We start from the raw sequence: 72,089 nt of genomic DNA on the forward strand, positions 1-72,089 counted from the left end.
ACAGACATGTACATTTGTTGACACATTTCAACTACAGAATGCCTGAGACACCATATGTGATAGTCGGCTGCAACAACAACAAAGTGGTTAAACAAAGTGTCGTCACGCCAGGTGGCGGGAGGGAGGGTGGAAAAGATGTTTTCTCATGTGAATTTCAATCTGACAGTGAAATCCACTGCCTAAGAAGAAAAGCCGCCTGTCATCGTAAATCCGGATCAATACGCTTTTTATTTTATTTATTGACCGAACGACTAGACTTGAGTGAGCACCGCTTACTGTACTGTAAAGTCGGGATTGATCCCATGATTAACATTGATATGCAGCAATAATTTGTTGTCCGGTCCCCCTCCTCTTCAAATATATTCAAACTGTGCCGTAACACAACCCAACAATACAATCACTCCTGCTGCTGATAAATCAATCAAACTCTATTGCACATTGCATTTCACCCACTGCTAAAAAAAATCACATTGCTCATTGCACAATCACAACATACTTTTTTCCAAGTTGGAACTGTACATAGCCTTTTTCTTTTGTATAATTTAATTTGTATAATATCTATCCTGTTATGCACTGCACACTTTTTAGAACTGTACATAGTCATCTTTATTTAGTTTTTTTTTTTAAATCTTATTCTATTCTTGTTCTATGCCAATTTTATTTTATTTATATTATTGGATGCTGCTATGGTTGGGGAACCACAACAAAGTGAATTTCACACTTGTGTTGCTGTAAAGTACTGATTGACGTGACAATAAAAGGGAATCTGAATCAGTGTGTCACTGCACAACCTTCTTTTAAGACCGGTAACTGTTATTTGGCTAAGAATGAATTCTCCAAGCTTTTTGACAGTCCATAGCTGACAACAATAGAAGCTATTTAGTGGTAATTATAGAAAGTAAAGAGTTGTTATTAGAGTATGTAGACTACATTTTCTGTTAGGGAACTGTCAACAGGGCGGGCCGCAGGAGGTGTCTCCTTCTCACCCTGGAAATAAGAGTAGCATTTGTTTTGCTTTTCTTTGTTTTCATCCACATGAAGAGAAATACACACCATTAGAAAGAGATGGCTGTAATGAAGTGACTGTGCTCTATGTTAAACAGATAACTGTTGTGATGGAATTATGATGGTACTATATGTCTACCTTTATGGCTCTATTGCAGTAATGGTGACCAAACAGTCCCAATATAATAGCAGCGTGCGAGACAAAACAAAGACATTATCATTACCGCTTCAGCAGAGGCATGTGTAATGATCAGTAAAAGTTCTTTGAGGTTTGGATGACATAATATGTGTCCTATAATACTCCTGTAATATTTTACAAACAGTGGCGGTTTTACACTAACTTGTTAGACAATTTCTTTATCCACATGGACGCAATGCAGAAAATACTGTATACAGGGGCAAAATTGGCCCTTTCAATCAAATAGTGCTACAAATGTGCAGGGACTGGGGAAAAACATGTTTCTAAACATGTTCCTAAAGTCTTCCCAGGTAATTGCTCTGTTTTTAATGTAATCATGTCTAAAATCTTACTTTGCCTGCCCCTTACTCATAATATTAACTCATTCCGCGCCAGGTCGCTGTTTACCTTGTGGTAAGAATGCCAGCGCTCTGTTCAATGGGGATAATGCCGGTGTTTGCGAGTGCTAAAACTATATAAAATATTATAGCTATGGATCTAATAAACACGTCAATTGTCAGTGAGTTTCTTCCGGTCAACATGCAAAAAACAGATCATTTTTTCATACATACATTTCCGTTTTATACCGTGGTGAATATGAGTATAGTTTTAGAGTGATCCTGTCGAATCCCAATAAACTCCAGCAAACAACGCTTCAATGCATTTCCTTAGAAATCGTGCCATTTGTCGCTTTATTTATGAATCGTTCTGAAATAAATGCTAGACTATCGGTATTATATGTTTCATCATGCGCGCACGGAAGCGGGGCTGAAAAGTCGCCCCTCCGTGCTTTGGTCGGCGCCAACAGCACGCACACACACACAGACACTTGTGATCGTTACGAAAGAAACATCGGATTAACCCAAGATTGGTAACATAGAGTCCTTACCTCACATCTGATGTACTGCAAAAAGATTAATCCAATTCCTGATCGCCATTCCAAATATTGATTGCGTTTATTGATCCAACGTTTTTCAACCAAAACACATGAATCCACGCTGCTCCAGTGTCCCCCAATTCGTGTGTTATAACGTTATTCTTGCCCGAGAAGGAAAACCTGGACCGGACTTCTTAGATCGATGCACAGCCCCAGCCAGAGGGATTCTAATGATGTGCAATACCGTCCGAAAGGCGTTAGGCGGCGGTATTGGCCTTTTGCGAGCTCAGACCCATTCCCAATGATAACATCAGGCTGGATGGATGAAAAATGAATGGACATAGTGAATAAAAGAAATAACAATTAAAACCCGACTATTCTCGTGATTGGCGCTAAAGCGATGGCGAGTTAACCTGACTTTTTTCGTGGTTGGCGCTGAAACAGTTAATAAACAAGAGAAATGGATGGTCTGTCAATTACAATTATTTAAAAATCAATCAACTTACAGTATCATGAGAAGAGAAAAAAAAGTTATACGTTTCTTCTTGAACTGAAAGACATTTATACAACTCTTTAAATCATTCTGTTCCACAGCTTTATGCCGCATACTGATATACACATATGCTATTGATTGAACTGCCTTAAGCCATGGAAATAACATATTTGATTTTTTTTTATATTGTATTTCAGTTCCCCACACCCTTGAACGGGTTGTCGTAGAGACTTGTGGGTGTCATTGCACTCAGTCGAGAGTAGGTTAGCCCCGCCCCCTGTACTTTAGCCATGCCCCCTTTCATAACTCATTAACTGCTTGTCCTAGAGTCTTGTGGGAGGCATCATTGGACTTAACAGAGAGTTCCACTGTAGGGATGCTCTTACAATTCTATTAAGCTTAATGCTATTTTGAGAGCACCTGTACAATGAGGGTTGCAGTTTATCACAAGTGATGTGCTTGATCTGATGTGCTTACGCTATGCAAGACTGTCATCTCAAATGCATACTGATGCCTCGCCTATTGAACTCGTCCCTACGTTGCCTGCAGCAATAAATAAAAGGAAAAGCTGTATTTTCTGCATCCAGTCATTTAGCCAACGTGGTCCATAAGGCTTTGTCACAGTGAGGCCTGCGCTTCAGCACATCCCACCTCCTGCTCCAAGCTGCCTCTGTTCTCAGCCGGGTACAATAAGCAGGCCCAGTTGTACTTCCAAATACCCTGGGGGAGTCAGTCCCAACATCCTCACCTGCCACCCTCCATCCCAGATGGGCAAGTTGACAGAGCTTTTGATTAGACCCAAGGCGGAGGTATATCGGCGCATTGCGGGAGACGACGCCCCCCAAACGCTGACGTCTGCGACTGAAGGGATGTTTTTTTTGTTCTATTTATTTTTTCTTCAAATGGAGATAGGTGGCTGTGTTTTTCAAACCTCAATTAGATATGATATTAGGTACGGTGGCACGGCTCTCGGGAGCAGAGAGAGAGAGACCACTGTGCTCACAGATGGGAGACTGAGGTCTGCTCACCGCTGATAGTGGACAGGAATAAACTAGCGAGGAGGCTCAATCCATCGCATGCCACCAAGGTTGTGTTAATTTATTACGGTTATGAAAGAAAAGAAATCCATTTGCATCTTTTTTTTTTTTCTCTCACACACTCACTCACTCACTCACTCTCACACACACACTCCCCCACTTTAAAGGGAGCAGCTCCTTCTGGAGTAGTTCCTTCTGGGGCAAATGGATGAAGGATGCTGGGAAGGTGAGGCGTGGCGTCACAGTGAGGAGGAGAAGAAGAAGAAGAAGATGATGTGTTCTGCCTCGGAATGTGTGCCGAGGTCTTTGATTTCACAGTGATCTCTCGCAGAAATGTAAAGTAATTCACTTTCATCTCCTCCTGGGAATGGTTTTCGTAGGGGCCTTGTGCTATCGAAGTCCAATTCAATTCGATTCAATGCAACTTTATTAATCCACAAAGGAAATTAGATTTTGGGCACGGGGGAAAATGGACAGGAAACAGACACATGCACGGATGGACGATTACAAGCAAAACAGCTGTTTTGGGACTATGCTGGGCTGAAGAAGCTAAAGAAACAACAATAGTCATAATAGAATAAAAATGAAAATAGGTATTTACGTATGTTATGTGCCAAGCTCCAGATAGAGCACAGTTCCATGTTTACCAGGCGGATGGAATGAGCAATGCTCTGTGCTGGTTGGTAGAACACCTTGGGAGATATAGGCGGCGCCACCAAGAGGGAGCATCTGGAACTGGGGGTGAAGGACACGGGGGCGCTGTGATGTTCTAGGCCTTTGTCCTGACCTGCTGTTCATAGAACAAGGTCAGGCTACGGACGGGCACGCCAGTGATTTTGGAACAGGTGTTCACTATGGTTTGAAGATGTTTTTTTGTGTGTTTTTTTTTACAGCGAGGGACGGTAACCAGCAGATGAAGGAGAAACACAGAATAAGATAAGATAAGATAAGATACGATACAGATAAGATATTTCTTTATTGATCCCCTTGGGGAAATTCGGGTGTCATAGCAGCATGGGGAGGGGGGGATATGGGCAGGGTAAGTCAGACTCACTTAGTCATCAGACATTCCTGGTAGTTCTCGAGTTCTGCCACCGTTACTCTTGATGAAGGAACTGTAGAGGGTTTGTAGGATTGGTTTCCAGAGGACGTATTGACGTTGGTGTGCTTTCTTGATTGTGGCTTCTGTGTTTCACCTCCTCACCCTGTAGGACCACTGGGTCTGTCCTAGGGGGGGCTTCCTCCTGAAATCAATAACCATCTCCTTGGTCTTGGTGACGTACGACTCCTTGTCACACCACTCTATGAAAGAACAGAGGACATGCAGGGCCATGTTCCTGTTCACCCTGAGAGGAAGTTGGCCAGAATTTATTAAACAAATTCAAACTTTTTATACAATGTACCGTTTGCAACCATTTCCCCAGTGGAACACATTAACAGCACAAACACACCAGCCGCGCTTGCATGCACTCGCAGGTTCCGTGCGAGAACAGCGCGCGTGGCCAGGCACACCGAGTCCGACTTCAGAGCGGGCGAAAGTGCACGGAGGAAAGCACATTTACATTGGAACAGCTATAAATGCCTATAGTCTATTAGTATAGTATAGTAGTATATTGCGACGTCAGTTAAGATTTCCAGTTCCAGTGTTCTATTGTCCATTTTGCATGTATAACCAGTTATTATATAATTAATTAGAATGTTAGAATTCATTTTAGAATGATGATCAGTGTAACTGTACTCCTGAAAAAGTATAGTAATATGGTTTATTTGTATTGGAAAATATACAGATTAGCTGGTTGAACAACATCTATATGTGTGGTAATAATGCAGATATTGAGTGTATTTCTGTGAAAATGCGTGTGGCGCACACCTCAGTCTGAATCCAACCAAAGCGAAACATCCGTCCGTCCGTTAACATGGGAGCGAAAGTGAAGCGCTGGTCGCCCACCCACCCGCCTGCCTTCGCGCGCGACTGGTGTGTCTGCGCTGTGAGACACATCTGATTATACTGTGAGCTTCCTGTTTTTGGACCATGTATTATGTTTTTTGAAGGCTAAAACACTTGCCCCATTGGATCATGTTGGCAATGTTTAAATAGGGCCTAGGTTAAACACATCATTTAAGGAATTGATTAATTCCCGCATGTGGTAAAAAAAATCTATTTTTATTAAATTTTCATTCTGTATTTTATTTTATTATTATTAATTAAAAAAAAAATTTAACTGTTTTAACCCTGTAGCACTTTGGAATCCTATAGTGAACGAAAAGTGCAATACAAATAACATTTATTATTATTATTATTATTATTATTATTATTATTATTATTATTATTATTATTATTATTATTATTATTATTATTATTATTATTTATTATTATAATTTTTATTATTATTATTATTATTATTATTATTATTATTATTATTATTATTATTATTATTATTATTATTATTATTATTATTATCAGAGTAATAATGTGTATGAAAAAGGAAAACATTCACATGTGTCAAATTGCGTCCATATTGCCCATTACAGTTACTGCTGCATCCTTACGTATCATTATTCTTGGTAATAGACTCCCATCTTCCCCCCAATTGTACTGATTCATTATCATCAGCCTCTCCGCCCCCTCCTCTCCCAAACATGTCATTGGATGTCAGGCAATTGCTTGGTAAATGACGCCGGGGGATTCCTTTGATTTATATTGGTGTGGCTATTAGTAGGTATTGGATGATGCTCCATTGATGGATTTGAAATGCAAATGTCATTGGCGGTGCATGGTATCACGGCACTGGGGTTGATGACTACATTTAGTGGTACATATATTGACAGGTCCTTTTTCACTGCTGTCAGGATATTAACCGAGTCAACCTTGAATGTGAAATAATTGATGCGTCATTTGCTATCTGTGTATTCCACACACAAAAGTAATTCATCCAACAGAATCTAGGAGAAAACGTGTATTTGTGTTGATTATTTTACCAAAGTATTATGGCAGATTTAAATGAACAATTGGCATTTAAGGATCTAATTAAACACAATGCTGTGTGCAGCTTTAATAATAGATTTACAAAACAAATTGTACTACTGAATATAATAAGACACTGTTCATACATTCAATTAAGGGCCCATCTCCATTAATCCATCACAAAACAGAGATAAAACAGATATTATTACAGAAGATATTACTATCCATTGTTTTTATTTTTATTTTTTAACATAACATACACGTCACAGTGACCAAATGCGTCCACATTTTTTTAGGATTCTATCACATTTTCATAACAATAGCGAATATAACTTACCCTGCACCGTTTTCATTGGGGTTTCTTACAAATTAACAATGTTTTATTTGTCCTTTATATGCGGATAACATTAAAATCTTAAATTGTACCATTATGTTCCCCTTTAGACAACAAACATAATGCTAATGATGCACTTTTGTTAAGATAATTAGGTGACCATTCTCGGTCACTATATTCAGGTCGCATTAATAGTTTAACGCTGTTCAGATCACGTTTTCCTAATCCGGTGCTGACCTGTGTTACCATCCTGCCCAGTCCAGCCAGGTGATAAATGTCTTGAGATTTGTAGTCATTTTGTAGTCATAACATTTTCACCTTTTAAACTAGGGATGTCCGATATTATCGGCCTACCGATATTATCGGCCGATATCGGCATTAAAATGTGATATCGGAAAATATCGGTATCGGTTTTCCAAAAAAAAAATATTTGTTTTATTTATTTTTTTACATTTCTATAACCTTTATTTACCCAGGCAAGCAAGTAAGAACAAATTCAGATTTTATTTATTGTCAAATGCATAATGTTGTGTTAATTCCACAACAAGAGATATGGAATGTTAATTACCTAAAATTATTAAAAAAAAATGGGGGGGGGGGGAACCCTGCATATATTGGTATCGGTTGATATCGGTTGATATCGGTATCGGAAATTAAGAGTTGGACAATATCGGTATATCGGTATCGGTAAAAAAGCCAATATCGAGCATCTCTATTTTAAACCAATGCTGCCATCTACTGACAACAGAAAGTGTTGTCTAAGTTGATTAGAGAGGCTACCCGCACCAGCGTTTCCGTTAGCCGGTAATTACCGGTATTTGACTGGCAAAATCTGTTGAAGTCCGACAAATTTAATCTCTCCGGTCATAGTGTCCGGTGAAAATAGTTCCCTCTGGGCACAGTTTGATTATTTGAATTGTATTTGGATGGGCTGGAGTTGGGTGGCCTATGCGATGAACGAAACAATCATTGCGTTTGTTGTCGTTGCATCGCCAAGCAGCCGGTCTGGTAATGACGACGCTGTGTCAGTGAGAGCTTGCTGCTGGATTTGCGGAAGGCATGCAGCTGCAGACCCACAGAACCCACCAGCTTTGCTGGCACAGTGCGGTCCCCAGACCTGGAAAGCTGCTCTGCGGGTCTGCAGCTGGATGCTTCTTGCAAACTAACTGCGGCCGGCTCGCGCTGATATTGTTGGACCGGCTGCTTGGTGGAGCAACGATGAAACGAATGTAATGAATCGTTCGTCGCATGGGCTATTTAATTTTGGCCTGTTTTGGTACGGTTCGGGTGGTCAAGTTGTGCTTGGAGGGAGTTGTTTTCACCGGACATTATGACCAGCACCAAGTCGTTGGGAGGTGGAGATATACATCACGCAAACCCACGATAATGTTGCCGTCTCTCTGCCAAATTTCTCAGTTCTTCGCTTGATATAATTAATACAAATGTCCAATATAACGGAATTTGTTAGCTCATAAAAATGTGATTATAACAGACTGCTGTTTAGTGTCGGACCGACTGCCCACATACACGGTCTATTTTATTTCAAGTCAGCAGCAGCACGGAGTATCGAGGGACTTATTTTATTTGGAATATATTAATGACTGTATATGCAAAAGTAGTCTAGTTTTAAGTAATAATATTATAAATCTACATGACATTCTTTATATAGCCTGCCTATCAATTGTTTTAAAGCTCAATAAACTATGACCGGAATTAATCTCATTTGTCCGGTAGATTGAAATCTTGCAGGTCACGGAGACCGGCAACAATTTTTTCTAACGGAAACCCTGACCCGCACGCCGCACTTGTAAACACCGTCGCCCAAAACACATTCTAGAGATTCCCACTTTTTACTGGTACATACGTTCATATCTAATAGTATTTAGATGACTAAATATAGATGAATACTCATGAAATTTGATATATATTCTAAAAGAAGTATAATTTCACTTCACCTAGCTCAGCTGTCGACATGAAATTCCCAAACGCTGACAGTAAAAAAAGCCTGGATGTCGCGCAAAATGGGGCGTGACCGAAATTGGTCTACAGACAAAGAGAGTGACCAAGATTGGTCTACGTTCCATTAATCGTACGTTCGCAGAATAACAGCTTTGCTAACTAATGGTGGCATATCCGTCAGTCCCCAAAAAATTACTTTTGTACAGTTGTGCTCTACAGTACAGTATTACTTGGAGCTTTCTCTTGTATTTTATGAAGGCAACGAGTATGTATGACTGAAACGGTCACCTGATTGTAAGATCAATCATGGAATAGATACATCAATGCAAAGTAGGACATTTAAAAATATATATATATTGAGGGCAGATTTGACCTAAGGTGACCGATTTCCAGGGCAATTTGCTCATAATTGTAAACGAATCCTTTTCTGTACTTCATATATATTTTTTTTATAAAATGTTCCTTACTTTAAGTATGTTCCAGCACATATGTCTATTTAAACAAGCACAAACAAATACATTTAGATAAATGCACTGTCTTTGTTAATTTGCTTTGCCTAAAGGATAATACTGGTTTTATTTTAAGTTCTGTGCCATTGTCCATGTTAATGCTCTCCTTCACATTATTCATGGTGGTGTCTGCACAACGTCAGCGTAGTTGGAGATATAACAGTGTGTCATCCTCACTTCAGAAGAAGCCTTTCTTGAAAAACAACTTACACAGGCTTTAAAATGTTTTTCTCAGTTTGATTTTCGTTATTTGACTGTGTTCCCGGCTTGAGCCTTCACATATCAGCTTGTGAGCATTATATGATCCTCCTAGCATCCAGAAACACTGACAACCGTGTTTTGTTTTGAAGGCCCATCGGGAAGAAAGGGTACAGTACAGTACGGCTCAATACATACAGGGGTGTACAAGCAAAACTGTACATTGGAATATTGACGAAACCATACTTGGTCATTTACTGTACATTGGAGGGGGTTGGGTTAGGACCGTGATGGCGCGGCTCACGGAGCCCAGACAGGAAGCACTGCAGGAAGGACTTCCAGTCATGCGTCTCCTGGGCAACGTGGCAGCAGCTACCAACCCCAGGTAGTGCGTCTGGGACAGCTTCACATGCTGCGCCTCCAGTCTTGGTTCAGACAGCAGGAACTGAATCTGACAAGTCACAAACGGATACCGCTGACTGTCCCCCTGACTGTCGTACTGGAGGGACGAAACCATTGTCAGAAAAGGCGTGTCTGCAGGCAGAGTATCTGTGTTTGTGTTAGTGTGCATGGATGGGTTCGCCTTGCGAGACATCACTCTAGAATGGTTAGTGGTATGCCTGGCAAGGCATCACATCACTCTAGAATGGTTAGTGGTATGCCTGGTGAGGCATCACTCTAGAATGGTTAGTGGTCTGCCTGGTGCTGCAGGAAAGGGGATCAGCACATCAAACGTCAGGGCAGACTAGCCTCGTTCGTCAACAGGGTCAAGAAGGAGAAGCTATCTTCACTATGCAGCATTGCACAGGGACATAATACAGCTGTTCTCCTGGCCCGCTTGGCTGATCCCTCAATTCAAGGGAGCGATCTCGTGAGTGGCGAGGGTATACTACCGGCCCATTCTGACCAAACCACTCCTACTCTGGGCCCTGAGAGGCTGACTGAGCAGATATAGACTGACGTTATTCATACTATTCAATGCTAGGGTTAAGTCGACCTCAAAAGCCTACGTGGTGCATTGGGCTTAGTTTGAGAAGTGGTGTGAGAGGAAGAATATGGACCCTCTCATGTCAGGTAACAGGTGAATGAATGAATGAATGAAAACTTTATTAACAGATTGCAGAATGGGTACAGTGCAGTACAGCTCAATACATACAATTGTTAAGGGGATGCAGACCAGAGAAAGACTTTCGTCTTGTTTCCACCAGGGTCCCCCATTTCCAATTCATCGTAACATATATGACATACATGACATACAGATAGACAGTACTGCTACATCTATACATTTATGACATACCAGATTTGCAATTACAGTACTGTATTTGTGATACAAAAAGAGTCCAGAAAGAAAAGAGTATATACATTAGGCGTAGAAACTGTACATTGGATTGGGTAGGTGGGGGTGGGACTGTACATTGGAGGTGGTTGGGGGGGGGGGGGGGGGGGGGTAGGAGTGGGGGGGGGGGGGGGTGTTGGCGGGGGTTGTGTTCGGACATTTACAGGGGCCAGTTTCGAGTTGCAGTCTCCCTTAGGTGTTTTTTGAGAGTGTTTTTGAAAGTGGGTAGTGATTCACATTCCTTTACAGCTTTGGGTAGGGCGTTCCACATTGATGTGGCATAATTGCGAAACGTGTTTAGTCCCTTGTTTGAGCCGAATCTGGGTTTAACATGATTTGTGGAGCTCCCTCTGGTGTTGTGATCGTGGTATTCACTGACCTTTGGGAAGTATTTAGTCATGTACATGGGTACCTTGGTCGTGTAGTGTATCTTGTAGACCAGGCCCATTGCAAGTTGCTGTACTCTGTCGTCTACTCTAAGCCATCCTAGGTTGTCAAAGTGGGCAGGGGTGAGGTGGGTTCTAGGAGTAAGGTCAAGCAGTAGTCTGACCAGTTTGTTTTGAGATGTTTGTAATTTTGTTTTTAGCGCCTTTGAGGTGCTTTGGTACCATGAGGTGCAAGCATAGTCGTAGTACCCTTGAATGAGTGCTCCTGCTAGAGTCTTCAGGGTATTCTTGTTTACCAGTGAGGAGATCCGGTACAAGAAACGAGTTCGTTGGTTGACTTTTTTTATTACATTGGATGCCATTTTGTCACAGGAAAGATTTGCCTCTAGGATGGAACCCAGGTAGGTAATATCTTCTTTCCTTGTGACAATATTGTCACCCACTGTAACTGAGAAGCCGTCGGTCTTGCTGAGTTTGTTATTTGAACCGAAGAGAATGGACTCTGTTTTGCCCATGTGTAATGATAGTTTGTTATCAGCGAGCCATATGCAGATTTTGCTTAGTTCTGAGCTGAGGGTTTTTTCAACCTGTAATTTGTTCTTGTCAGAGACCAGCAGGGCTGAGTCGTCCGCAAACAGGAACAAGTTGCAGTCACAAGCTGACGACATGTCATTTGCATAAATTAGGAACAGTAGCGGACCTAGTATGCTTCCTTGTGGAACACCACAGTTTACTGTGAGGGGGGGGGATAGGGTACCGTTTACCTCCACCATCTGCTCTCTCCCCTCCAGGTAGGATTGCATCCAGCTCACTGATAGACTATCAAAACCAATTGCTTTTAGCTTGTCAATCAGAATGGTGTGATTGACAGTGTCGAAGGCCTTTTGTAGGTCCAGCATGACCATGCCGCAGTATTTGCCCGCGTCCACCTCTTGTTTGATGTGGTCGTTTAAATAGAGAAGGCATGTGTCAGTGGAGTGGGATGTTCTGAAGCCAGATTGGAATTCGTAGATTAGATTTTTTTCCGCAAGGTATTTTTCGACCTGTTCGTATACAATTTTTTCCATGACTTTCGAGATGGAGGTAAGGATAGAAACAGGGCGGTAGTTGCCTGGGTCTAATTTACTGCCTTTTTTGTGCAGAGGGGTCACTCTCGCAATTTTGAAGTCCTTGGGGACGTGTCCCTGTTTTATAGAGAGGTTTATTATGTGTGTGATGACTGGGGTGATGGCGGCTGCTGAGTCTCTGAGGAATTTGGAGGGGATGTTGTCATGGCCAGTGGCCTTGTTAGGTTGGAGGGCGCTCAGTTTTTTGAGTACCTCATCTGTTGTTACCATTTCCAGTTTGAAGTCGTCTTTGTGGACCCCTAGGTTTTTGTAGTAAGCTACTATGTGTTCTACCCCATAATGCCCTGAGTGGGAGGGTAGTTTGTTTACCAGTGTTGTGGCTATGTTTGTGAAGAAACTATTTAAGTAATTGGCTACATCCAGCTTTTCTGTGATGAGCGTGTTGTCCGTCTTTATGTTTATGTTTGAGAATCTGGTTTTAAGTTTTTTACTGCAGCCTAGTTGGTTATTGAGTAATTTCCAAAGTTCACGCGGTTTGTTTTTGTTTTCCTCGGTTTTGTCATTGATGAATTTTTTCTTTGCTGTTTTGATCATGGAGTTTACATCATTTCTTAGTCTGTTTCTTTGCAGTTTGAGTTCAGTCACGTGGGCTTGGAGTTCACTGCTCGTGCTTATGTTAAGCTTTGACTGACTTTTACGAAACTCAGAGCATTTTTTGTCTCTGGTTTTCATAGCGGTCAGTATTTCAGCGTGCATCCACGGCTCAGCGCGATTTTTTACCCTGGTGGTTCTTAGGGGGGCCATGTTGTTTAGTATCGTTGAAAATTTGGTTTTGAAGCCAAGCCATGTTTCTTCAACCAGTGTACCATTGAGCTCATCTGACCAGTCCAGACCCTCCAGTTCAAGGTTAAAGGCCTCGCTAGAGTAGGTTTTTAGGTCTCTAGATGTGACTGTTTTGTGACAGCCAGCCTTTTGTTTTAGCTTTTTGCGGGTACAGAATATCATATAATGATCACTTAACCCGCATGCTATAACCCCTTTATTGGCGATCTTGGACTTGTCAGAGGTCAGGATGAGGTCAATGGTAGTCTGAGTTGACTCACACACACGTGTGAGGTAAACCCTTTTCTTGCTTTTCACTATAGGAACTAGGGTTGCCACCTTTGACCAGTAGAAATAAGGGACACCTATCATCGAGCGTGCGCGTAGCGCGCGCGAGAAAAAATTTTGGGTGGTTTTGGGGCGTTTTTTGGGCAAAAATGGCCGGATTTTGTCACTATTTTTTTTTTTTTTTTATTTCGGTTTTAGGGTTAGGGTTAGGGTTATGTTATTTAATTATTTTGGGGAGCCAGCCCCCCAAACTCCTGAAATGCATAGAAATCTATGCATTTTGGAACAGTTACTATATATAGTCAAGAAAGCATTTAGTCATACTTAAAGTTTAAAGTGCTTTATTTGCATTTAACATTGTTTAAATAAATTGGCTGAACTATAGCCTCAACGTGAGCATAATACTGTATGCATATAAAGTGCTGTAAAAACTAAGCCTGGGAACACTTTTACTCAAAGAGGACAATAATACAATGAAACACTTGTGTGACCCAAATTAAAAGATTAATAAAAAATAAAGTGCAAAGAAGAGTATAGGCTCCGGGCTGCCAGGGCAGGTAAATAGAAATACTGACATCTAGTTAAAAACACAACCAGATAAATAAGATGTAATATCCCATACCGAATCAATCTCAGGAGATGAAGTCATGAAGAACTGTGAAACCTGTGCTTGTGTCCTTTGCGTTCTGATATTTCGGGAATGTTGTTCTCCTCCTGATGCATGCTGTCTGATGTCAGTCAGTCCACAATGCGCCACAGAAAACACATGCCTACCTACATACTTTACAGTTTGCTTTGTAAACATCTCCACTGACTATCACGCCAGAGGTTTGCCTCGTCCCACTCAGGTCTGTACTTCTGGAGGCGTTTTGTCTTTTTAGGACGCGGTGGAGTAGTGTCTGCTGTAGACAATCATTTCAAAGCGACTTCGAAAATAAATCACGCAGCGCACAGACTCTCTGATTGGCACAACGGCACAGAACTCTTCCTAGCAACGTGAAAGCGCTAATTCTCATTGGTCGGTGAGCTGCTGAGCGCACGCCCACCATACCCGAGTTGCCATGTCTGTTTATTTTCCGCAACTTTTGGACACACTTTTGCTTGTTTTTGTAGGTCGGCTGGCTCATTTCTCTCACTAAACTGGCAACCTTAAAATACGGGACAAAGGGCGTCCCGTATCAGTTCAATACGGAACGCGTCTTTTAGTTTCCAATTACGGGACGATTCCGTATTTTAAGGGACGGGTGGCAACCCTAATAGGAACTATTGCATGAAGACCACTCACACTCAACCATGAACATGCATATGTATTAGAACATTTAATTACAGCACAATTATCAATTAAATTAATGAATATTATCACCAAAAGCAACGGAATTGTTTCTGTATACACATTTATAAAATGAGGCGTATTTAGCTCAAATACAGTAGGTTGCCAAAACACAAAAAAAAAAAAAAAAAAATGCGTTCACATGCACCTTTCAATAATAAACAAAAACGAGACTTAATTGGAAGGGTGTGCTTGTACATTTCAACATAGTTCCATGATACGTGGCTGCGTTGTGCAAAGGGGACAAGCTTTCTCAGCGCAGCATTACGCAGCACTGGGTACTCGTTCCGGACTCATATCCAGAACTTTGTGAGGGCCTGTCCTGTGAACTTGACTTTCTAGCTCGTCACAAGAAAGATCAATGTGCCCCTCCTGCTCAGACAGTGTCTGTGTCTGACAGCCTGTTGCGTCCTGCATAATGAACGGATCTTGGATCCATTTGCCCAAATTGTCTGTGCCCTTTCTTTCGGGAAAATAGTTCCGAAATTGTTCAAAGAGCCCTTCTATGTGGCTACAGATGATGGGCTTCAAATCATTTTGTGCTACATTCTGTTCCTCCAAAAAGCAGAGTAAACACCCCAAACTGAGTGGCATAAACTGAGTTTTTTTAATCCAGCTCTCCATTTTAGCTGTGCGTCCAAACAGGTCTGTGTCCCGACCTTGTAGTCCCAGATTCAACGTATTGAGGCCAGACGTGGCCTCCGCGACTATATACCTGCGCAGGATGTAGTGAGATGTGTATCCTAAAACGTTCGGCAGCCCTCATTATTGGCCATCAGTCACGCACGCTTGCGCACGTCGCGACACTTTGCCCTCCGCGATTATACCTGCACAGGATGTAGTGAGATGTATATTAGAATACCGTTGATGAAGGGGCGAGACATGGCAAATGCACACAGCTGCCAGGTGGAAAACTCGATCTGAAGTGGGCTCGTCGGATTTTTTGTTGCCAATGCACGACCCCACTGTCATCTACCCGCGACCCCACTTTTGGGTCCCGACCCGTACTTTGAGAACCGCTGATCTAGGTGTGTGTGCCACCTCTCCCTGTCACAAAGGACGGGGGCAGGGATCAGTATTTAACCACCCTCTTGTTAAGAGATCTCTCCATGGTGCAAGGACACTGTGAGACCTGTGAGACAGAAAGACAGACAGCCAAGCCTGGGACCAGTCCTTCGCTCTGAAAGCCATGGCAGGGGCTCCCTTTGAACCTGTAGAGGAAATACCTCTAAATACCTCTATCTTTGCAGTTACCTGTCCCTACAGCGGTTACTTCCACCAAGAGAGTGAGCGGCTTATGCGTCCGGTATCTGTATGTGCAGGTTGCACTGTTTGTCAGGGTTGACTGACTGTAAGCGGGTGCGACAGAGGCTCAGGAGGTAGAGTGTAATCATCTAGTAATCAGAAGGTTCCCGGTTTGATTCCGGCTCCTCCCGGACAGTGTGTCGAAGTGTCCCTGAGCAAGACACTTAACCCCTAACTGCTCCCTATGAGCAGGTTGGCACCTTGCATGGTTTCCTCCACCGTCGGAGTGTGAATGTATGAGTGAATGGGTGAATGTGAGGCATAAGTTGCTTTGGAACAAATGCAGTCCTTCGGTCAGAATCCAGTCAAGAACATCAGCCATTCTTACAGATTATCACCCTTGATACCTTCCTACCCTCTCCTCAGCAGAATGAGGAGGACACAGAAGGATGCGTTTGTTGAGTCTGGTCTTAATGCTATCGTGGTGCGTCTTCGTGGAACGTTTCAATGTTAAAGGGGAATGCCACCCGTTTTAAGATTTCATGTTCTTCTTGTGCCCGAGGACTGTTCAGTCAGTAATTCAAATCTGGGGCTTCTCCATAGACAACTAATGAGGCGCTGACTTTATGAGGCCAAGGAATGTTTGTGTGAGCTCTTAGACCCAAATGAGGTTTATATTATAGCATTGCTAGAGTGTCTGAACCAGAATTAAAGAGTAAGAGCTCACACCACACATGTATGGCTGTGTCAGGAAGCCAGAGATCATTGGCTGTGGCTGAGCCAATGTGCTTTGAAGCTGGGCGCTAACTCATAACTAAAGATACATTCATATCTGTCATTTTATATCATGTTGGCCATCTAGCTTCATTCCACATTTGCACTTAAGGACTTTTTGTCTAACCTGCGGTGTGCTGTTGAATTCGGTTTGAAATGAAATGTCGTTTTAGCAGTGCCTGGCCCTCCATTCCTCATCACCGCTGTCCCGAAGACAATGTTATGAGGATGATTGGGGATTAGGGAATTGCTGGTGGTAATCAGAGTCCCCCCCCACTGTGATTAGAGAATATTCACTTCTTTTGTTACTGTCAAGTATAATCAAGAGGAGAGGAGGTTTTGCCAAGAGAGCAAACGTGACTGGGAGCGTTGTCGTCATCACCATCGTCTCCGTAACACAATGGCCCACGAATTAACATGCCGTCTCTCTGTCGTCCCCCGTTGCCCTACTTAAACCAGATGGGCCTCATTCAGGTCCGTCACAGAAACGTGGGCGTGAGGGAAACTTAAACTTCGGATTGTTAAGCCTGTTCACATGGGTTAGAAAAGGTACACACACACGCACGCACGCACACACACACACACACACACACACACACACACACACACACACACACACACACACACACACACACACACACACACACACACACACACACACAGCTGTAGATAGGCCTACAGCTTGGGGACAATAGGTGAAATGTGATACAGCAGGAAGTATAGCATGCAGTAAGGAGGAGACTAGGGTAGACTGGAGCTGACCTCTGAATACAGTATACAGACGAACGGGGATGTAATACAGGTGTTTATTGGTGGATGTTCCTGGCCGTTGCGCCACACAATATTATTGCAGGCCGGTAATAGCAGAGTGTATTGTGGGTAATCCAAAGCTATACAGTCCCTGTGCCCCCCCCCCGTGTGCATGTTTGTTATCGAGCACAGGAAATGCGAGGCTTCTAATTAAGTCTTAGAGGGGGGGGGGGGGGGGGGGGGGGTAGGAGGCGTCTCAGCCCGCCAACTGTGAGTGGCTATCAGAAACTCAGCTTACATCTTTAATTTATAGCCTTACCGTATGTGCTGTATTATTTATAGATTCCGTGATCTGTCTGTATATGGGGCTCCTATGCGTGCCTTGGGTTGTTACCGCAGCACAGTATGTGTGTTTGGGCTAAAGGAGAGAGAGAGAGAGAGAGAGAGAGAGAGAGAGAGAGAGAGAGAGAGAGAGAGAGAGAAAGTGATAAAGAAAGAGGAGCAGAGTATTGAGTGTATAGCCATCTGAAACGTAATAGGGCCAATCTATATATGGACCGTAAGCCAGCCATCTTCTTCCTTTGCCCCTATCTATCCTCAACACAAACACGCATATAATATATGTATATGTATGTATGTATATTATACATACACACACACACGCATAACCCCCCCCACCCCATACAAACACACACACGTGCACACAAATACACACCTATACACCCCCCCCCCCCCCCCCCCCCCAAACACGTCATATATCAATGGCAGCAGATGATGATAGCTGAGAAGGCAGATATTGTGGTAATAATCCCCATGACACCAGTGTTGGCCATGGCAGAGAGAAGCATGTTTATGTTCCCTCCACTTCAGGCTTTAATATGCAGCGATGCGGCTCTAACCCCTGTTGAATATTATGCACTGGGCGCAGCCAACTGGAGGCTAAATCCACACCTCAAAAAGAAGGGCTTGCATCAGCAGGTGTGACTGGGAAGGATCGGATGGATTTGTCTCGGGGGGGGGGGGGGGGGGGGGGGGGGGCAAATGCCGGAGCAAATAAATATTTCATGGAATATATGTATCTTGGGCTGGATGCGGTCAGAAAAGAAAAAGGAGCAGGGATTGAGATCAATTGGTGAGGGTACAGGCTATGTACCGGTATGGTTTTAGAGGAGAGAGTCAGAGAGTCAAATATGGCAAGGTGAAGCATAAGACAATATACCAGTTTTATTTTATTCAGATTTATCAATTTGATCAACAATTGAATCCTTCAAGTCTCAATCAATCAATAATCGGAAGGATTATCACATGGAGGCAATGGGTAATGGGTACACATTCACATTCACAATTGAACAATGGTTACATTGTCATCGATGCTCAAAGGTTACAGTTCCGATACAAGACATGGCAGAGTGATCGAAGACCACACCGCCTTTATGTGGCCGGGAAGTCCTGCCTCCTCTTTCCACTATGTGAATCCACTGGGACTCATATAAATGATCAATATTACTATGTGAATCCTCTGGGACTCATATACATTATCAATATTAGCAGAGGTTCCAGATTACATGTTTCTCCTCATATGGAACCAGACATCCTATTCCATTAGTGGCTAGGAACAGGATTCCATACGACTAACTTTGTTTGGGTAAACCTTGCTGGTGTGGAGGAAGAACCTCTTTCAAATAAATGATGCCCTACGCCTAGGCCCTAGACTACTCAGAGATAGACATTAGGGGGAGAGGGCCATGGAGAGAGGGGTGGGGTGAAGAGAGAGGTTTAACCAAGGAGCTGCTGGTGGACTTCCGCAGGGGCAAGAAGAGCCCCCCCCCCCCCCCCCCACACTCTCATCACCATCCGAGGGGATGAGGTGGAGACATATAAGTTCCTTGGAGTTCACCTAAACAATAAACTAGACTGGTCAGACAACACAGAAGCCCTCTACAGGAAGGGACAGAGCAGGCTGTTCTTCCTGAGGTCCTTCAACGTGTGCAATAGACTGCTGCAGTCATTCTACCAGTCTGTAGTGGCCAGCGTCCTCTTCTATGCTGTCGCATGCTGGGGGGGCTACATTAACTCGAGAGCACCAACAAACTGAACAAGTGAAGCTGGTGAGGAAGGCTAGCTCAGACATTCAACTACTAGGAACTACTATCACTGAGTGTGTCTGACTTTAACCTAAACGGACTACCTAAACGGACAACGTATAACATATGAAGTATATCACGCCATACGTACCTTAAAAGAAAACTCCAACATTTTGGGAAATTAGCTTATTTGGCATCTACCCTGGAGTTAGACAAGAAGATACATACCCTTTTTCTTCTCTGTGCATGCAGTAGGAGTAGGACGACACGCACTGTTAGCCTAGCTTAGCGTCAGTCACTGGAAGTACGTTGCTCCATTAGCCTAGTTCCCAACGTCGTCCTACTCCTACTGCATGCACAGAGATGAAAAGGGTATGTATCTTCTTGTCTAACTCCAGGGTAGATGGCAAATAAGCTAATTTCCCAAAATGTTGGAGTTTTCCTTTAACCATGTTGCACCTGTGTATACTGTATACTTACTTACTGATTTAGATTATAGTGTATATTGTAACTATATTTATTGTAACGCAAATATAACTGAGACGGCATACAGACCCTCACCCTGCACCTTGATTTATTTACACTGCCTACTTTATCATATGCGAATACTCGGAGGTAATTACATTGTTATATGTTTTACACTGCCTATTTTTGTTTTTACTTTTCTACTCTACTATAATTGTATGACCTGTATCATGTCTTCTACTATTACCATGTACTGTACCTGTACCCCCCCCTCTCCCCCCTCCATCATGCTGCTATGATGCCTGCATTTCCCCAAGGGGATCAATGAAGGAATATCTTATCTTATCTTATCTTATCTTATCTTATCTTATCTTAAATTAGGTTGTATGCCGACCATCAAGTAAATACTTGTTTAGTTTAGGAATAAGGGGCAGGTAACTATAAGATTTATTCTTCGTCCTGCTCCTTTTGTCCATGGTATGATATTTATGATTGTGTATGAAGAACTCGGATTGTATTGATTCCATGTGGCAAATAAAACTCTGAATCTGAATCTATCTTATCTGTACTGCTATTATGCTCTATGTTCCCTTGCAGGAGAGTGGGGGGATATAGTGCCATGTGTTACATAACACGAGGGCCGGTGCGGGTGAATGGAACATTGGGTGGTTGATGGGCGGCTGGCCAGTGGGGCCACCTTCTAGGAAATGAAACAAATGAACCTGTAAGAAACAGGAAATTGGAGTGATAGCAGCAATACTGTAGCTAACGACCTTGCAGCACTTGTGACACATTGAGAGAAAGGGATGCCACTAATGAGTCTGTCTAAATAAACTCAGTCAAGGTCACAGATGTGCACACACACACAGCCAAACATACATGGATGCATCCATATAAACACGTTAATTCGCTCGCTCACTCACTCACTCACTCACTCACTCACTCACTCACTCACTCACTCACTCACTCACTCACTCACTCACTCACTCACTCACTCACTCACTCACTCACTCACTCACTCACTCACTCACTCACTCACTCACTTGCTCACACAGCAACCCATGTATCTTAGTGTAACCAATATAAATAAGGTTAAAACTTCCAGCCAAATGCCTCAGAACATAATTATTCATTGCCTTAAAAACTGCCACCACTGTGCCAGTCAGCAAGGCCTCTGAAGAAACCCCACAGCATTAACTACTGTGCTGAATTTGCCTTCTTCAGATAGTGCTACTAGACGCAATCATGTATGTGAGTATATAGCGTGGCGTTGCTGAATATAGAGGGAAGTTATACTATCACTCCTGTGAAAGAGTAGATATGAAAAAGAGCCACCTCCTCTCCTGCAGTTCCCTCTTTCACAATGCAGACCCTCATTTATTTCCCCATTTTTTGTGTGACTGCAGTTAGTCTCTTCAGTCATTTACAGGGAAATATATATGACGCAGGTATGAGCCTGCGTTTAATGCGTGCAATTGGGAGTTGAAACGGACTTCATTTTAACGCATGACTGAAGGTGAACCTGACCTATCGGGCTATAAAACCCTAAGTACTGTTAGCATAAACACACACAGCAAGTCCAATAGCTAAGAGGGGGTCATTACCCCAAGAGATGGAACACCAACGCTGCCGGACGAGGCTATACTCCGTTGTTGCTACTGGTGATTATGGTTTACCCTACCATAAAAAACACAGTGCACACACAGAAACAAAGCCCATACTATTATTATTTGAAACGGCGTCATTTATAAGCTCTAATTGGAATGTCTCCCTGGCAAGTGGTTGGCCAACGGATTAATTCTGATCAGCAACCATGTGGTTGCATGGCGTAGCCTAAAATGGAGCAGGAATCGAACCGTGAACCTTTACGATAACCAGACGACCTCTCTACCTCCTGAGCCACTGTCGCCCCCCACTGTAGCCTACTTCATGGGGGATATTGATGTGAGAACAATAGAGTATACCATGGTCTGTTTTTTATAGCATGGCTGACGGCATTCTCTGCTTGGAAAAGGTGTCGAGAGAGAAACAGTTTTGCTGCAGTATAGTAACCAATAGCAGCACGACACGTCAGACCCATGGAACGTACGCAAGCTAGCTCTCCGCTGGGTCTGAAACCGGCACATTGAGAAGTAAACAAATAGCTTCCTGGCGATAATGGTCATCAATAACGTCAATGTGACTCACCGCAGTGTGATGTCTTCTCTCACCCCTGCCGTGATGAATTCCCATGATTACATTAGAGTACAGGAACAAGACGATTTGTGTAATATATAGTATCCTCCCTCTATTTGTTTGTCTCAGGCATATGTGTTACATGTGTACAGTATGTGTACATATTGAATGGCTGAACAGAGGGAGGTGGAGGCATAGGCCACAGTGGGTGGTAATCCCTGCAAATGACACGCCGTTGACTTTCTCAGAATGACATACCTCCCCCCCACGTCCAAGCGATAACTTGGGTAAATAAGAGTAAAATAAGATAAGGAAAAACTGAAAAAAATTTAAGTATCTCCTTCTATCAGACTCAAATCAGAGATCACATAAACACATATGTATGAGTGTCAAAGGTAGTGATTTGCTGGTGACAGTTGATATGGGACCCATTGGGAGTAAGAAGCCTATATTTTGGCTTCTATGTCCATTCCAAAGTAAATCTAGAAGCATGCAGTGGGAGCCAGAGCCAGCATTTTTTATCAGCAACATCAGTCAAATATACCCAGGCTGGCGAGGGCTTCAGAATAAACAACAGCTTTGTTGCCTTGGGGACAAATGCTATTTTTTGAGAACCCTCAATGTTTTTTTTAGCCTAGGACCAATACTGTCCCCATTTTGCCTCGTATAAATGAAACTTTAAACCAGTCAGAGCCCCCGTGGGTTTAGGTCTGAATGGCTTATTAGTTACAATTAAAGGAATCTTTAGACATGAGCCGAGCTTACGGGGCTGGGAAATCACTTTCATGTATCACTTAGTTGACAGATCGGGCATAGAACTCTAATAATACTCTCGGTACCCGAACAACTTCTGCCAACTGCTTTTCCGGCACGCAATGAAAGTTCAGCAAGTTGTATAGTTCCACACGATTTTGCAAAATAAACATGTTTCCCTATTGGGATAACGTCTCAGCAATTGAGCGTGACTTGCCCAGGGCCGCGGGAAGTCAGTCAGAGTTGGGGGTGCGGAGATAAGTGATATAATAACATCATAGCGGCGGGTGCGCTGAAGAGGAGGCAATGACCGCGCAGTGCGCACATTTTTTCCTTTTTTGTCAATATACACACGTCACCCACTAGGCTATGCGAGGCGAGACCCACTCTTTTAATATATAGTGCAAATTAAGTGTTCAAATGAAGGCATCCAATAATAGATTAACCATTGTCTTACCTTAATCAATGATCTTTTCTGCCCGGTGCAGCCCGGTACGCGTGTACGCGGAACTGAAAGTGGGTTGGTAAAAATCTACACGCGCCCGGCACAGCTTCTAAATTACTTTGTTTATATGCCTAAAACACCGGTCTGTATAACAGGGAACACTGCATTATCGAGACAGCGCCCCTATGAGGATCTGGCCGGTAATGCACTTTTCCGAATTTCAAGAGTAGGGTAAATCTGCAGTGCCGGTGACATTGAGTAGGATATTACAATGGAATAAAAGCCAAAACAACCTTGCAGTTACAACTCCCTGCCAGGTGGGGGTGCTGCAGCCCCCGCAGCACCCCCCTTCCCGCGTCACTGGACTTGCCTGAGCTATAGGACAAGATTAAATCAATCAAACTTGAATTGGATGCCATTGTTACCTGGATACCACCGGGTCCCTGTGGGCCCGGATTTGATTTCATATATCTATCTCACAGAACATAGTAACAACAGCAACAATAACAACAACGGAACAGATAATAAAAATAAAATTGTGTTACCACAGAACCACAAATTATTTTTTATTAAATAATATAAAACATTTCCTCCCCCATTCCCACCCCCCCACCCCAGTACCCCCGGACCCCCCAATATCAGCACCCCAACTCCGCTTCGCCGCTAAAGCATGGCCTTCACCTTCTCACCTTCACCTTCACCTTCACAGTTCTTTTTGAATGACAAATTAAAAATCTTATATTTCAACCAAAAATGCTTAAACAATAATGTAGTGATAGAAGGGAACTCATTTTGTGCAATGTGTATAGGCAAACTACTTTCACTTTGGCCTAATCAGGGTTGAAATTCGTATGAACAATTCTTTCCAGCTGATGGCTTCCCTCTGAGAAAAAAAAGAATAAAAAAATGGTGCTGCCTTGGAAGTAAGCAGCTATAAATGTGACATTTGGAAAAATAGGCTGTAAATAAGAGAGAGGCAAAGCACGCCGGGGTGCCGACGCATGCGAGGAAATTGGCCATTTGTCCGTTCGGATAAGGTCACTGTGTAACTTGTAAACGGTGCTCTTTGGACAGAATCGGGGGAACAATCCGTCCCCGAAAAAGTCCAAGGCGACTCTTAAAGTAAACAAAGAAGAAGCCTTTATTATATGGTTCATTTATGAACATTAAAAGCACCAACATGTTTCACACCCTGATGAATAGGTCGGAACACGTTGGTGCCATACAGTATAATACATGGCTTTTATCATTTTAAGAGTGTCTGAAAAGAGAAGTCCAGAGTATAATTATGTTCCTTCTCTTTATAATTCATTATTATTATGTATACTCATTTAGAAATGAACACATGATGTGTCTGCATGTCCTAATGTGAACTGGGACACTGAGGATGGAGGTTGGATAACTAGGTGTCAAGGGTCAAGTGCCCTCCCCCAGTACCCTGCTCTGAGTAAGGCTTCTTTGTGAAATGAACACTGTTAATGTTTGCTGATGATAACATAAGGAGTTGCTTAAAATGATAAATTATAATAAACAAAAACTAATTAAGAAGTGATGGTCTAATTGCTATGGATTTGGCTTTGATCATGGCTGAAATGGCAATGTTATGGTGTTTGTAATGGCATATGGCACACCAGACAAGCTCTTGGCATGGCTGATGGTATCTTTACTATTGCTTGGTTGAGTATATTTGAGATAGGCTACAATACTTAAAAAATGCACTACATTTATTTTATTCACATACATTTTGAGGATAATACATTGTATCAGTAGAAAAACTGTGTTTCATATGAGTTGTTGTGCAATCCATGCATTGAATCCCTTCTAGCAAAAATTAAGATGCAGATTTTTTTCTGGGGAGAGAGTGACCGTGCAACTAGTTGCCTGAGTGATTTCCCATTTAATTTATTCTCTAGTTCATCAATTATATGTTTCCATGAGCCACAGTATAGGCTCTTGTCGTAATTAATTTCTCAAACACTGAGCAGGACCATAATGAGATGTGTCAGAAATCAGGGGTGATTTATTTGAGAGGACAGCTGCATAAAGGAGATTACTAATTATTATCCAATGCAGTACATGCATTATCATCTGCTGTGCGTGACCCTCCTGGCGAGTACTGCACAGAGCCCTTTACATTGGATACATATTGGTAGCTTGAAGCTGTCACCATCTCACAGAAAACAAACTGTAATATATATATATTGTCTTGTGGTGATGGCCAAGATGGTGCGATCCTCGCTACGTCGCCGCCATACTTCAAATGGATCCGAGCGGAATACATACTCGAGCTCCGAGCCTTGACATTTAGCCTTTATCCTATTTTCATACTAGCGCTTGTTTCCCTATGCTTTTGATTTTTTTGGTTGTTGTTCATAGCTCTATTCTTTTTTTTTTTTTTTTTTTCTTTTTGTCTTTTTCCCCCTCCATTTTCCTCCGATTTTCTCCCATCCCAATGTTAGTCGTATGCCAATTCCCAGTCCCTTCCTGGTCGCTGCGCACTTACCCCCCACAGTCAGATCATCTGGGAGAGTGGAGGCTACCACGTGCTTCCTCCGACACACGTCCAGCCAATCACCGCTTCTTTTCACCTGGCAGCGCGGATTCTCATTGAGAGGGCGTAGCGTGTGGGAGGACCACACTATCCCCCTCAAGTCCAATCCGCGCTTAGCAGGCGTCCAGACCGAACTGTAGGAGTCGCTGTTTACAACGACCCGGACCCACCCCGCCAGCTTCTCCCACCCTCTAATACAGCCAATTGTATTAGTGCAGACGGCCAGCCAAGCTGGTGACAACCCCGGAGCTGTGAGCTGGATTCGAACAGGCGAGCTCACAGCTCCGGGGCTGGTGACGAACGCAATCTCCGCTCGGCCACCTAACCGCCCTGTCCCATTGTATACCAATCAATTGGGATATATTGCATGTTGACCTGCATTCTTTCAAATGTATATAATTAATCATTAAAACAGATGTGTAACAAATAAGAAATACAAATTCCACAGAAGGCATTAAATAATTATAATTTTCAATCATTTCACAATAATTGCATAATTGTGTTTGAATATCTGAGTAATTAAACAATCTGATCACAGGGCAGCTGCTTAACCATATCTGAACCAGCTATTTTGGACAAATGTATAATTACTTTAAATCCATATTATTTATTTTTCCGACATCAAATGTGTAATTTCTTATCGTACAAATATTGTCATATTTATTTTAATTATGATTAAGTAATTAATTCCAAGGAGGCCTGTAGCGTTAACATGAAGGAATCACTATGAGAACACAGTCTGTCAAATTAATAAAATTTTCAATTAGTCAATCAATCATAAGTGTGCTCCTCAGCACTCTTAAATCTGCTCTCAGCCACGCTCAAATCTGATCTCAGGAAAATTTGGGGACTCGCGCTACCAGCCCTAATAATATGTCTTAAATGGGCAGAAATCTGCTTAAGAGGAAATTTTTGGTCGTAAATTCGTTCGGGAATGAGACCCATTGTTATTTTCATGGCACTCCAGCAAACAGAGGCAGTCATCAAGAGCGCTCCGTATGACGGCCATACATTCTGGTTGTTGTGACAGGAAGGACTGTTAGAGCAGCCAGGGGTTACGCAGGATGACACCACCCGCCTTGCAGGTGCATGCATCGCGCCTTAGTGATTACCTGTTGTTTCTTTGCTCAACTATCTTACTGATGACACATCACTGTCTATCTGCTGAGGCTCTGACATTATTTACCCTCTCCACCCGGACAGCTCTGTGGGAGAAAGCCCTCTTCTTTTGGGCAAAAGTGCAATCACCCTCTCGGGCCAATGTATTATACCATTATAGGGTTTATATACATCAAAATCAAAATACAATGGAGGGAAAAACCACTTCAGCAGGTGGTCACACATGGTCCCACTCATAGAGCTGTCGCAATAAAGTGTTAATGCAATAGTATGTCCATACTATACAACAATGTAGAACTGCAAAAGTAGTACTTGTTTTGTACACAGCTATATTTTGTTATCTGTCCCGAGAGAAGAAACACATGGTGGTGCATATTTACATACATCAGTTGAACCCTCATTTGTCTCCTGCAGTATCTCATGGAGACCTGTCCTTTCTACATCTCCTCACTTCAAAGTGTCCTCAGTGTGAAGTTGGCCAGGTTACTTTAGTCAGTTAATACTGTATGCGCAATTACATACCTCTTACATACCTTTTGTGTGTTATAGTTCTGGTTCCACGCGATCAGAACTTGAATTGGCATCCAGAGCAATGGCATGAATTACCAGAGAAAACAGTTGTTGAAAACAAATCTTCAATCGAAGGAATATTGTGAGCATTCCCCATGGAAACAGAATTCATAGTCCGAAAATCCCAACAACAAATGAATGGGTAACATGCTAACATTATCCATACTAATATGAGTATATCACAGCTATATTGTATTTGTCATAATTAGTCAGGAATCTCGGGATGTAAAAGGGATATGGCATTTACATGCACAAACTCAGCTGGAATCTCCTGAATTATTAATGTGACTGACTCACATCAATGAGCTCAATGCCTTATGGCACTCCAATACAAACGTGTTATAACACAGAGATACCTATAGTCAAAGATGCATTTCATTTACTAGACAGACCAAGCCAATAATCACTCAATTATGTCCTGAATTATGTCCAACTACTGCGTTAGAGTCAATGCAAAATGTGAAAGAAATGCAAGTATTTTTTTAATCCTCTTTTTCTCCGCCTGATTTTCAATTTTTTCTCCCCATCCCAATTTAGTTGTTATGCCAATTCCCCCCTCCCCTACCTCAAGTTTCAAGTTTCAAGTTTCTTTAATAGTTGTCATACAGAAGTACAGAATACTTTTGTACAAAATGCTTCTTACTGTTGCGCTCCAGAGACTGTGCATGACAAGATAAGTATGAAATAAAAACATAGTAAAAATAGTAAAAATTAGAAGTAAAAAAAGAGGTCACAGTGTTCAGTTTAGACATATGTACAATGTTCGTAGACGTAGTTACCATACAATATACAATACTGTGCAGTGTACTAATATACAATACTATATAGTGCAAGGCATAAATGGACGAGGTGCAGTTTAGGTACAATTCACAGTAGGTGTACGAGTTGTAGTGCAAATCCTTTATCAATAAATATAAAGTGTAAGTGTGTTTGTGTGTTCTAAAGTGTGGAGAGTGGGTGCTGCAGTGTGTTGTTTGTTTGAGTGAGTGTGTGCGTGTGGGTGTGTGTGCTGTGTGCATTTGATGGTTGTTGCATAGTGATTATTGTTCGTTTAGCGATTATTGTTCGTTTAGCAGCCTGATGGCCTGGGGATAGAAGCTCCTTCTGAGTCTTTCTGTGCTCGCCATAAGACTCCGGTATCGCTTGCCTGACGGCAGCAGTTCAAAGAGGCAGTTGTTCGGGTGGCTCGAGTCCTTAATAATTCTCTTAGCCTTCCCCTTGCACCGCTTGTTGTAAATGTTCTGGAGGGTGGGAAGCCCCCCTCTAATTGTGCGTTCGGCTGAACGTGTCACTCTTTGTAGTCTGCTACGGTCTTTTGCAGTGCTATTCCCAAACCAGGAGGTGATGTTGCCGGTCAGGATGCTCTCTATTGTACATGAGTAGAAGTTCCTAAGGATCTTCTGACTGACTTGGAACTTCCTTAGGCGCCTGAGGAAGTAGAGGCGTTGTCGTGCCTTCTTCACAACACTGTCAATGTGTGTGGTCCATGTCAAGTCCTCGGATATGTGGGCTCCGAGGTACTTGAAACTGTTCACTCTCTCAACTGGTGCCCCGTCGATGCTGAGGGGGCTGTAGTCCTTGACCCCCGACCTCCTGAAGTCCACAATCATCTCTTTTGTTTTGCTGACGTTCAGGGAGAGGCAGTTCTCCTGACACCACTGTGACAGGTTCTCTACCTCTTCCAGGTAGGCCCTTTCGTCGTTGGCAGAGATCAGGCCCACCACTACTGTGTCATCAGCAAATTTGATGATGGTGTTGTTGTTCCGCTGTGCTACGCAGTCATGTGTGTACAGGGAGTAGAGGAGGGGGCTCAGAACACAGCCCTGGGGGGCCCCTATGTTGAGCGTGATGGATGAGGAGGTGCAGTTGCCGGCTCTTACCACCTGGGGTCTGCCCGTCAGGAAGTCCAGGACCCACTGGCACAGGTCATAGTTCAAGCCCAGGTCCCTGAGCTTGGCTATGAGTTTGGAGGGGACTATGGTATTGAATGCTGAGCTGTAGTCGATGAACAGCATTCTCACATAGTTCCCCTGCCTCTTGTCCAGATGTGATGCTGCTGTGTGCAGCACATGGGCTATGGCGTCCTCCGTGGACCTGTTGGGGCGATATGCAAATTGCAGAGGGTCCAGGTTGATGGGGAGGGAGGAACAGATGTAGCCCTTCACTAGCTTCTCAAAGCACTTCATGGCTATGGAGGTGAGGGCTACAGGGCGGTAGTCGTTGAGGCAAGCGGGCGTAGATTTTTTGGGTACAGGGATGATGGTGGACTTCTTCAGACAGGTGGGGATGACGGCCTGTTCCAAGGACAGGTTGAAGATGTCAGTGAATACCGGGGCCAGTTGGTCGGCACAGACTTTTAGGACGCGGCCGGGGATGCCGTCCGGTCCTGCTGCCTTCCTGATATCCACTTTTTTAAAGATCCGTCTCACCTCATGCTCTGTTACCCTGAACACTGAGTCTCCATCAGCAGACCCCCCCCCCCCCATTGCCGTGGTTTGTAGGCTGGTGTTGTTGTTCACAGCCTCAAACCTCGCATAGAAGGAGTTGAGATCATTTGCTAAGGAGATGTCACTGTTCAGTTTGAGGGGGGTTCCTTTGTAGTCTGTCATTGTTCTGAGGCCCTGCCACATGCCTCTAGAGTCAGCCTGTTCAAACTGAAGTTCAACTTTATCCCTGTAACGCCGTTTTGCCTCTATTACTGCTCTCCTGACGTTGTATCTTGCCATCTTGTGTTCTTCCATGTTGCCTGTCACCAGCCCGGTGTTGTATGCTGATGTGCGCACTTTCAGAGCCTCACGGACGGATTTGTCTACCCAGGGCTTTTGATTTGGGTAGATATTAATTTTGGTGGTGGGGATTATTACTTCTACCTGAGTACAGACATAGTCAATCACCGTTTCGGTGTATTCGTTAATATTGGCTGTGTTATCACGGAATACACTCCATTCTGTGCTTCCCAGCACTGCTTGGAGTGACTCCACTGACGTCACGGCCCAACGCTTAACCTCTCGCGAGACCACCGGCGTTCGCTTGAGACTCTGTTTGTACTTAGGCAAAAGGAAAATGGCGGCGTGATCGCTTTTACCGAATGGACTAAGAGCCTGTGACTTGTACCCATTCTTAAATTGCGAGTATACATGGTCTAATATGTTCTCGCCTCTGGTGGGACAGGTCACATGCTGATAGAAATTCGGCAGCACCTTTTTAAGACGCGCGCTGTTGAAATCCCCCAAGACCAAAATGGCAGCGTCAACATTAGCTGCTTGGAGTTTGTTTACCTCGTCGTGAAGTTTTGAAAGTGCGACCTCAGTGTTCGCGTGTGGTGGAATGTACACTCCGATGAGGATGATGGACGTTAACTCTCTTGGGAGGAAGAAGGGTCGACATTTTATCGTGATAAACTCCAGGTCTGGGGAGCAGTGGTTAGACATTTCCTTTGTGTTGCCTACATCGCACCACTCCTTGTTTATCATGAAGGCAATGCCGCCTCCTTTCTTCTTTAATGACTCTAATGCCGTCCGGTCTTTGCGTAGAACGAAGAAGTGGTCTGCCGGTTCTATTGCATGATTCTGGACATCTGGACTCAGCCAAGTTTCTGTGAAACAGAGGACGTTACAATCCCGAATGTCCCTCTGGAATTGGATCCTTGCTCTGATGTCGTCCAATTTGTTTCCTATCGATTGCACATTGGCCAACAATATGCTGGGCAATGTGGTTCTGTGTCGTTTGGACCTCAGTCTGTTCCGGACCCCGGCTCTCTTTCCTCGTCTTCGCGGCGGCTTCTTGGCGTCTTGGCCATGGCCGGCATAACAAAGGATCTCGGCGGGCCATTTCTGCTGTTCAGCGATCCGATCCAGAGAGCAATCCAAACGGTAAGTTTTTCTTAATCCAATGTCAATGATTGACTGACGGTCATACACATATAATGCACCAACAGTTGGTGCAAATAAAACTCCTAATACTATAAAAATTAACAAAATAAAGCACAGTCTCGTCGGAGCGATCAGAAAGGCAGCCATCAGAGCGGCGCCAGTGGTTGTTGTGCGCATGTTCCTCCTACTGGTCGGTACAAGGGAACCCTGAAGTCCACCACATACTTCCTCCGACACATGTGGAGACAGCCAGTGGCTTTTTTTTCACCTGGCAGCGAGGACTCTCATTGGTGAAGCGTAACGCGTGGGAGGTCACGCTGGCTTCACCATTTCCTGCCTTTCGCTGAGCAGGCGCCCAGACCTGACCTGTAGGCGTTGCTGTCCACAACGCCAGATTACCACCCACGACTTCCCTCCCCCTAACTCAGCCAAACGAGTTAGTATGACGACTGGCCCAAGCCGCAGGGCAATGCTGACTCCGGGAGTTGAGACCGCAGCCTCTTGCATTGGTGACGAGCGCAATCTCTGCTATGCCACCCGACCGCCAAGAAATGCAAGTCTGATGTGAAAGAAGTGTCTGGAAACCAGTAACTCCATTTCAAAAGGTTTAGTTAAAAAAGGTTACAGGTTATTTCTTTCTCTTTTTCTGTCTCGATCAAAGAACTATGTTGCTCCATGGACTGACGAAATCCGACTAAAGACCTGTTAAAGGTAACAGAGCATCTAAATGAAAGGGAATGTATTATGCCTACGTACAATACTAAGGACAAATTATAAGATCTAAAATAGTCAACCAATATTAATTACAGTAGGAATAACTGAAACGGAAACTAATATTTCAATGAACATACATGAACATAATTTAAACATTTAAAATCACTCTTATTATGATTCTCTTATTATGGCACTTACATAGCCAGCCCCTAATTGGTTCGACGGGCGGCATTAACAATTACCAAATATTATTCAAAATAAGAGCCTTAACACGATTCATAAATGTCCATATTAATGTCCATGAAGTACAACAAATGAACTATTTAACAGTATCTCTCAGGCTGATCAACTGGTCTCAGCGTACTGCCACTCTGGAGTCTGGTAATGTTTTTATTACTCTTACTGTGAGGTTTTGCCCGCTGCTCACTACCTTTTCTCTGTCTTCTTTAAGCCTACTGTTAGGAATTCCCTACTCACTCTCTCTAGCCCCCACCCTCTCGTTCCTTACCCTTAGTGGCCACACCTGTTTGATATTCTATTATCTCTCGCACCTGTGGTGGCAGGCTAATTAGTCCCCCTGTGGGCTTTAAATACCAGGGCGCTTCCCCTCGTTTTGGCGTGGGGTCGTGTTGTATTCATGCTGAGTCATATTCTCTAACATCTAGACTCTTTCGGGAGATCCTCTGGTCTACCAATGCTGTAAGATGGATCTCTCCAGCCTTGAGATGTTTGCTCCAGCCTTCGTCTGCTGTCGCCGTAGCCTGTGGAGGAGACTGTTCTGCGCTCCCTGTAACTTCCACGGGAGGCACCCCAGCGCTCCACTGCAGACCCCAGCGCAGCTGTTCGTCCTGACGCGCATCTCCCGGACCTTCGAGCTTGGCACGCTCCTCCGTACCAGCGCACAGACGCGCATCTTCCAGACCTTCGAGCTTGGCACGCTCCTCCGTACCAGCGCACAGACGCGCATCTTCCAGACCTTCGAGCTTGGCACGCTCCTCCGTACCAGCGCACAGACGCGCATCTTCCAGACCTTCGAGCTTGGCACGCTCCTCCGTACCAGCGCACTGACGCGCATCTTCCAGACCTTCGAGCTTGGCACGCTCCTCCGTACCAGCGCGCCGACGCGCATCTTCCAGACCTTCGTGCTTGGCACACTCCTCCTCGCAGACGCACCCCGAGGCGTCTCTCTGTTCCGACGCGCACACCAAGGTGTGGCGCGCACTCTGTTCCTCGGCTCCGACAGCGGCTACCCGGTGGACGACATCCTCGCCACCGCCACTGTTCCGACGCGCACACCAAGGTGTGGCGCGCACTCTGTTCCTCGGCTCCGACAGCGGCTACCCGGTGGACGACGCCCTCGCCACCGCCACTGTTCCGACGCGCACACCAAGGTGTGGCGCGCACTCTGTTCCTCGGCTCCGACAGCGGCTACCCGGTGGACGACATCCTCGCCACCGCCGTTGTTCCAGCGCTCTGTTCCTCGGCTCCGACAGCGGCTACCCGGTGGACGACATCCTCGCCACCGCCGTTGTTCCAGCACTCTGTTCCCCGGCTCCGACAGCGGCTACCCGGTGGACGACATCCTCGCCACCGCCGCTGTCCCAGCGCTCTGTTCCTCGGCTCGGACAGCCAGCCACCCGGTGGCGATGCCCTCGCCCCGTTGCTGTCCCTGTACCATTACGCATACGCCTGGGTGAGTTTTGATTGTGATGTCACTCACCCAGCGTAGTGCCCTTGCCCCCGTTCCCGCTGCTGTCCCTGTACCTTTACGCATACGCCTGGGTGAGTTTTGATTGTGATGTCACTCACTCAGCGTAATGCTTTTTGCCCCCGTTCCCGCTGCTGTCCCTGTACCTTTACGCATACGCCTGGGTGAGTTTTGATTGTGATGTCACTCACTCAGCGTAATGCTTTTTGCCCCCGTTCCCGCTGCTGTCCCTGTACCTTTACGCATACGCCTGGGTGAGTTTTGATTGTGATGTCACTCACTCAGCGTAATGCCTCTTGCCCCCGTTCCCGCTGCTGTCCCTGTACCTTTACGCATACGCCTGGGTGAGTTTAGATTGTGATGTCACTCACTCAGCGTAATGCCCCTTGCCCTCGTCCCGCTGCTGTTCCCCAGCGTATTGCCTCCTTTAGTTCTCACTTAGTTATTAGTTTGGACATTTCATCTCCCACTCTGTTTTGTTCTCTCGTGGATATTATTTTGGACATTCCATCTCCCACTGTGTGTTTGTTCACACGAAGATAGTATTTACTTTGTTACTTTGTTATTTGGACTGTTCTGCATCTGCTCTGTTTTTCCCTTTGAATATTAACCCTCTCCTCTGTTCTGCAGAGCGGCCCAGATGTTTTCCCACCAGTCCCCAGTTCCTCCCTGTCCCCAGCCCGCCTCCGCGGGCCTCTGTTCCCTCTGTCCCTAGTTCTCCTAGTCCCTAGTCCTCTATCCCTAGCTCTCCTAGTCCCTAGTCCTCTGTCCCAAGGCGTTCCCTTAACCTTCCCAAGGCGTTCCCTTAACCTTCCCTTAGGCGTTCCCTTTACCTTCCCATAGTGTTCCCTTTACCTGCCCACCTCTTAAAGGCACTTTACCTTCCCCTCTTGTGTTATTCCAGTGTTTTGTGTTTTCTCCCTTAAAGGGACAGTGCCCTTTTTCCCTGTTCACAATAAATATCTGTTTCTTGGCAAACCACCTTACCTGTCTTGTGTTGTGCGATTGGGGTCGGTTACAAACCATAACAGTACGACCCCACCAAATCGACGACCCCAGCCAGCACAGACGGTGTATGTTGAGTTTGCCTTTTTTTTTCTTGTTCCCTCTAGCTCCCCTGTTAGCCCTGTTAGCTCCCCTGTTAGCTTGTTAGTCTCCCCTCTAGCTCCCCTGTTAGCCCTGTTAGCTTCCCTGTTTGCCCAGTTTAGCTTCCCTGTTAGTCCTGTTTAGCTCCCTTGTTAGCCCGTTACTCCCCTGTTTAGCTTGTTAGTCTCCCCGGTTAGCTCCCCTGTTTGCTTCCCGTTTTGCCCTGTTTGACCCCCCTGTAGCTAGCCATGCCCTGGCAGCTAACCCAGTCCCTCAGCAGAGCCCCTGTCTGCTAGCTTAGCCCCGGCTGCTAGCACAGCCTCTATGTTTATGCAGCCCTTGCTGCTGGCATAGGCCCTGTAGCTAGCCATGCCCTGGCGGCTAACCCAGTTTCCCTCTGCATGGCCCCGGTCTGCTAGCTTGGCCCCGGCTGTTAGCACAGCCTCTATGTTAATGCAGCCTTGCAGCTGGCATAGGCCCTGTAGCTAGCCAGGCCCAAGCAGCTAACCCGGTCCCTCTGCATGGCCTCCACTTTTTTGTGTAGTTTATCCCACAGCTAGGACTGTCCTTCCAGCTAGCTTGTGCTCTCATGCTGGTCCAGCCCTGTCTGCCAGCCTAGCTCCGGCAGCTAGCGCAGCCTCTATGTTGATGTAGCAGTACAGCTAGCATAGGCCCTGTAGCTATCAGTGCCCTGGCAGCTACCCTTTCCCTCTGCTAGCCTGGCTCCGGCAGCTTGCGCAGCCTCTATGTTGATGTAGCAGTACAGCTAGCATAGGCCCTGTAGCTATCAGTGCCCTGGCAGCTAACCTTCCCTCTGCTAGCCCTTTCCCGGTGCTTCCATGGTTACCCCTTAGCTACCCTGCTTGCCCCTCAGTTCCTCTAGACCAGTTGCTCTAGACCAGTTCTCTAGACCCAGTTCCTCTAGACCAGTTTCTCTAGACCAGTTCTCTAGACCAGTTCTCTTGCCCAGTTCGCTAGACTAGTTCTCTAGACCCAGTTCCTCTAGACCAGTTGCCCCTCTGCTACCCTAGTTACCCCTCGGCGACCCTGTTTCTTTTGCTAGCCCCACTCTTGTGGTGGCTTCCCCTGCTGGCTTGGCCAGTACCTCTTGTTTTGCCCCCTGCCACTCTGTCTGTATTTGTTTTGGGTCGCCGGGTGGCTCCCGTTGAGGGGGGGGTACTGTGAGGTTTTGCCCGCTGCTCACTACCTTTTCTCTGTCTTCTTTAAGCCTACTGTTAGGAATTCCCTACTCACTCTCTCTAGCCCCCACCCTCTCGTTCCTTACCCTTAGTGGCCACACCTGTTTGATATTCTATTATCTCTCGCACCTGTGGTGGCAGGCTAATTAGTCCCCCTGTGGGCTTTAAATACCAGGGCGCTTCCCCTCGTTTTGGCGTGGGGTCGTGTTGTATTCATGCTGAGTCATATTCTCTAACATCTAGACTCTTTCGGGAGATCCTCTGGTCTACCAATGCTGTAAGATGGATCTCTCCAGCCTTGAGATGTTTGCTCCAGCCTTCGTCTGCTGTCGCCGTAGCCTGTGGAGGAGACTGTTCTGCGCTCCCTGTAACTTCCACGGGAGGCACCCCAGCGCTCCACTGCAGACCCCAGCGCAGCTGTTCGTCCTGACGCGCATCTCCCGGACCTTCGAGCTTGGCACGCTCCTCCGTACCAGCGCACAGACGCGCATCTTCCAGACCTTCGAGCTTGGCACGCTCCTCCGTACCAGCGCACAGACGCGCATCTTCCAGACCTTCGAGCTTGGCACGCTCCTCCGTACCAGCGCACAGACGCGCATCTTCCAGACCTTCGAGCTTGGCACGCTCCTCCGTACCAGCGCACTGACGCGCATCTTCCAGACCTTCGAGCTTGGCACGCTCCTCCGTACCAGCGCGCCGACGCGCATCTTCCAGACCTTCGTGCTTGGCACACTCCTCCTCGCAGACGCACCCCGAGGCGTCTCTCTGTTCCGACGCGCACACCAAGGTGTGGCGCGCACTCTGTTCCTCGGCTCCGACAGCGGCTACCCGGTGGACGACATCCTCGCCACCGCCACTGTTCCGACGCGCACACCAAGGTGTGGCGCGCACTCTGTTCCTCGGCTCCGACAGCGGCTACCCGGTGGACGACGCCCTCGCCACCGCCACTGTTCCGACGCGCACACCAAGGTGTGGCGCGCACTCTGTTCCTCGGCTCCGACAGCGGCTACCCGGTGGACGACATCCTCGCCACCGCCGTTGTTCCAGCGCTCTGTTCCTCGGCTCCGACAGCGGCTACCCGGTGGACGACATCCTCGCCACCGCCGTTGTTCCAGCACTCTGTTCCCCGGCTCCGACAGCGGCTACCCGGTGGACGACATCCTCGCCACCGCCGCTGTCCCAGCGCTCTGTTCCTCGGCTCGGACAGCCAGCCACCCGGTGGCGATGCCCTCGCCCCGTTGCTGTCCCTGTACCATTACGCATACGCCTGGGTGAGTTTTGATTGTGATGTCACTCACCCAGCGTAGTGCCCTTGCCCCCGTTCCCGCTGCTGTCCCTGTACCTTTACGCATACGCCTGGGTGAGTTTTGATTGTGATGTCACTCACTCAGCGTAATGCTTTTTGCCCCCGTTCCCGCTGCTGTCCCTGTACCTTTACGCATACGCCTGGGTGAGTTTTGATTGTGATGTCACTCACTCAGCGTAATGCTTTTTGCCCCCGTTCCCGCTGCTGTCCCTGTACCTTTACGCATACGCCTGGGTGAGTTTTGATTGTGATGTCACTCACTCAGCGTAATGCCTCTTGCCCCCGTTCCCGCTGCTGTCCCTGTACCTTTACGCATACGCCTGGGTGAGTTTAGATTGTGATGTCACTCACTCAGCGTAATGCCCCTTGCCCTCGTCCCGCTGCTGTTCCCCAGCGTATTGCCTCCTTTAGTTCTCACTTAGTTATTAGTTTGGACATTTCATCTCCCACTCTGTTTTGTTCTCTCGTGGATATTATTTTGGACATTCCATCTCCCACTGTGTGTTTGTTCACACGAAGATAGTATTTACTTTGTTACTTTGTTATTTGGACTGTTCTGCATCTGCTCTGTTTTTCCCTTTGAATATTAACCCTCTCCTCTGTTCTGCAGAGCGGCCCAGATGTTTTCCCACCAGTCCCCAGTTCCTCCCTGTCCCCAGCCCGCCTCCGCGGGCCTCTGTTCCCTCTGTCCCTAGTTCTCCTAGTCCCTAGTCCTCTATCCCTAGCTCTCCTAGTCCCTAGTCCTCTGTCCCAAGGCGTTCCCTTAACCTTCCCAAGGCGTTCCCTTAACCTTCCCTTAGGCGTTCCCTTTACCTTCCCATAGTGTTCCCTTTACCTGCCCACCTCTTAAAGGCACTTTACCTTCCCCTCTTGTGTTATTCCAGTGTTTTGTGTTTTCTCCCTTAAAGGGACAGTGCCCTTTTTCCCTGTTCACAATAAATATCTGTTTCTTGGCAAACCACCTTACCTGTCTTGTGTTGTGCGATTGGGGTCGGTTACAAACCATAACACTTACCATTATCCAAGAATTGCGTGAGGCAGATTTGTCCACTATCAAGGCGACATCGACTCCTGGTAGGAAGTTCCTCTTTGTTCTGGACCACTTCTGTTGTTCCTGAAGGAGTGGCAGGTATTCTCTGGTCCAAAACAGATCAACCATGTACCAGACCTGTTTCCAACGTTGTTGTGCATACTAATCATCTTTGGTGAAGATTCCTGGCGGGATGCTGGGCTGAGTTTTCCATAACAACAAATTGTTGGGAGTTTAGGTCATTGACTCAAAACTGTGATCGTTACCAAAAGCTTGTTTTATGTCCGGTAAAATACGACTCTGTGATTCGGTAAAATAGACATAGAATAGACCTTACCTTAGCCAGAAGATACTCCAAAAAGAATAATCCCAGTGATCCCATCGCCATCGCGATTACTCGTGTATATGTGTATACTCGCGTATATGGGAAATAGGTTTGAGGTGATAAAATCTCTGAGCGATCGATCTGCTGCTCTGTTTTTGGTGCTCAAGCGTTGGCGACGAAACATGAGTATAGTAGTTTTTGGCGCAGAAAGAGTTAAGGTCATGATGCTTTGATGTTGCTTTCACACATATAGTTTGGTAGATTCAGGGGTGAAGTTGCAACATTGTTGCATTTTTCATTTGGTTTGGTTAGCGTTCACACTACACTTTGTGAAGCGCACTAAACTTTCTAAACAAAGCCATGTGATCACGCAGGTCAGCTTTTTATTGGACATAATCCCATACCTGCCAACATTATGCTGTGAAAAAGGGGCTTTAAACTTGCAAGAATATTTCTTTAATTTTGGTAGTTTTGGCCTCATTCATTTTTGTCAAACACTGAGTGCACAGAGGCACTGAGTAGATGTACATTTACTCTGGGTTGTCAGAATGTGCAGGAATAATTACATGTAATGTATGAAGGGGATACAATGGTTTATCAATCTAATCTGGCAACATAAATTCCTCATACAAAACCCGATTTCATTCATGTCACAAAAAACAGGAAATTTTATATACAAAACCCGATTTCATTCATGTCACAAAAAACAGGAAATTTTATTGTTACACAGAATCTCGTGATCTTCCAAATCCGGCTGCGTCGCAAGGTAAGATATTATGTATGTGGACAAAGAAATGATGTGATCTATTAAATTATTCCGTACATAAAGTGATGTATGGCATTGATGCAGGAACTGTGGGCTATTTTGATATGCACAGCTCTTATTGGACGAGGCAGGTGAAGAGCACGGCGTATATTTTGACAAGGCTTAACCTGCGCTTGACTTTGAATGGTCCGAAGTAGACAACCCCAACATTAGTAAAGGGTGGCTAGTCAGGTAACAAGTGCTCCTCTGGCAGCTCTGCCATTTCCCTGTTCTCAAGCTTTGAGTCGAGTCTCCTCTGTGCACCTTGAGATGATTTTCCTGAATTACCTTGGGGAATCCAGTATTTTTCACATTGCAAGCATGCCCACAGGACAGTTTCTTTTTTGAATGGTGTATGCAATACACTTTCTGTTATTTAATGGTATACCTGCAGTATAAAAACTGCAATCTGTAAAATAACAGAAAATGTATTGGCACTTGCAGATAGCAGAGCATAGGGATCCCTTCATGACTGAGCCACCCGACGCTACATTCATTGCTGTAAAAGAACGAAAAATACTGTACATACTACTTAAAACACATTGCACTGACAAGGACGGCTTGAACATGGACCTGCTTCCTCAATAGTTGTAAAACCAAGAATACTATTACTCATACTACTAATATTACACTTCCAACAGTGGTTGTTTCTGTGTCAGAGATGCAAGCAGAGATAGCGAGACAGGAGAGAAAGACAAGGACAATACAGAGAATTTAAAACTTCTATAGACTATCAGACCACAGGGATGCCTTAAAGATCCAGTACAATCATGATGTTTTTATAAAGAAAAAATGAAAGGTATGTTGACGTAACATTACCCAAAATGTTAGAACTGTGGTAAAAATGCTGAGCCCTTTGATCACTATCCCCCTGGATATCCAATCTGCTTCCTTGAAGAGATTGCATAATCTACTCAAGTTACCCTGATGGGCCCATCAGTCAGTCTGGCAGTTGTCAGTAGTGGTAAAGGATATGAGCTAGCTACAGTAGACCACAAACAAGTAATGCAACTAGTTTCTACAATATACTTACAACAATGCTAGCAGTTGTTAGCCAATGTTAATCTCCCATAGCAACCGATCACACTGGTCACATGCATTTGTTTTACATTAACATCTCTTTTCAATGAAGAACTAACTGAGAGTTGGTTGTGCTCAGAGAGGTTATAACAAATCAAATGATACATCTGCAGCTGAGAAAAGAACACTTCTGACATTAACATTCCACAATGAGCTTTTTGTGACTGAATAAACATCATTGTACTGGTTATTTAATGATTGAATGAATGAATGAATGAATGAATGAATGAATGAATGAATGAATGAATGAATGAATGAATGAATGAATGAATGAATGAATGAATGAATGAATGAATGAATGAATGAATGAATGAATGAATGAACAAAAACTTTATTTAACAGATTGCAGAATGGGTACAATACAGTACGGCTCAATACACACAATTGTTAAAGGGATGCAGACCAGAAAAAGACATTTGTCTTGTTTACATCAGGGTCCCCCATTTTCAATTCATATTGACATTTATGACATACTCAACATACATGACATTTATGGCATAGGGACATACAGGTATTTAGTACTGATACATTTGTGACATATACGGTATTCAAATATACAGTACTGTTACCCATAGATCCTGCCAGAGTATATACATATGATGGGGAGGGGACTGTACATTAGGAGGGGGTGGGTGGGTGGGAGAGAAATATACATACGGTGGTGAGGAGACTGTACATTTGGAGCGGGTGGGTGGGTGGGAGAGAAATATACATACGGCGGGGAGAGAATATATACATGCGGTGGGGAGGAGACTGTCTATTAGGAGGGGGTGGGGGTGGGGGGTTTGGACATTTACGGTGGCCAGTTTCGAATTGCAGCCTCCCGTAGGTGCTCTTTAAGAGCGGTTTTGAATGTGGGTAGGGATTCACATTCCTTTACAGCTTTGGGTAGGGCGTTCCACATTGATGTGGCATAATTGCGAAACGTGTTTAGTCCCTTGTTTGAGCCGAATCTGGGTTTAACATGATTTGTTGAGCTTCCTCTGGTGTTGTGGTCGTGGTATTCACTGACCTTTGGAAAGTATTTTGACATGTACATGGGTACCTTAGTCGTATAGTGTATCTTGTAGACCAGGCCCATTGCAAGTTGCTGTACTCTGTCGTCTACTCTAAGCCATCCTAGGTTGTCAAAGTGTGCAGGGGTGAGGTGGGTTCTAGGGGTAAGGTCAAGTAGTAGTCTGACCAGTTTGTTTTGTGATCTTGTTTTTAGCGCCTTTGAGGTGCTTTGGTACCATAAGGTGCAAGCATAGTCGTAGTACCCTTGAATGAGTGCTCCTGCCAGAGTCTTCAGGGTATTCTTGTTTACCAGAGAGGAGATCCGGTACAAGAATCTAGTTCGTTGGTTGACTTTTTTTATTACATTGGATGCCATTTTGTCACAGGAAAGATTTGCCTTTAGGATGGAACCCAGGTAGGTAATTTCATCTTTCCTTGTGACAATATTGTCCCCACTGTAACTGAGAAGCCGTCGGTCTTGCGGAGTTTGTTATTTGAACCGAAGAGAATGGACTCTGTTTTGCCCATGTGTAAAGATAGTTTGATATCAGCGAGCCATATGCAGATTTTGCCTAGTTCCGAGCTGAGGGTTTTTTCAACCTGCAACTTGTTCTTGTCAGAGACCAGCAGGGCTAACCCACCATACACTCATTTAATGGCAGTATTACTACTAATACACAGTCTATTAACTAACATACTTGAACTGTGGTAGATAGCTGGGATCAGAGAGATATACAGTAGACAGGAAAAGAGCATGATGATGGCTTGAATATGGACACGCCAGATTCTACTTCAATGGCTGTAAAACAATATTACCATATTGACCCGAATATAATTACCCTGATTATAAGACCCTGCCTTTTCAAGACTCAAAAAAAGGGGGAAAGAAGAAGATCAAATCTTACAATAAGTACATTATAGCCTATCTGACCAGAATCTAGGCTACCAGTAATACTAACACTAGCTCTATTGGCAAGCTTTGTATGCATTACATATACGGTACAAAGCTCTAAAACGAACCGCCAGAATTCACGGTCTCCTTTCAAATCCTACAATCGATGAACGCTCGGTGCTGCCACCACTGATCGCCAATAAGTTCAGCCTGTTCATCTGATTCTCATCAAATTTTCTGTGTGGAATCTGGGGACTAACATCTTTAAATGGATAATTTTGATAATTGATAGGCAAAACCATATTACCACCAGATCCAATCAGGAATAAGCATGGTAAAGAGGAAGTTACTCATTACTGATTTCTACCAGACTTCGACCAAATATGTTTGCCTTACCATAGCAAGGAGGCCAGTGAAGTTCTGAGTCATCTGGCCTCATGGTGGTGCTATTCTCATAAAACTAAAGACATGAACTACTCCTCAATGGCTCGGATTAGGGGCACGGTCACAAAACGTGGCTTGAGAATCAGGGCTATTCGGTGATATACCCACTGTCGGCCACCGACAGCAGATGTCTACTTTAAATGAAATTGCCCGGTTTACATAAGATGCAAGAAGATGTATTAATCAATGTTATTTAAATAACTACCGGTACTCACTGGATTCTGTCCACATTGTGATAAGATCCCATTTCTCACGTGCAATATGTTCAAAGCACAGGAGTATGTGGGCAAAGAATATGTGGTATACAACATTATGCAAATGAATAACTATAGGTATTTTATGCGCATTTACAATTAATATGGTAATCCTATTTAATTTACTGATAGGCCTGCCACCCATTCATCGTCATTAATTTCTGATTTAGATTATAAATCGAGGTCATCTGTCATGTATATATAATTATCGCATTTTAATCGCATAACCATTTTATGCCTGATATTCTATATTCTATAATCATATTTCAAATTGCATGTATCCGGATGGCAGAATTCAGTACTGTATCTACAAAACCTTCTGTTTAATCATCTTCCATCTATTAATTTGCTTAGATTTTTCAGGTCTGGTCAATTTGAGCATGGTGTTATTCACAGTCAAAGATAAAAAAAAAATGTATTGATATTCTCATTTGGTTCATTACAATTTACTCAAAATAAAATTTTCATTCAATCAATCACCACGCAGATTTTTTCTTTTTTGTAATTCATTTTGAGTTAATTTTCATAACGCGATCATTTGCTGTGTAATTAATTAATCTAATTAACGCGATAAACTGACAGCCCTAGTTTTTATGTAACACATACTGTGTTAGATGCCAGTAAACATTCATGTTAGATAGTAACATCACATTATGGGTCTATTTTCTGAGTCTAAGCTTTTTATTTTTCTTAATGAGTATATGACAATGTTTGGTCTGTCTGTAGTAATATAGTTGCATGGTAGCGGTAGTGGTTTTTGTTTAGAACTGCTAGAATTACAATACAAATGTCTCTGTAATGCTTATTATACAACAGGTAGGTCCGACCATGCATTGTGATTGGTCGAGAGCGTTCTAAGCCGTGAGTATATTCATGATACACTCACGGTTAAATCACCATGAATATACCACTGCGCTAGGTTTAGGTTTACTTTATTTGATCAAGGGGGACAGTGTACATTAATAAAACATTTTACAAATGTAAATGCACCCAATTTTAGCCAAAAGGCTAATTTCCATTGGCAGTCCCCCTGCCGCATGTGTATATTTTCCCTAACGGAGTTGCACTTCCGTGTTCGGTTTGCGCGATCTGATTGGCCACTGACGTTTTTTTCAGCGCCAATCGCGTTACTCTTAACAAACTGGTTAAACTTGGCGACTCTTTCGAAGTCGCTCTCTTTCGAAGTTGGTTATGGTTAGGGTTAGGGTTAGGGTTAGTTGGTTAAGGTTAGGGTTAAGGTTAGGGTTAGTTGGTTAAGGTTAGGGTTAGGGTAACAGCCTGCTGGCGCGATTGTTAGGAGTAACGCGATTGGCGCTGAAAAAAACGTCAGTGGCCAATCAGATCGTGCAAACCGAACGCGGAAGTGCAACGCCGTTAGGGAACATATACACACGCCCCCCTGCCAGAAGGTACAGGCTAAAATCCTGTGTGAAAAAAGGGTTAGCAATAAAAACAATAAAATCAAGATAAATAACATTAGAATAAAAACACAACAAAAGCACATAGACATACGATAGGGATACAGGTCACAATACAGTCATGGACACAAGGACAGAGCACATCATGACATATTAAGAGACCCAGACATAGACAGACGCACCATATCCACACACACACATACACACACAGACACAGAGTCCATTCTCTTCGGTTCAAATAACAAACTCAGCAAGACCGACGGCTTCTCGGTTACAGTGGGTGACAATATTATCACAAGGAAAGATGAAATTACCTACCTGGGTTCCATCCTAGAGGCTAATCTTTCCTGTGACAAAATGGCATCCAATGTAATAAAAAAAGTCAACCAACGAACGCGATTCTTGTACCGGATCTCCTCTCTGGTAAACAAGAATACCCTGAAGACTCTAGCAGGAGCACTCATTCAAGGGTACTACGACTATGCTTGCACCTCATGGTACCAAAGCACCTCAAAGGCACTAAAAAACAAATTACAAACATCTCAAAACAAGCTAGTCAGACTACTACTTGACCTGACTCCTAGAACCCACCTCACCCCTGCCCACTTTGACAACCTAGGATGGCTTAGAGTAGACGACAGAGTACAGCAACTTGCAATGGGCCTGGTCTACAAGATACACTACGCGACCAAGGTACCCATGTACATGTCAAAATACTTCCCAAAGGTCAGTGAATACCACGATCACAACACCAGAGGGAGCTCCACAAATCATGTAAAACCCAGATTCGGCTCAAACAAGGGACTAAACACGTTTCGCAATTATGCCACATCAATGTGGAACGCCCTGCCTAAAGCTGTAAAGGAATGTGAATCACTACCCACCTTCAAAAACACTCTCAAAAAACACCTACGTGAGACTGCAATTCGAAACTGGCCCCTACAAATGTCCTAACCTAGTTGTACAGTAAATGACCAAGTAAGGCTTTGTCAATATTCCAATGTACAGTGTAAAAAGTGTGTGTGTCCCCTACCCAACCCCCCCCCCCCCCCCCCACCTCCAATGTACAGCCCTCACCCAACCCCACCCCACCAACCTCCTCCAATGTACAGTTTCTACGCCAAATGTATATACACTCCTTTTCTGGACACTTTTGTATCACAAACAGTACTGTTTTTGCAAATCTGATATGTCATAAATGTATAGATGTAGCAGTACTGTCTATCTGTATGTCATGTATGTCATATATGTTATGATGAATTGAAAATGGGGGACCCTGGTGTAAACAAGACGAAAGTCTTTCTCTGGTCTGCATCCCCTTAACAATTGTATGTATTGAGATGTACTGTACTGTACCCATTCTGCAATCTGTTAATAAACTTTTCAATCAATCAATCAAAACCTCAGTGTTGACAATGCTGGTTTTAAATGAGCCATTCCCTAACCCTGCACTTGAATGAATGGTATGATGTGGACACTCTAATTGTTTGAGGAATTGAGTTCCATTGGTGGGATGCTCTGTATGAAAAGACGGCCTGGCCAAATACACTTTACTGTATTGTACAGACCCCCCTTACCGCACCTCTAGCTAGCTTTAGAATGTTGTAGAAAGTTTCAACTGCCATTCATCAAACGGAGACTGCCAACATGACCTACTCCGCGGACAACGTTATGTTTGATTTAACGTACCTGTAGGAGCTATTTGATTGTTTTGCACCCGACGGTGCAGCTTGCTGTATAAAAGCAATAATACACTCGAACCAGTGGAATATCAGGAATATTGCCACTCTGTGATGCCTACGCCACTCGAGCTACGCTCTCGTGGCTGTGGGCGCATCACAGCCATGGCAATATTCCTGATATTCTACTGGTTCTCGTGTATTATTGCTAAGTATTGGCATGTTATAATTTATGTTTTCATTTTATCTATATATTATGGACAACTTTCTCTGTCCTAAATTGTCCCAAATAGAATTTAATAACTGCATTAAATTGCTCTTCATTATATATTTTTTGCTTTGGTTGTTGGTCTTTAGGCTACAGATTATTATTCATGTACCGACGATTACTGACGTACATTATTTGTCAAATGTATAATGTACTTCTTTTGTAAAGTATTTTTCCTGTCATGCCGATAAAGACATTTTGAGAGAGAGAGACTGTGTGTGTGGGGAGGGGGGGTATATATCTGATCAAGGCCATGACATCTTTATCGATGATAAAATCCCCTCCACGTCTGCAAATGTGCTTCAATGACGACCTTGCCTCCCTGAATCTCTCCATGCTGGTCTGGGGGCACATTATACAACTTTTACAATTCTAACTGACTGCAAAAAGACAGGAGGACACCACAAATTTAAGGAGCTAGCTAGCTCCTCTGTAATGTTATACAATAGCCTTGCATTCACTCCAGAATAATTAATTAACACACAAGTATTAGTAACAACAAGTATTACATTATGCATGGGGACGTGTTGCCTGTGAAGTCAACAGAACATCACAAATGTTTATTTTTTGGAAAAACTTGCCTGAAAAACGTGAAGCATTCCACTTGCCACTTCATCAAGCCATCAGCAATTGCCAGACACAGTTCTAACAAATTAGCCTTCAAAATAAAAGCATGAAAATGGTCACTGATTTATATCATCTTACTTTAGCTTGAGGCTCAGCTTTTATTTCAAAGGCTACAACGCTAAATCGAAAATATGGAAGCTGACAAGTGCCTTTGGTAACGTTAGCTAACAAGTCCTGTCCCCACGTTTTTTCTCCAGTAATGGGCTCATTGAACACCTATTACACTGTCCAGCATTCGTTGGCATCATGCCTCCAGAGGCACAAATCTGGTTAAATTTGGGATTAATATCTCTGTGGCGATAATCTGATAGTGAAGCTTCTTTAGCATTAGTTCCAGTGTTAACCCAGGGTAAAGAGACTCCATCGATTGCTTTGTTTAGTGTACTGCTCATGTCTCTTGCTTGTTCAGACTGTGGCAGGCTAACATTACTTCCATTTCTACACTTCTTCTTCTTTGTCCTCTGGCTGCGCTTCCACTGTGGGCTTCAGACGAACAAAAGCTACAGCGCATGCCATTCAAATCAAAGAACCATTGGTGGTCAATTATTTTGTCATGCCAGGCTGTATATTATATGACAATTACTCAGAATATGAGACTTTGTTTTTGGCTTTTGAATGAATCTGTAGATCACATACTGTAGTTACAAGATGTTGTGTTATTGATATGCCGTGTGACCAGGGCCACTAAATATATGTAGTATCATAAGATGCATGCGTCAACAACTTCTGCAACATCTGGGATACAGAAGAGTACATGGATATAGACTGAATGCTCTTCACACTGGCCAATGCAAAAAGGAACGTGACAATTACAATTCTGGGTCAAATAGATTAGAACACAAGGTACTTCAGCTGAATGTCCACATTTAATGAATTAAACTACATACAGGCTATATGCCTAAGGCTATTTTGTGTTGGCCAGAAATGATGATTCAGTGATTTGATCATTCGTTGTTTGCTCATGCAGGCATCATGAGAGACAGAGCAGGGTTTAAAAGGAAGCAAATACTTCCTCACTCATCAGACGTAAATAACTCAAATAAATAATAATAATTTGCTGCTGAGATGAGTTCAGAAGGGAAAGGAAAGCCCTACACCGGCTCCAACCCCACCTCACATACTGTAAGTGCTATGAACCTGACTAACCCGACCAGGGTATAGTGTAGAGTACAGATATATACTGTAGGAAAATCTAGTTACAATAAAAAAAAAAGTTTAATCTAAAATTAAAAACACACACACATTATTTATTTGTTGCATTTACTATTCTATTTCAATGAACAGTAGTAATTTCCCCCCAGTCCTATCTCTCCAATTTACCACAAGCACCTCTCACTTCAGACAGCAGATATATGCCTTAGACTCTGTGACTCAGAATAATTGTCTATACCTAAAAACACAAAACATCAGTTTGAATGCTCAATCTCTTAATGCTCGCAACAGAATCACTGAGGTCTATCTCATTGTAATGCTATGTATCTTAAGGGCTTTTCTTCACTATGGTACTGTATCACCATAAACAGAGAAATACAATCTACTGTAGTCACAAAGTGATACTCCTATCATGGTGTAGAACAACACTACAGAACGACGGGACTGCAGAGTGATTTTCAAAATGTGATTTCAATACTCCATTTTTCTCTTGTCCATTTTGGTCTGTGATGAAAAAGGAAAACTCACAGCGATGGATTGCCGCTAACCTTCTCACAGTTCTATCAGTCTTGTTGTATTTTATTGCAATATCAATCTCTGGGCAGTCATTGGCCGTGAACCCAACTCCCCTTTTAATAACGTCACTTTGCACGTCACTGTTGTTGTACTCGATATCTTCTTAGTGTCACTATAATGTCACTGTGCTCTGGTAGTGGTCGGCAATGTACTCCCTGCGGTGGCACCCTTGTCTCACTCCTTGCAGTGGCACCCTTGTCTTACTCCCTGTGGTGGCACCCTTGTCTTACTTCCTGCGGTGGCACCTGTGTCTCACTTCCTGCGGTGGCACCCTTATTTTACTCCCCACTGTGGCACCCTTGTCTTACTCCCTGTCAGGGACGTGCACAGGACTTTAGAGGGACAGGTGCTCAAAGGCTGAAAAGGGCACTACATATATACTTGTGTGTATATATTAAGCGAGCACGATTTTTAAGGGCCCTTTTCGGGCGGGGGGCCCCCTTTTTATGCTTTTTGGGGGGTTTTGGTGATGAAATATTGAATATTGAACTATAATAATCAGTGCAGGAGCTCACTTATCCTTGAAAGACACTTTTATCACTAACTTAAAAGGCCCATACATCTCTATAAATGTTCAGGGGGGAGGGAATAAGTGCTTACCCTACAGACCCCAAGAAGTGCTGTATATTCTGTATTGTTTAATATAAATGCATTTTTTATTCCAATCCCGATTTGTATTTGAGATTCCCAAATCCCATCGGACTTGACTTCTTCGTGTCCCTCAATGAGTGTAATACCAGCATTCAACTGTATGCGCCACAGCGGTTTCTATCATCATCATCATCAATTTTCATCACCACCCACGCTATGCATAAAATATATAGGTCCGCGGAGAGGCACGCTGAGGAGGCCGTGCAAACAGCAATGGAATATGGGGCATCTCTCTCTCTTGACCTAATATTTTGATTCTATCCTGACATTTTTCAGTTGGAAGGGCAGTCTATATGCGTAAATGGTAAAAAATAAAAAATAAAAGGTTATTTATTTTTTTCAAAAAGGGCACTTTTTTGATGAGGCTCAAAAAGGCAGGTGCTCAAGCACCCCTTGGCCTCTATGTGTGCACGTGCCTGCTCCCTGTGGTGGCACCCTTGTCTTACTCCCCGTGGTGGCACCCTTGTCTTACTCCCCGTGGTGGCACCCTTGTCTTACTCCCTGTGGTGGCGCCCTTGTCTTACTACCCGTGGTGGCACCCTTGTCTTACTCCCTGTGGTGGCACCCTTGTCTTACTCCCCGTGGTGGCACCCTTGTCTTACTCCCTGTGGTGGCACCCTTGTCTTACTCCCCGTGGTGGCACCCTCGTCTTATTTCCCGTGGTGGCACCCTTGTCTTACTCCCCGTGGTGGCACCCTTGTCTTACTTCCCGTGGTGGCACCCTTGTCTTTCAACTTGTCTTTACCAGCCCCAGTTTAATTAGATTAAAAGTTGTGCACCTCAGGGAGCAGAGTTTCAGGCCTTGGCCGGTGCCTGTGTGCTCTCGTGCGGAACATGTATTGCGATGCTCAAAGGCTGCCAACTCTTTCCATGTTCCCCTGCCAGGGTGCTCGGCCTCATCAACCCGAGCTCAGGTCTATGTTGTGCAACTTTGTTGGCACGGACAACGCTTACTAATGACTCAGTAGGTAGAATGGGTTTATAAAGCACCAGGCTTACCTCCGGTTGATGCGGTTAATGAACAATGATTAAGATCAGTATCAAGGTCAGTTGTATCCACACAATGTGACAATGATAAAGTCACTGTGTTCTGTAGTGTTCTACAGTTACTGCTTTTGTTTGTTTTCATGGCATAGTGAAAAAGGAAACTTGGGATTGATGAATTGTCCTCTTGTTTCCTTTTGGAAACAAGATGGACCCTTTCAGGACTGTGTTCTTCTTCTATTGCAAGTGACACACATGTGCTTAAAGGGGAACAACAGGCATTTTTTGAAAATGTATATTGTTTAGGGCAGGGGTGTCAAACTCATTTTCACAGAGGGCCACATCAGCATTATGGTTGCCCTCAAAGGGCCAAAGACCGTATAAATGTTAATGTAATGTAAAATAAATGTAGCTACACATTTACATATTGTTAAACATGGTGTTTCTGTATTTATTACTTATTCAAGTTATACATATTGGATATAATTTGCATAAATGTAAAAATATATGTTAGCTTATGTTATTTTAACAAATAATTTTAGTTTATCAGAACCCCATATTACTCCACCAATCAATGATCAAACCATTCAAGTAAATAACAAAGAAGAATATCATCAAATACAAGCTATGACATTAAGTTTGTTCAAAACCTTTTTGTCACAGTCAAGAGGGGCAGAACTAACAACTGTGAGCTGCAAAGAACACGTGGGACAGATGTAGCAGATGTTACAAAAACAAATGGCTGCACACAACCTTGCAGAGGCCATACATCCAACTAATGGAAGATAGTTTAATTAACTTTAATTAACAGATTGCAGAATGGGTACAGTACAGTACAGCTCAATACACACAATTGTTAAGGGGATGCAGACCAGATAAAGACTTTCGACTTGTTTACATCAGGGTCCCCCATTTTCAATTCGTAATGAAATTGCTATTATGTGTCTGCATGAACACACAACTGTAACTGTACTCAAAAATAACAAAATAAGGGTTGTCTCAGTTCACAACTATATTGGTCAAATTTTGGGTGGGATTTGTTTGCGTCCCTACAGCTTCTTATTCAATTGAGCGAGATGCTCGGTTATGTCACACAGCCAGTTTGCATCTGACAGTTCAGACAATATTTCTTCAACCCTTTGTTACCTATTCCGCCTGGATCTTTTTTGTATTTTGGGCTGTAAAATTGTCAAAGAATGTCTGAGGAGTAAGTGCTTTTGGCTTTTTTCCTTTGTTACCTCAGATGTTCAACATACATGTATGTGTAAGAATGTGTAATAACTAAGGCTGTCAAAGTTAAAGCTTTATTAACGCATTAACCCACAATTATTTTAACACTGCTATTTTTTAACCCAATATTAATGTAAAAAAAAAAAATTTTTTTTTTTTTTTTTTTTACCTGAGCTCTTGGGGGGCCACATCAAATGACGTGGCGGGCCGGATTTGGCCCGCGGGCCGTGAGTTTGACACCTATGGTTTAGGGGGTAAAAAAGCCTCCATTGTACACATGCCTGCGCATTCATTGATAATGTGATTCAAACCCTTTTGGGGAGAGTGTCATCAAAGTAATCTCGCCAGGTAGGTCAACAAGGAAATTACAGCCAAATGTAAACTTGAAATACATATTCAATAATAGGCTGAACACCATTTTCTGGAAAATGAAATGCTTCTAACCTAGGGCAGGTATAACTTACATACATTTTGTACACAGTTTAAATTTTCCAGTGTCCATTGATTTCATGAGTTTACCACCAAAGGGAAGTTAGAGCGCTTCCCTTTGGTGGTAGAGCTCAGTTTGGGCAGGGGTTGTTTTACTACACGGTTACGGCTTGACACATTTTGCAGTTACACTCAATGTGCATTTCCTCAAAATTACAAAATATTGCGACCAATTTGACCATTGCTATGCTCATTCAACCCTACACAGCATTGGTAAGCATGACTTCCAAATCTGACTTGTAAATAAAAAAAAAATAAAAATTTGAAATTGACGAGAGCGACGCTTGTCTGATGTAGCCTGCATACTCCAACCATTCGCATACTCCATCCAACTCTCAGCTCTATGCACTGTTCACACTTTCCAGAGAGCAAGCTCACAAAATTACTGGACAACGACCAAACTGAGAAATGTAAGTTAAACCTGTCCTAGTTTACAAGCATTTCCTCTTCCAGAAAATGGTAGTCAGCATGTTACTGGTTATTGTATTTTAACCAGTAATTCCGCTGTAATTTCGCGCTCCATTCATTTTCTTGTTGAGCTGCCTGGTGAGATTACTTTGATGACGCTCTCCCCAAAGGGTGTGAAGAAGCACGTTCTCAATGAATGCGCAGGTGTGAGTACAGTGTGTGGGTACGATGTACTGTAGTACCCCCTAAATAATATTCATTTTCTAAAAATGTCGTTCCCCTTTAAGGCGTCTATGAGATATGTAAACCTAAGTAGAGAACTTGCGCCAGCCAAAGCACATGAAGTGCACAGCAACTGAGCGAGCATCCATGACACATCACTGTGGGGAAGAAGTGGCTGTCATGAAAGCTCCTGTCTAGATCACTGGCTTTCTTCCTTTTGGATGTTGAACAGATGGCCCAGTGCTTGCGGCTCGGTGTGGTGGCACTGGTGGGGGGGCAGGGGGGGGGGGGGGGGGGGGGGCAGGGGTATGAAGTCGTGCCAGAGGAACCTCACGGACTATGAACTTGAGTTGATCTCAAAAACTGCCACCCAAGAAAGCTTTGGCTTGTTGCAAGTGTGAGAATCAATGTAGTGACTCTCCATTTTGCGGAGAAATTATCTGACCTTTGGCGTTCAGTAAATTAGATGCAGTTCACAGAGTATGCCAAGCAATATACCTTAAACAATTAGATTGTTTAATGTCACGTCAGGAATACCTTTTACAGCATACAGAGTGAAATCCTTTGGTGTTGGTAGCTCCATTCAGCAGCAATATCAATTAAATTAGATTGATATAATATAAGTAATAAAATGATGACATACAAGACTACTGCACAAACGGGAACGCTGCACCGCGCGCGAACGTGATAACTCGAATGCCTTTGATACCATTTGACTCTTTTCAAATTTGCAGTGCAGATTCATGACTTCATGAAAGAACCGTATTGATTTCGGTCACTGCATAACCTTTCCTTCAGCTCCACCATCAGATACAATTGTCTATTTGCAAATGAGTGTAGCTCCTGATCCGTTATATATATATATATATATATACTATATATATATATATATATATATATATATATATATATATATATATATATATATATATATATATATATATATATATATATATATATATATATATATATATATATATATATATATATATATATATATATATATAGTCATATAGTCGTGAAACTATTATAACTTAACTATCCAGAGATGTGTCTACTCATGGACAACAAATTTACCATAAGACCTACCATATTTGAATTTCTGCCATTTAGAATTGTTTGAAAACACCCATTATTCTTTTAATTTATATTATGGGCATAAATCTATTTGAGAAATGCAAATACAGTAAATGTGATGAAATCTGAGACTGAATGATTCTCTTATCGCATTTGAGTGTACATGAACGCCACGCTTATTGCACTTTGACGGATAACGCCGATGGTGCTCTTGGGAAGTGCTTTATTTTTCAACGCACAAATGACTTGTTTATCTTCAAAAGCAATTAGGCCAGGTGAAAGCAATAATAAAAACATACACGGAGGACGGCTTTAAGATAAGTGGCCAAACGCCTAAAGAATTCAAATGGAGGAGAGGTGCCGGATGAAGACGGAGGAGCCCCGATGCGCTTTAACGTCCAACTTAATGATTAATATCCTGATAATATAGCCTACCTGCGCTCCCCACTCGACATATTGTGCTGACAGCGCGAAGACGTGTGTGTCAGTTAAAGCACTTTGAACGAAGCTGGTGACAAAGCAATATTTTATTGTATTTATCTTACTACCCCTGCTATTCATTGCTGCTATTCATTACATTGGGTGACAGCCAAAGCCGTGCCGTGCGGAGATATGTGGGGGAATGAGTTGTGAAGTGCAGGGGAATGCTCGTGGCCCGGGCATTTCCATTCATCCTAAAGAGAAATCTAGTTTTTTTTCTTCACGTCCCGCTATATTGATTTGTGGATGGGTCTGTAAACTCTAATTAAGATGATGAATGATACCGTGGTAATTATGTTTTGCAGCGACAGTATTCCCATGTCTTCTTAAGCCACCAGGATAACGTATTACACTGGCTTCCGTATCAACCACGTTAAATGTTTGAGCAAACAAACGTCTGTGGTATCAGCATGCGGGTATTCGATCAACTTTCACTTCCATGGCGTCTTGACGAGACAAGAGATATCGACACGTGCGGTCGGGTGGCGTAGCGGAGATTGCGCTCGTCACCAATGCAAGAGGCTGCGGTCTCAACTCCCGGAGTCAGCATTGCCCTGCGGCTTGGGCCGGTCGTCATACTAACTCATTTGGCTGAGTTAGGGGGAGGGAAGTCGTGGGTGGTAATCTGGTGTTGTGGACAGCGATGCCTACAGGTCAGGTCTGGGCCCCTGCTCAGCGAAAGGCAGGAAATAGTGAAGGCAGCGTGACCTCCCACGAGTTACGCTTCACCAATGAGAGTCCTCGCTGCCAGGTGAAAAAAATAGCCACTGGCTGTCTCCACATGTGTCGGAGGAAGCATGTGGTGGACTTCAGGGTTCCATTGTACCGACCAGTAGGAGGAACATGCGCACAACAACCAGGTAGGGCAGGGGGGGAATTGGCATAACGACTAAATTGGGATGCGGAGAAAAATTGAAAAATCAGGCGGAGAAAAAGAGGATAAAAAAATATATATATATATCGACTCGTTCTCCTACCCAAAGAGTTGGACGGCGTTCCACCGTCAAGCACCTCGGCCTGAACAGGAAGTAAACTCACCAAACAGGAAGTAAACTCAGCTAACAGGAAGTAAACTCAAATTGGGCCTCATTCAACAATACTCTCTTATTATTTTTCTTATATTCTTGCTTACCTGTCTGTTAAGAGAACAATAAGAAAAGCCACCGCCACATTCATCAAGCCGTTCTTAATCTGTGCGTACCCAGGAGATTTGCATGATGAATCCCACTCATTCTTAAACTCAAAAGCGTGTTCGCGCTAAATTCATTTGCATATATACACGCCCACCATCTCCTTATAAGGCGAATGAGGCGGGTGTAAAACAGCGGAGTTTCGCTATCTGATCCCTGTCTGATATATTCAACAGGAAGCGCTTTGCGACTGATCTCAAAATGACACACACACACACACGTCTCACGGCTTGTGACTCAGTGCATGTGTGTGTGTTCCTGTGGGTCAATCATCGCATGTGTGTGTGTGTTAATCTGATGACAAATAAAGACGTATACTTGTACTTATACGTATACGTACTGTATAGTGCAAAATAAATCGTTCCAGCAAAGTAGGCTTAATACTGAACGACTGGCTGCACGCTTGTCAAGAACCAATCGCGGCGTGCAGTATACTGATATATATAATGCCGCTGATCCATTATGCTCTCTCCTTTCAGAGAGAGAGGACAGGTGACAGATCAGGTGTCATCCCTCTCTAAAATGTCCATGGCTAAAACTCTGAGTGCGCTCAGAACTTTAGGTGTGGAGCAGAGTTTTGATTGATTGATTGAAAATCGTATTAACAGATTGCAGAATGGGTACAATACAGTACAGCTCAATACACACAATTGTTAAGGGGATGCAGACCAGAGAAAGACTTTCGTCGTGTTTACATCAGGGTCCCCCATTTTCAATTCATCATTCATAACATATATGACATACATGACATACAGATAGACAGTACTGCTACATCTATACAGAGAAGAGAGGAGAGGAGAGGTTGTAAATATGCGTTATATGCGTACGGCCTGGGCAGCCAGCATCTTGGGAGAGCGTCTGTCAGTGTATAAGTGCATTTGTTGTCCTGTTTTTTTTGTTTTGTTATGTATTGTATTGTATTGTATGTTTTGTATCCTATGTTAAGGACCCCCTCGAAAACGAGATAGCATATCTCAAGGGGTTTATCCTTCAAATAAAATGTCAAAATTTCAAATCTAACTGTTCTAACAGCAATATATAATCCATTTCAGAAGCAGAACGCACGCAATAAGTTATAATAATAATTATTATTATTGAAAAGTTCTGCATGGGTTTATAAAGTATTTGGGGGTACTGTATTTGGGGGCAATTGACCAATGGTTTGCTTTCAACCCATGAACTCTTTCCTCTCTCACCATTTTATATATTTTGTTTTATTTTATCTACTAAAACTGTATTGTATTATATTGTTTGTTTTGTAAAGTGTCTTTGAGAACTTATGTATTATTATTATTATGAATGGTAGGCTTTTTTAAATGTTTCTCATCTAAGAATTTCTGCTCTCGACCACTCTTATAATTTGTTCTTGCCTGAGAAAAAAGCAACAATAAGACAACTTTGCTGAATCCCAGGTACGAACAAAGTAAGAGGAAATGCTAGTTAAGAACAAAATCTGTTCTTATATCGCTTCATGCATGAGGCCCAATGATGCTACTTTAACCTTTTTTTTTAATCTACCATAAACAGATATTTTTCAAGTTCCAAGTTTTAATACTCTTATCTACATGAGAGTCAACAAATGCTTGCTTTATGCAGCCATTTAACACAAAAGGATGACCCTCATGCATTGCAAATTTGCATCAAATTCAAAACAGAGTGATGCACAAAATAACTTAAAAGAAAATAATTATTTAAAACAATGAATAAAGTGTGCATGAAATAATAGGGGAAAGTAAACATTAGGAACTTGTTACATTCACCCACACAAGGGCCCCCGCCCCCCTCTCTCTCTCACACACACACACTCTCCCAGCTCTCTTTCTCTCTTGCGCCTTCCTCATCTCTCTCACCCCCCCCCCTCTATCTCTCTCTCTCTCTCTCTCTCTCTCTATCTCTCACACACACACACACACACACACACACACACACACACACACACACACACACACACACACACACACACACACACACACACGCACACACACACACACACACACACACACACACACACACATTGAGTCAGAAACAAACATAGTATCAATGAGAGTATCAATAATACAACAATCAACAGTACAACTAAAAGTCCTCCATTAAAATTCTAAAAGTAGATAACTATTTGCTATTGATTGTACAGTATCTAAAGTAAAAGCATGCATTATACATGACGTTTGTGTATTCCAGTGCTTGGGAGCATTCAAACCTCGATCCATTGACCTCTGAAGGTTATGTTAAAGGAGTATGTGGTCCAGTTCTGCTGCTCAGCTTCAAATGTGAAAGTGCATACTCTTCATACATCCCTGTCTTCTATGCAAACTCCTTTTCTTCAAAGTAACTAGTAATTGATGGGTTCAGATAAATGTAGTGGAGTCAAAAGTACAATATTCCCTTTCTCTCTGGCGTATGTCCTTAGACCTTCAGTTCCTGTTGAGGCAAGCCAGTCCAACGTGTCATCGTCCAGGTCGATTAGACCACAATCGCCATTTGGTGGCCGGTGTTCAGGGCAGCTGCTTATTATGTGTTGCACAGTTTGTAATGGGTCCCCGCATTCGCAGTGGGCACTGTCCACGAGACCCCATTTCTGCATTGCTGCTCCGAAGTGTCCTACGCCTGTCCTCAGGCAGTTGAGGGTTGTCAATTGCTTTCGGTGCTGGCCAAGAACATCTATGGGATCTTCAACATAGTGGTGAAGCCTGGATGGTTCTGCAGACTTCCACTGGTCCCTCCATCTTGCCTTGACCCAAGACGCCTTGGAGGTGTCAGTTGGTGTTGTGTGGATCAGTTCTTGGGCAAAAGGTGTGTGACAAAGGCGCGCCGGGACTTTGTATCTCCGTAATGATCTTGAGGATGAGGTGGGATTCACTTGTTTGTGCCTTTCGAGCAAGGGCCAGCGTGGCTGCTTCTCATCTGACCTCCGCTGGAGCGATACCAGCGAGGACAGGAAAGTGTTTTTTTTGGGGTGGCTCTCAGGCACCCGGAGACAGTCCGTAGGGCGGTGTTGAGGGCAGTGTCCAGCTTTCTGGCTACGGTACCAGACCGGAGCACAGTACTCAGCGGCGGAGAACACCAGATCCTCGGTGGAAATGTGCAGTGTATTTGTGGTGGCTCCCCATGTGGTGCCGGCTAGATGGGGTATCAGCACGGCACTTTGCCTCAACACTGGCCAGGTGTTGTTTAAATGACAGTGCTCTGTCAAGCTTCACACCGAGGTATGTGGGGGAGGGATGGAACCGTAGCCGGCGTTGGCAACCATGATGTGTCATTTTGCGGGTTGCTTCTTTGTTGTAAAGATGGAACATCGTTGATATGGTCTTGTCAACACTGAGCTTGAGGCGCCAATTCTTCAGGTATGAGGACAGGATGTTCTTATCTGCCAAAAGGCCCTTTTCTACTGCTTCCCATGATGGTTTGCTGAGTAGAATGGCCAGATCATCTGCATAGACATACTTCCTTGATTTTGTTGCGGGTAGGTCGTGAATGTAGATATTGAACATCATAGGTGCCAGTACTGAGCCCTGAGGGACTCGGTTCTTGAGCTTTATGACCTTGCTGCTTTGGCCGATGGACGATGTCTTCTACACTATGTCTTGGCACAGGAGGGTCACCTGGTCTGTTGTTGACCTACGAAAGCCAGCTTGTTCTTTGGGCAGCTGGGGGTCAATGATTGGGTTAAGATGTGCCAGAATGAGGTATTCAAGAAGCTTGTATGGAACACACAGCAGTGAGATAGGCCGGTATCCCTTGAGGTCATTGCTCGGCTTGTTTGGCTTCCACAGGGCGACAACCTTTGCACGACACCAGATCTTTGGCAGGTTTGAGTGATGGAGACACGCAGACAAGAGGGAGCGCAGCCAGTTGGTTGCCTTCTTGCCTTGATGTTTGATGTAATCAGGGTGGATGTCGTCTATGCCTGGTGGTTTACCAGTCTTCACGCTTATTCAATATTCAATATAAATTATTCAATATTCCATTTGAAATGTACGGTGGTGTAGTGGTTAACACTGTCGCCTCACAGCTAGAAGGTCCTGGGTTCGATTCCCGCTTTGGGACCAGGTTGCCGTGTTGCCAGTTACCTAGGTGGGTTATATCTCCCGGGCCTTTCTGTGTGGAGTTTGCATGTTCTCCCCATGCTCGCTAGGGTTTCCCCTCCCGATGAAAAAACATCCCAATGGAAAAACATGCACAACAGATCGCTAACGCTGTCACGTCCCTGACGAAGATGGACAGGAGCATTTGGATTGGTCCCCGGGCGTGGCGCACGCTGCATCCCTTGTCTGCTCCCGGCTGCCCTTGGGGGGAATGACGACGGGATTCGAGGGGCAGAGAACATTTCATCAGCGACTCAGTGCATGTGTGTGTTCCTGTGGGTTGCCCATCGAATGTGTGTGTTAAATCAGCATGACAAATAAAGACTTCTTCTTCTTCTTCTAGTCGAGTAAAAGTATAAAGTTCCCTAAAATGAAATTACTCACGTAAAGTACAAGTAGCTCGACATTTTACTCAAGTACAGTAGGCCTACTTGAGTAAAAATACTTAAAAGTTACTTTTCACCACTGAGTATGGGATTTAAATGATTTCTTGGGCAGTTCAGCTGAAGTCATTTCAGAAATAGCTGGATACCGTTTATTTCATAACAATTAAACACAGTTTTATTTTTTTTAAGTCTGAACATTTTCTCCAAAGTTTTCATTATATCCCTCTTGTTGTTTGCCTGTGAGATTCACCTGATGCTTAAAAGTAAAGAAAAAAGAATATAAGAGAAAGAGAGAAAATCATGATTGAGGTTGTTACTCAAATCCAACCTCTAGTCGGTGAAGGGACAATGCTCCCGACAATGAGGACGGGATAATGAGTTCTGGGGGAACGCTTTTTTGGCACCATCGACTGCAACCCCCCCCCCCCCCCCCCCCCGCAAAGAAACCCAGCTCTTCTGCCAGCTTGTCTCATTGTCTGCGTCTGTAATAACTACAGGAGAGAAGAAGAGTGGGAAATGTGGAATCGAAGTCCGACTTGACCTCGCGCTGTGTCACAGGCCACTGCTGGTTGTTTGTCTTTGTGTGTTCGGCAGGATAGAGATAATTGTTTACAGGATTACCAGGGCGTCTGCGCGGGCCACCGCTGAATGCTAACTGTGATCATTTCTGTCTGGCCAATATGGAAGGGTAAATCCCTCACAGATTACCATTGGTTCTGGCTGGGGTGCTGCTTGGCAATACCACAGAGCGAGGGGCCAGCAAACGCAAGGCTGGGAGAGCTATCAAGCCAAGCATTCCCGCAATTAAATTAGTAATCTTTGAGAGAGAGGGGGGGGTTATTCATTTGCATTCATCATTAGCCCACTTACTGTATGTGAGAGTAAGCATTACAAGGAGCTGTTTCCAATGGCCACACATTCTTTGGTCTTTTACACATAGGCTTCTACACTTTATTTCACTGGACTGAGGAACTGGATGAAATGGTTTTGAGGTTTGAGCAGAGAGTGAGCGAGTAAGGAGAGAGTTAGAGTCTGTTCAGGGGAAGGGAATAGCCAGATGTTCTCTATAAGAAACAGATAAAAAGTAATTTAGTAACATTTAGTAATTTAATTCTTAACTTTTGCAGTAATTTAATTTAATTAATAAATTGGTTTCAAAAAAATGGTTTGTATAGCTATTTCTGAGGGTTACAAATGTGACGTTTTTGATCTAGAGGATATAGTGAGGCCCTTATTGAGAATTCTCAATTTTACACATAAAGACAAAGTAAAAAGCAACTCGGTAACATTGGTGTCCACCTTCAGCCATATTTCTAGAGATATGCATGATATTGTGAACAAATACTGGTACATTGTAAAGTCAGATCCTAAGACCGGAGGTGTGTTCCAGGAACCACCCAAATACTTCTACAAACGGCAACCTAACTTAAGGGACCAGTTAGTTAAAACAGATTTTCCCAAAACATTTACCCATTTTATGGCTAATATTCCAAATGGCAGTCCTTGCCAGGGGCGTATCTAGACCCAGCACTCTACTGGGGCACAGGGGGGCACAAAAGTATATGAGGCGGGTTTTGGCCGGTTTTTGGGCGAAAATGGGTGGATTTTGTAACTATTTTTTTTTACTTTATTTCGGTTTTAGGGTTAGGTTAGGGTTATGTTATTTAATTATTTTGGGGAGCCAGCCCCCCAAACTCCTGAAATGCATAGAAATCTATGAAATAAATAAAACAATCTGACATTCATATTAAAAAGAGCTAGCCCCCCAAACCCCTAAAATACATAGAAATCTATGCATTTTGGAACAGTTACTATATATATAGTCAAGAAAGCATTTAGTCATACTTAAAGTTTAAAGTGCTTTACTTGCATTGAACATTGCATTGAACATTGAACATTGAGGAGACATCATTAGAAAGCACAATGTATGTTTCCATAGTTACGCAGATGACACACAATTGTACATATCCGCTGAACCAAATGATCACACAGCTATAAACTCCATTTCCGCCTGTCTCTTAGCAATAAACAAATGGATGACGAACAACTTCCTAAAATTAAATGAGGGCAAAACTGAAATCCTACTAGTCGGTCCTATAACAAAAAGAGAAATGTTACAGAGCAATATGGGGCAACTTACTCCTTGGATCAAACCCGAAGTTACAAGTAAGTAACCTACACTGGCTTCCGGTAACATTTAGAATTGATTTCAAGGTCCTCCTCCTTATATAAAGTATAAACATTGCGATCATCTACTACTGGTCTATTGAAGGTTCCAAGCCACAGTCTAAAGAAAATCTGGGATGCAGCCTTTGCTAACTATGCACCAAAGTTATGGAACACACTACCTATGGACATTAGGGAAGCTAGATCTCTTAATATTTTCAGAAATAAGCTAAAAACGTACCTCTTCACCATAGCCTTCTAATACAACCCGCTGTTGATTGTACTGTAGCACTATTTTACTCTGGCCATTCTATTGCATAATTTTACTATCTATTATTGCACTGTATTATTGGTGTGCAAACCAGTCAACTTACAAAAAAGAGCCTGTTGGAGGATTTCAACAAGATAAATGCGACAACAGTGCAAAATATTTCACTATAATATTTCAAAGCGAAATAAAAAATATTATAATAATTATTTGATCATGTTAAATGATCATTTGATCATGTTAAAAGGGAAAATAAAAAACATTTGTTAAAAAAAATTAAAATTAAAAAATTATCAGTGGGGCACAGATGGGGCACAGCGTCTAAATACGCAGATGGTCCTTGCAACCTTTCCTATGTTGGAAAAACCAGAAGACGTTTTAAAAATCGAATTTCTGAGCACAAATGTTCTATAAGAAGAAATGACGAGACATCTTCAGTTAGGTTAAGTTAGTTAAGTTAGGACATGATATTTCTGGCTTAAAATACATGGGTTTAGAGCAAGTCTTGAGACCGCCAAGAGGCGGCGACAGAGACAGGCTCTTGCTACAAAGGGAAAGCTTTTATATTCACTTCCTTGATTGTTTAGAGCCTAGAGGCCTCAATGAGGTAAGACCAAGGAGCTGATTGTGGATTTTAGGAGAATACAGCAGGGGACACACACGCCACTGTGGATTAATGGGGCTATCCTGGACAGGGTGAGCAGTTTTAAGTACCTGGGAGTCCACATCACAGAGGACCTGACATGGACAACACACACAGACACTGTGGTAAAAAAGGCAAAGCAGCGCCTCTATCACCTGAGACAATTAAGGAAGTACATCAGGGAAGATACTCCAGTCCTTCTATTCTGGGGCTGTGGAGAGCATCCTGACTGGGAATATCACTGCCTGGTTTGGCAACTGCACTGCCCAATACAGGAAGACTCTACAGAGAGTGGTGCGCTCAGCAGAGTGTACTACGGGTATTGCACTACCACCCCAGGACTTATACAATAGGAGGTGCAAATCCAGAGCCTGCAGAATAATGAAGGACCCTCACCACCCCAACAATAGCCTGTTCAAGCTGCTGCGGTCAGGCAAGCACCTCTGCATACATGCAGCAATAGAGACTCAGACTCAGCTTCTTTCCCCAGGCCATCAGAACACTAAACACTGATCTCTCCACACACAAGCATAGACGCCTGGCCATAAGAGCATTCGGAGCATCTGCTCTCCCACTATTGAACTTGGGGGAGCAAAGGTATGCTCTTGCTCCACCACTTTTTGATCATATGAAAAATATGATATATCCCCCCGCAATATATAAATCTAACCATAACTACGTAATTTCAATCAAATTAATAATACGCAATGACACTTAATAGCGAGTTTATAAGTTTCCAAAGATTCTGTCCCCCCCTGCCCTCCACATTTGAATGGTTTGATCCACTGCATATCACGGTCCCTCCCCCAGCAGTCAGTTAGCGCGCATGCTGCTACAGGCTGAGTGCGTGACGCGTGTGTGTGTCACAGGCGACAGAGTCTCTTATCGGTTCGGTGGCAGGATTTGCCATTAAGTTGTTCAAACAAAAGATTATGTTAGACATGTCTTTACTATTGAGTGGTAGAACTCAATAAAAGTGTTTCATGTCCCGAAATGCCATCTGGTCATACCGTAAATCCTCTGACATGACTTCGTTTGCAAAATACGTTCGCTATCTATATGGCAGACGAGCAGGGCCGGATTAACGACGGCCGCGGCCCGTGGGCCTCAAAAAAAATATATATATTCTTTTTTAATTTTTCCTTTTTTTTTTGGAGATCGATGTCATGACTGTGCATTGCAGACTCAGGGAGGAGGCAGAGAAGGAGAGAAAGAGACACAAGAGTTACAGGTAATGGAAATATATCTTTTTTTTCTTTCTTATTAAAAACTTGGCCTATTTGAAAGGAGATTGATTTAATAAAAATAAATTGGCGAAAAATCAATATACAGTATATATACAGTATATATATATTAATATATTATTATTATAGTAATTGGCTATCATACTGCAATATAAACTGAGTTTTATAGTGAAAAGAGCTCAGCTTTATTTGTCAAGATTGAAGGCTCTATATTGCAGGAAATTGCACGTACAGGTTCATTAAATTCAAAAGAAATCTGCCGTGAAATCAAACAACCCCTTGCCTTTCTAAAAAAAAAAATAAAAAAAAAAAATTGCACCCCACTTTCAACTATAACTAGGCGGCCATGCACACAAGTACACATGAACACACACACACACCACACATTCTGCACTCTCTCACACACAAACACACTACAGGTCACTTTAAACATAAAATAAAAGGTAATTTAAAAAAACTAACTGTCCCCCCGGTCCTGCTCCACAACCCCCATCTGTCCATGGACATTTCCCACACGTGAACTACGTCTCTCAACCACCAGGTGGCCTAGTTCAGTGTATTCATCTTTGTTGTCTTCTCCTGTCTGTCATCACTAATCTGTTGTGTGTTCATCTGTTGTCGGTGCTGTGCCCCATTGTCTAATTTAGTTTTGTCTCCCTTGTGTTGTATCTATGTGCGTTTGGTCTTGTCATGTTTTGTATATTTACCCTGTTATGTTTTCTGTTTAGTCATTACCCCAGCTGTGTCTCATTCACTAATCATCCTCATGTCTCTAATTAGTCTTTGTACTTAAGTGTTGTCGGCCCAGCAGTCTTTGCTGGGTCATTACTTTTGTTTGCTGTTCACCGTCGTGAGTACTCTCAAGTTTCAAGTTTCAAGTTTCTTTAATAGTTGTCATACAGAAGTACAGAATACTTTTATACAAAATGCTTCTTACTGTTACGCTCTAGAGACTGTGCAAGACAAGATAAGTATGAAATAAAATAACATAGTATAACATGTAAATTAGAAGTAAAAAAATTAGGTCACAGTGTTCAGTATAGACATATGTACAATGTTCGATGCAGAATAGACGTAACTGAGTTACAATATAATATACAATATACTATGCAGTGTACTAATATACAATACTATATAGTGCAAGGCAGAAATGGGATGAGGTGCAATTTAGGTACAATTTACAGTAGGTGTACGAGTTGTAGTGCAAATCCTTTATCAATAAATATAAAGTGTGTTTGTGTGATCTAAAGTGGAGAGTGGGTGCTGCAGTGTGTTGTTTGTTTAAGTGAGTGTGTGCATGTGGGTGTGTGTGCTGTGTGCATTTGATGGTTGTTGTCTGTGTAGTTGTGATTATATCGTTTTTGAGACCACGGTCTCTCTTTTCTTTTCCTAGTTTCAAAGTGTTTATTTTTATATTATGCTCTGTGTATCACAATAAAGTGCACGTTATTGTGAAAGAGCCAACCACACATTCCGCCTCCTGTCAATTCTCTCTCTGTGTCTCAGCTGTAATTGGGTTCCACATACCACCATGCCAACTAAACGTTCCACTCGTAACAAAAAACATAACTATGTTTTTGTATAGTATAGTTAGTATAGTATAGTTATATATAGTATAACTGTATATTGTATAGTATATTGTATATTAGTGTATATAGGACAAATTACCTTTTAATTTGTAAGCTTAGCATTGTATTGTATTTTATCTTAGTACTTTTTATCATGTCTATTTTATTATCTATTCTATTTTATTCTATTATTAGTTGTATTTTTTGCACAATCAAGGTGGGCATGGCCACCTTCATTTCACTACATGTCTCATGTATGTATGTGACAAATAAATCTCTTGAATCTTTATTGGAATCTGTTTATTTAAGTTGTTAATAAAGTTAATTATATCTGTTTGGTTTCTTTGTACCAATAAAATCACAGTGTAATTTTTATTTTGATACTTAAGTACATTCTAACACCACTACACTTCAAGTGGTTTTTCTTATGGGTGACTGTAACTTTTACCCGAGTCACTTTCAAGTAAAATATCTTTACTTTTACTCAAGTATTGCTTTCAAGTACGTTGTACACCTCCCATACCTTATGGTAGTCAGCTGCTGATAATTAAGAAGAGAGAAGTGTTGGAGTAATTTGAAGTTCCCAGGTGACCATGTTTTTTAGGCCTCTCATAAATTGGCATTCTACTAGTTACCCAGGCATTCTAGATTCAGCCCCAAAATAATCCAGGGAGTATGCAAATTCTTCTGTGGTTGGAAAAATATAATCGAGACACATGCAAAATAATGGTCTCCCATATTAAGCAGGGATGAACTTATTGAAGACTGCATCGACCACTGAGTATTATTTTCGCAACAAACTTGTGCAGAAAATGCTCAGAGCTGTCGAGGCTGCCGATTAGAGCGAGGGATTTCAGATGCCTCTAGTTGCAACAAGCAGGTGTGGAGATGTGGACCCAAGTGCAGACAGGAGATGGGAGGCATGAGACGGGGGAGACCAATAGTGGTGTATTTAATGAGCAGGATACCAGGCAGGCAGGCAGACCGATACAAAGGAACAGGCAGGGATGGTTGGCTTGACTACTCAGGCAGGAACAGCCAGGAGAAGACAGGACTACTAAAAGTAGCGACTAGAAAACGAACAGACTACAGAGATAGGCTGATGTACGACAGCACTGACTGACTCTGGGAATGGGACATACATACACAGGGGAGTAATGACTAATAGACAACAACTGGGGGTGATGACAGACGACTAAGAGCTGGTGAAGGCCTGGGAGATGGGAACGAATGTCGGAGACACACGGAGGACAGGACATCTGCTTGGTCTACGGGGGAAAACATAGGACAGGGTTAATACTGGAACTGGGCATCACAGCCGTGACACTAGTGTGCATCTCTTGAGTGGGAGTGGGGTAAACAAAAGCCCTCAAAACCTCGTAATCATTAGAGCTTAACGTGAAGATGTTGTCATCTCCACCAGCACCATCATGCATGTTTCTTGAGTGATAAAAGAGTCTCAGCTCAGATTTGTGTCACACAACATTTACCATTCATATTTCATGCACCGTAGTCCAACCATTTGGAATTATTTAGCACCTTGTTAATAATTGACCAGGGTATTTGAGTGTGTTGACTTTATTTATTTCACTGTTAGAGTTTGGGATCTCCTACATTTCTACAGCCACGGTTTGTGTCATCAGTCACTCTTTAAGTTATATTGCCAATTGTTTCCAAATTCACTGATTGAATGTGATCTTGGCGGTTTTACTAGTTTTTACCAAGCTCTCTTATTAGATTGCACTTTATTTGCTGTTCTGGCTAACCTAGGCTCGTTTTTAGCCTGATGGCTATTCTAACCATGCCCTGTGAGGACTGTGCGCTACTCCAGAAAGCAAACAGAAAGATCACTGACCTTAACTCATTCAGCGCCAGAGGGCGCTGTGTACCGTGTGGTTGAAAGGCCAAAACTTTATAGTATAGGAATACGTGGTGGTGTTTGCAGGGCTATAACTATATTATATATTATAGGTATGGATACAATGCTATTGCCCATTTGACATAGAGTATCTATCGTTCAATATGTGAAAAAGAAATATTTGTTTCATCCATACATTCCCGTTTTATACCGTGGTGAATATAAGTATGGTTTTATGGTTATGTAATTCATGGGAGGCTGGTAATAGCCCCCAACTTGTATTATACTAAATGCATTCACGTTCCGTCCCTACACACGCTACAATAAAAAAATCAAATGCATATGATAGGTATTATGTTCCATCATGAATACATGAAAGGGTGGGGGGGTGGGGGGGTTGTTTGTTTATGCTTTGATCGTCACCAACGGAATGCGTTATGGACTAGCATTACACGCATACGCTCGGATCGCAATGAAGGCATGCTTTGATCAACGCAAGATTGATATAATATAGCCATTACCTTGACTAGGATCTGCCTCAAAAAGAATATTCCAATGATCTGATCGCGAGTCCCAGTATTGGTGTCGATCGTGTCGCCAACATAATCCGCGATACATCGTCCATCTGGAGCATTTGACGCTCCTCAAGCCGATCGGGACAACCGCTCCCCGTGCCCGACATGAAAAAGTCTGCCCGGACCAATATAATCGACGCACAGCCCAAGACACAGAGTTTCAAAGGATGTGCAATACCGGCCACATCCTACCAGGCTGCGGTATTGGACTTTTGCGATCTCAGACTCATTCCCTATGATAACACCAGGCTAACACCTGGATAGATAATGAATGGAAATATCGAATAAAAGAAATAACGATGAAAACCCGACTTTTCTCAGGTTTGGCGTTCAAGCGTCGGCAAGTCAACCCGAGATATCTCGGGTCTGGCCCCGAATGAGTCAAGGAGGATATCCAACGGCTTTCTGATGAACTGCAGAAAAAATACTCCCTTTTGTCTGGCTTCTGGTCAATCTAAACAAATCTCTCTTAGTGCAACCATCCAGGACACAGTTCTCTGGGATCCGTACACTTGTCCGTGGCTTTCGCAGTCAACCCCTAACCATCGTTCATCCTGGGCCGAAGTGCTGTGCCACAGTCGCAAAGGGAGCCTCGGACGGACGGGGCTACCTCACCACCTCGCCTAGGCCTCTCAAACCGCCACACAGCCTTGTCTGATGACTCTCTGATCCACCCAGCTGATGCCTCAGTCAGCAGTTCTAACTCGTCCTGTTTTGGAACTCCTCTCCAAAAGAAACGTGCCTGTTGACACTGCAGCTTCTTCACTACAGGTGGCTGGCAGTGGTCAGGTGGCTCACTGTTCCAACGTGAAGTCAAATCAATGGCCCGCATCTTGAGTGAAGACATCCTCTTCTCGATGTAGGGTCTTGAGGGAAGCCATGATCAGACACTATGGCAGTGGTGGAAAGTAACTAAGTATTGTACTAAGTACTAGTTACTTTGAAGAAAGATATTTTGCATAGTAAACATAGCAAAAATGTATGAAGATTATGTGCTTTCAACTTCAGAGTTGTTGAACGTAATCAGAGCAGCATAACTGGACCACATACCCCTTTAACCTTTAGAGGTCAATGGTTCAAGGACTCTGGTAGCCTTCCCTGCCCCGGGCCTCTCAGGTCTGACTTTACTGCCTCACCAAAACATTTGCAAAACATCTGCCTTGCTCAGATACCCTACCTTCCATCGACGGCCTCAACATACGGTGTGTGGAAACAGATTGCGTACTTACCTGCCATGAGAACCCACAGCCGTCACCTCCTTGCCCCCTTCTTCCCCCTACCACATTACTAGTCGGGGATTCCATATGAAGCAATATACATTTCTTTCAACACAGCCCACACTGCTTCCCTGGAGCCACGGTCCCTGACATCCTGGATAAGTTCCTAGGGCTGCTGCGCTCACTCCCGCCTTCAGTCAAACGGGTAATAGTTAATTTGAGGACAAAGGGTGTGGTTGGCCAGCAGTCTGAGTTGACCAAAAATTACTTTAACAACCTTCTTGACTTTTTAAGTAGTTGTGGAAAGTCAGTTTGTATCTCTGGTCCCAGTCCCACACTGGCCCCACTAGAGCAGGGAGTGAAACGTTTAGCAGAATCCTCAGCCTTGGCTCCATTCCACATGCAGAGCTCAGAATCCCAATATGTTTTGGGATTGTTTCTCACTTTTCAGTAAAATGTGTAGTCATATGATAGCAGCTAACTTGCAGCATGCTGTACAGTCCTCTGCATGTGATTGACCGTCTCCTCAGGCCACTGTTTGCAGCGCCCCCAACTGTCCTCCCCTGGCATCAACAACTTCACCACCCTATTCGGACTTTCCCACCTGTGAGATGTTCCGCTGTGTACGGTGGATTAGACTAGCGATACCTGTGGCCTTTGGCCCGGCATCTGCTGTTGCTAGTAGTAGGTCTGTGCCCCTCAGGATGGTGCAATAAATGCTTGCTCCATTGCAAATAAGTCTTTCATACTGAACGATTTATTAATCTCAAAAGGCTTGGGTTTTCTGTTTATGACTGAGACTGAGAGGAGCATGGAATAATAATAATAATTAATTACATTTATATAGCGCTTTTCTAGACACTCAAAGCGCTCCCCACAATGTAGGGTGGAAATGGCCTCCTTCATCACCACAGTGTAGCACCCAACCTTGGGCTACGCAGGCTCAATGGCTGCCATACACTGGCACCAGGCACACATCACACTACACAATGGCTGAACGGCTCAGGAGACAGGGATTGATATCAGCCAATTAAGGGGAAGGGATGATTAGGTGGCCTTGATGTCAGAGACCTGATTGGGAATTTGGCCAGGAACGTCGGCGAACCCCCTACTCTTTTCTCTTTACTCTTGGCGGGTCCCTCCGTTTTATTGTATTTTCATTTACCCACACCCTGGTTCTTAGTTAGTTATTTTATGTCTGAGCACAGTGTTGTTTCATTAGGTTGGACAGAGTTATCATGGCTGGTGACTTTAATATTCACGTCAATGTTTTGCTGCTGGTTTTATTAACCCTTTCTCTGCCACGCTTATGTACATCCTTATACCATCCTCTGCCAGCTCTATTTGTCTATGGAGAAGTTCCCCTTCTTTGCAGGGCTATAACTTTTTAAATTGTATTGCTAAATTGACATTACTATGGCCCATTCAACGACAATTATCTATCGTTTAGGATGTAGCAACGTTCTACTTTTTCATTCACATATTCATACTAAAATACGGTCTAAAGTATAAATATGTTTTTATCGTTTTCTGCAGCATTCTGCAGAACGTGATTTATTGCCCTAAATGCATTATATTGATGATCAAATACAGTTTGATAGCGATCGGCGCCAGATAAAAAAATTCAAATGTACGTGCTTCTAGAAGTTACTACTCATCATCTGATGTTGACCGGATGGGGGGGGGGGTCGTTTATAATTCCGTGGCCAACGTTAGATGATTCATGTAGTGTGGGTGATATGATCATCAGAGCAGTTTGTATCGAACACGGTAATAATAAACGCTGAAACTTCGGGCCTCCTCGGGCCGTTGGGCGATGAGCGTGGAGCAAAAAGATTGCTATTATGGGATGTTGAAATATGCTATCCATTTCCAGGTTGTATAATAGTATATACGTCCAAATCATGTTGTTTATCGAGTTATTGGCAACGGATCGCTATCCATGGCCGCCTAGTTATAGTTGAAAGTGGGGGTGCAAGTATTTTTTTTATTCTTTTTCTTTTTAATTTTTTTTTTTTTTTTTGCAAGGGGTGGTTTGGAGGGGGTCCGGCACGACCCCCTCCACGGCAGATTTTTTTACATTTAATGAACACCTGTATGTGCAATTTCCTGCAATATAGAGCCTTCAATCTTGACCAAAATAAAGCTGCTCTTTTCACTATAAAACTCAGTTTATATTGCAGTATGATAGCTATAATAACT

Source organism: Notolepis coatsorum, assembly GCF_963971535.1.
Source record: "Notolepis coatsorum genome assembly, chromosome: 16".
Classification (NCBI taxonomy): Eukaryota; Metazoa; Chordata; class Actinopteri; order Aulopiformes; family Paralepididae; genus Notolepis; species Notolepis coatsorum.